This window comes from Hemiscyllium ocellatum, chromosome 25, assembly GCF_020745735.1.
Source record: "Hemiscyllium ocellatum isolate sHemOce1 chromosome 25, sHemOce1.pat.X.cur, whole genome shotgun sequence".
In the NCBI taxonomy this organism is placed as follows: domain Eukaryota; kingdom Metazoa; phylum Chordata; class Chondrichthyes; order Orectolobiformes; family Hemiscylliidae; genus Hemiscyllium; species Hemiscyllium ocellatum.
The window spans coordinates 1033374-1096410 of record NC_083425.1 but is presented as its reverse complement, the minus strand read 5'-3'; the positions used below and the strand labels follow the sequence as shown (position 1 = coordinate 1096410).

Sequence of the window (63037 nt, the reverse complement as noted above, 5' to 3'; positions counted from 1 at the left end):
GATAGCCAAGATCCATACGCATGAGGGCGGCCTCAACCAGGATCTTGGGTTCATATGGGACTACAGGTGATGCACCCACACTACACACACCCACACACCCACACACTACACACACCCACACACCCACACACACACTACGCACACCCACACACCGCACACCCACACCCACACACACACACCCACACACACACACACACACAGACTCTCTCTTAAGCACACATACACACCCACACACCCACACTACACACACCCACACACACACACAGACTCTCTCTTAAGCACACATACACACACTCTCTTTCCCTCTCTCTTACACACACACACCCATATAAGTCTATGGGGGGAATTTCCATTTGCAGATACATTCTATTTGTTCAAAAAGCACAATGTTTTAGACAGTTAATCGATGTGGTATCATGTAAATTCCTACTTTGGAAATGAAACTAGTCTGACTCCAGGTTAAGACAGACGGATTTGAAACAAATCCTCACACCTAAAATGCATTGTCTGATCGAAGATGTCACCTCTTTTATACTGATAAAACTTTAAGTTATCTCAGTTAATGACTTGTAAATTCATGCCCATCAAAATTCATACTGTATCATTAGCAGAAGTCCAACTGATCTCTAAACAAATAAAGGAAAAAAGAACAAATTATGTTAATTCTGAAAATCCGATGCAGAACACAATAGACTGTAGACCGGAAGACCAGGAGCGGAGAGCTGGAGGACCGGGAGTAGCAGGCTGGAAAGCTGGAGCAGGATTTGACGGCCAGCACACTGACTCCTAAACGTGGATCTGTTATATGTGAAAAAATAGGGTCGACTTTTACACAAAATATATGGAAAATTTCAGATTATTTGGCCAAAACTGGAGAGTCAATTTTTACATGAGATCAACTATTACTCAAGTAGATATGGTAGATAAAACTAGAGCAGAATTTTGCTAAGAGAGTATGAACAGCTAGGAGCTAAATTATAAAGGAGAACCAAAAAGGTAATAATCTCTGGATTACTACCGAAACCACAATCTAATTGGCATAGTGTCAATAAGATTAAGCAGGTAAATGCATGGCTCAAGGATTGGTATGGGAGAAATGGGTTTGAATTCATGTGACATTGGCACCAGTACTGGGGAAGAAGGGACCTTATCCCAATGGGATCATCATCTGAACCGTGCTGGGCCCAGAGTCCTAGCGAATTACATAACTCATGCTGGAGACAGGCTTTAAACACTGAGAGCCTGTGAGGGGGGAGGTTTCAGATACAGGGGAAATTAGAAAATCCAAATTAAAGTGGGGAGGTAAGAGTGCACAATTCAGGAGAGTTTATTCAAATCTCCAGCACATTAGCAAATAGGACTGAGTGTATGGAAAGGGTTAACAATCAAACTTCAAGCATACTGGTCAAGCGAATGACAATGAGAAGAATGATGGTTAATACAGGACTGAAGGTGTTATATCTGCGTGCACGCAGTATAAGGAATAAGGTAAACGAGCTTGTGGCACTAAACAAAACAGGTGTGATGTGGTCATCACGGAGACACGGCTGCAAGGGGACCAGGATTGGGAGCTGAATATTCAAGGATATACATTCCCTTGAAAAGACAGGCAGGTGGGCAGAGGATGGATGGGGTATCTTCATTAGTAAGAAATAAAATTCAATCAATAGTAAGAATGGCTTTGGTTTTGGGTAATCCAAGATGGAGGATGGGAAAAATTTCTGGCTTTAACAACTGCTCTTTTTTTTGAGGTATTTGAGGTGATTTCCTTGAATTCCAGGAGCAGCAATTACTGTTTCGTCTGCTGTTGCATTGGTTTGGAACTTTGGAGAAACAAAAGTCAAAACAACAGCAAGAGAGAGGAACAGACAAAGGAATCACATGGTGAGGTTAGTGCAGGATAGAGAGAGAGAGAGAAAAACAGAAACCCACATTGCTAACTGGCAGAGTTAGCAGTTACTGCCTTTGCTGTTTGAATTTTTGTATCGCTGGACATTGGAGTACATCTGGGAAAATAAACAAACAGTGAAATTCACAACTGATCTTGGAGGAACCTGTTTGGGAGTGGTCACAGCACAGAAACAGATAAATGGATTTTAAATGTGGCCTTAAAATAAGTCTGCAGTAGTGAGTAGAGTGGGTTCTTTCTTTGATTATATGTTTTATTGAGCTATCTCCCTTGATCAAACTTAAACTATAAGCCATAAGTATTAATGTAACCTGGAGCAGCGTTTTGTAGAGGATAAGACAGAGCTATTTTCTACGTCTGCAGATTGAAAGAAGCAAAAATGGCCCTTAATAGAGTGATATGCTCTTCTTGTCGGATGTGGGAGTTTAGGGAGAGTTTACTGATAACTGAGTATTATATCTGCAATAAATGCCATTGGTTGCGAATCCAATCAGGTCGAATGGATCAGTTGGAGAGGCAGTTAGAGGCAATGAGGAATTTACAAAAGCAAGGAGATGTGATGGATGGCAGTTATAGGAAAGGGGGAAAGTCTCAGATTCTGTCACAGGAAAGGTAAGAGAGGTAGGCAGGTAGTGCTGGAGTCTTCTGTGCTTATCCCCATTTCAAACAGGTCTGCTGTTTTGGAAAATGTAGGGGGTGATGGATTCTCAGGGGAATGTAGCACGAACAGCCAAGTTTCTGGTATTGGTTTCTGGTTTCTGACAGGCTCTAATGTAATGAGGGGTACGTCGGGTTCCAACAGATCAATTGTGTCAGGGGACTCTCTAGTCCAAGGTACAGACAGACATTTCTGTGACCAGCAGCGAAAAATCAGAATGGTGTCTTGCTTCCCTGGTGCCAGAATCAAGGATGTCTCAGAGAGGGTGCAGAATGTTCTCACTGGGGAGAGGGGCCAGCAAGAGGTCATTGTCCACATTGGAACCAACGATATAGGAAGGAAAAGGTTGAGATTCTGAAGGGAGCTTACAGGGAGTTAGGCAGAAAATTAAAAAGGAGGTACTCAAGAGTAGTAATATCTGGATTACTCCCGGTGCTACAAGCTAATGAGAGTACGAATAGGAGGATAGAGCAGATGAATGCATGGCTGAGGAGCTGGTGTATAGGAGGAGGATTCACATTTTGGATCATTGGAATCTCTTTTGGGGTAGAAGTGACCTGTATAAGAAGGATGGATTGCACCTAAATTGGAAGGGGTCTAATATACTGGTAGGGAAATTTGCTAGAGCTACTCAAGAGGATTTAAACTAGTAAGGTGGGGGGGGTGGGGGAGGAGAGGTGGGACACAGGGAGATAGTGAGGAAAGAGATCAATCTGAGACTGGTACGATCGAGAACAGAAGCGAGTCAAACAGTCAGGGCAGGCAGGGATAAAGCTGAGAACAGGGTAGGACTGATAAACTGCATTTATTTCAAAGCAAGGGGCCTAACAGGGAAGGCAGATGAACTCAGGGCATGGGACTGGGATATCATAGCAATTACGGAAACATGGCTCAGGGATGGGCAGGATTGGCAGCTTAATGTTCCAGGATACAAATGCTACAGGAAGGACAAAAAGGGAGGCAAGAGAGGAGGGGGAATGGTATTTTTGATAAGGGATAGCATTACAGCTGTGCTGAGGGAGGATATTCCCAGAAATACATCCAGGGAAGTTATTTGGGTGGAACTGAGAAATAAGAAAAAGATGATCACCTTATTGGGATTGTATCAAAGACCCCCCAATAGAGGGAAATTGAGAAACAAATTTGTAAGGAGATGTGTTATCTGTAAGAATAATAGAGTGGTTATGGTAGGGGATTTTAACTTTCCAAACATAGACTGGGACTGCCAAAGTGTTAAGGGTTTAGATGGAGAGGAATTTGTTAAGTGTGTATAAGAAAGTTTTCTGATTCCGTATGTGGATGTACCTACTAGAGAAGGTGCAAACCTTGACCTACTTCTGGGAGATAAGGCAGGGCTGGTGACTGAGGTGTCAGTGGGGGAGTACTTTGGGGCCAGCGACCATAATTCTATTAGTTTTAAAATAGTGATGGAAAAGGATAGACCTGATCTAAAAGTTGAAATTCAAAATTGTAGAAAGGCCAATTTTGATGGTATTAGGCAAGAACTTTCAAAAGCTGATTGGGGACAGATGTTCAGAGGTAAAGGAACGGCTGGAAAATGGGAAGCCTTCAGAAATGAGATAACGAGAGTCCAGAGAAAGTATATTCCTGTCAGGGTGAAAGGAAAGGCATTTGGGAAAGGGAATGCTGGATGACTAAAGAAATTGAGGGTTTGGTTAAGAAAAAGAAGGAAGCATATGTCAGGTACAGACAGGATAGATCGAGTGAATCCTTAGAAGAGCATAAAGGCAGTAGGAGTATTCTTACGAGAAAAATCAGGAGGGCAAAAAGGGGACATGAGATAGCTTTGCCAAATAGAGTTAAGGAGAATCCAAAGGGTTTTTACAAATACATTTAGGACAAAAGGGTAACTAGGGAGAGAATAGGGCCCTCAAAGATCAGCAAGGCGGCCTTTGTGTGGAGACACAGAAAATGGGGGAGATACTAAACGAGTATTTTGCATCAGTATTTACTGTGGAAAAGGACATGGAAGATATAGAATGCAGGGAAATAGATGGTGACATCTTGAAAAATATCCATATCACAGAGGAGGTGGTGCTGGATGTCTTGAAATGCATAAAAGTGGATAAATCCCCAGGACCCGATCAGGTGTACCCTAGAACTCTGTGAGAAAGTAGAGAAGTGATTGCTGGGCCTCTTGCTGAGATATTTGTATCATCGATAGTCACAGGTGAGGTGCTGGAAGACTGGAGGTTGGCCAACGTGGTGCCACTGTTTAAGAAGGGCGGTAAGGACAAGCCAGGGAACTATAGACCAGTGAGCCTGACCTCGGTGGTGGGCAAGTTGTTGGAGAGAATCCTGAGGGACAGGGTGTACATGTATTTGGAAAGGCAGGGACTGATTAGGGATAGTCAACATGGCTTTGTGCGTGGGAAATCATGTCTCACAAACTTGATTGAGTTTTTTGAGGAAGTAACAAAGAGGACTAAGGAGGGCAGAGGGATAGATCAGATCTACGTGAACTTCAGTAAGGAGTTTGAAAAGTTTCCCCATGGGAGATTGGTGAGCAAGGTTAGATCTCATGGAATACAGGGAGAACTAGCCATTTGGATACAGAACTAGCTCAAAGGTAGAAAACAGAGGGTGGTGGCGAAGGGTTGTTTTTCAAACTGGAGGCCTGTGACCAGTGGATTACCACAAGGATCGGTGCTGGGTCCACTACTTTTCATCATTTATTTCAATGATTTGGATGTTAGCATAAGAGGTATGGTTAGTAAGTTTGCTAATGACACCAAACTTGGAGGTTACCTCAGATTACAACAGGGTCTGGACCAGTTGGGCCAATGGGCTGAGGAGTGGCCACCAAACCTCAAACAGATCATTGTTTGTAGCAAACTGCCCAGCTTTCAGGACAATACCATACAACCTTGTCATGGTAGACACTGCAAGACGTGTCAGAATGTCGACACGGATACCACCATGTACGTGGCAGGTACTCACGTAACTCAGCCAACATTCTCTATCTCATACACTGCAGGCAAGGATGCCCTGAGGCATGATACATTGGCGAGACCAAGCAGAGGCTACAGCAACAGATGAATGGACACTGCACAACAATCACCAAACAGGAGGGTTCCATCCCAGTCGGAGAGCACTTCAGTGGTCCAGGACATTCAACCTCGGACCTTCGGGTGACCATCCTCCAAGGCGGACTTCAGGACAGGCAGCAATGAAAAGTATCCGACCAGAGGCTGATAGCTAAGTTCGGTCCCCATGGGGAGGGCCTCAACCGGGACCTTGGGTTCATGTCACACTCCAGGTGACCCCACTGCACTATATACACACACACACACACACACACACACTTGTACACACACATACTCAGGCCCTCTCTCATACACTCCCACACACACACCCTCTCACAGACCTAAACCCCTTTACACTCACACACATGCACACACCTTCTCACAAACACTCATCGCCCTCCCCCCTCCCCCCCCCCCCCCCCCCTCCCCACATATATATAGAAGTGTGTGGGGTGAAATTGTACTTGCAGAATTACATTTTACTTTGCTCAAAAACTGCATGAATCCATGTAAGATTCTGTAAATCCGTTTCTTAGAGTATAATCTGTCTGACTATTGTGACACAGACAGTCTCACACGGAGTTAGTACCTGCAACACGTTCTCTGGGCCGACATGACCAGTGCACTTCAGAATGGAACTTTTAAAAAAGATTTTGCAATTTACATATGAATGAACGGAAACCAATATGGTCATTCTAAAAGATGAGAGACTTAACAAACAATCCGGGTCTTTTTCAATGTATGATTTCAGTTACATCACACTGTTAACTTTTGCTATAAATTCTGTGTCTTACAATCTTATTCTCCACAACCACTCAATGAAGGAGCAGCACTGAAAAAGCTAGTGCTTCCAAATAAGGACAGTAACCTGGTGTTGTGTGATTTTTAACTCTGTACAGCCCTGTCCAACACCAGCGTCTCCAAAAAATGCAATGATGGCATTTATTTTGAGAGGGCATGAATATAAAAGTGAGGATGTACTTCTGAGGCTCTGGTCAGACCACATTTGGAGTATCGTGTGCAGTTTTGGACCCCATATCTCAGGGAGGATGGACTGGCCTTGGAGTGTGTTCAGAGGAGGTTCATGAGAGTGGTCCCAGGAACGAAAAGCTCAACATACGAGGTTCACTTGAGAACCACGGGTTTATACTCGATGGAGTTTAGAAGGATAACGGGGAAATCTAAATGAAATGTACAGAATGGCCTAGACAGAGTAGATGTTGGGAAAAAGTTTCCATTGGTAGGAGAGACTAGGATCCGAGGGCACAGCCTTAGAGTAAAAGGAAAGCCCAAATTAGAATGGAGGTAAGGAGAAACTTCTTCAGCCAGAGAGTGGGGAATCATTGCCACAGCAGGTCATTGAGTATATTTAAGACGGTGACAGATAGATTCTTGAGTAAAGGGGATCAAAGGTTACAGGGTGAAAGCAGGAGAATGGGGTTGAGATACTTGTCAGCAGTGATTGAATGGCCTAATTTCTGCTCTTATCTCTGATGGTGTCATGAAGAAGAATCACTGGATTTGAAATGTGGGCTTTCTTCCCACAGATACTGCCAAACCTGCTGAGTTTCACCAGCAATTTCTGTTTTTGTTTCAGATTTCCACCACTTGTAGTTCTTTGTTTTATTACAGAGCAAGGGTTGTTTGAGATAACTTGCTGCCACCTAACCCCCTTTATCTAGGATCAATACAATGGTGAAAGATAGCCCACTATTCAGTGTTTACAAAAGGAGCGCCATTGTTACCAAACAGGTTGCCGTAAGTACTTCATAGCTTTAAGTACAACTACATTCTAGTCAGACATAAAAACAACAATCTTTGCAGCTGTATTCAGTACCTCAGCTAGGTTAAAAACAAGGGCTGCAGATGCTGGAAACCAGAGTCTAGATTAGAGTGGGGCTGGAAAAGCACAGCAGGTCAGGCAGCATCCGAGGAGCAGGAAAATCGATGTTTCGGGCAAAAGCCCTTCATTACAAATCCTGATGAAGCGCTTTTGCCCGAAATGTCGATTTTCCTGCTCCTCGGATGCTGTCTGAACTGATGTGTTTTTCCAGCACCACTCTAATCTAGAATTGAATACCTCAGCTCCTCACCAAGGCTGGTGTAGAACTCACTGTGTGACATCTTCAGAGTTTCAATCTGTTTGTGTAGCATGTAAAACAACACTTTCCACTATCACTCAGTACATGTGACAACAATAAATCAAACTCAACCATTATCTCCCTCAGTACACATGGCAGCAAACAAATTGGTTAGCACAAAAATTCACATTTCTTGCCAATTCATTCTCAATGTGGAATATTTTAAAAACTAACTCATCTTTCTTGGCTCATGGAACTCCTCAAATGATTTGTAATAAGCTTGAGCTTACTAAAGGGCCAATTACCGGCACTACCCAAAAACTACACAATGTATGTGTCAGGAAATGAATTCCTGAATGTCAGATGGTAGTTTTGTCAGGTAAGGTGGAGGATATGACTCATTACTGTGACTTACTCTGTGAATCATTGTTCGGTAAATCCAAAATAAAAACCAAAAGAACTGCGGAGAGGTAAATCCAACCCCTTAAACCAGCTCCACCAATCAGCACATTTATGGCTGATCTCCTCTCAGCTTCAACTCCACTGCTTTCGATATCCCTTTAACCCATTAATAAAAGTCTGTCCATTTGCTCCATAAATTTATTTAAAATCTTGAATTATAAAACAATAATGTTACTGCTGACACACCATCCCTCTACTCTGAAGCAGCTTTATTGCAGTCATTAATAATTATTTCATCCGTTTTATCAAGGTAGAATCAAAGTACCTGTTCCTCTGACTTATAATTGCTGATTCATACCTTCGCAGACTTTCTAAGATACTGCTCCTTGAACATAATTTGTGGAACTACAGCTTCAGTGTCTGACCTACTTCTGTCAAAAAAATATGATTTCCTGTCCTATGTTGAACTTCTGGCAGAATTGGTCATTGTCCTTCCAAATGGTAATTATTTTTCACTATAACTTGAAAATCACTAATCCCTCAAAATCATTAACAGACCCAGTCGTACCTGCACATTCCTAACTGCAATGCCTGTGGTGGTATTGCGTCTGTCACCCAATTCCACTGACCTATTGCTTCGAACACCTTAAACCAGCAGACTGGCATCAAAATACATTGGAAAGATGAAACAAATTGACAGCCCAGGTCAATTCCATCTTGGGCTTAGCTGTCAGATTCTCCAACTTTGAGATTTCTTTCAGAGTGACATGAAATGCCTGGTCACTGCTGAGTAAAGTCATCATACACTGACTGTCCATTGAGTCCCTGGTGAACTACAAGGAGATATCTGGCCAATGCAGTCCTCTACAATCTCCCATCTTTTCGGACGATGAGAGCAGATAACAGACAGTTTGCACCATCCCAAAATTGTCAATCTCTGCAAAAAGGAGCAGACTAGGCATTACACAGACACAATGAGAGGAGAAGCTGCAGGAATGAAGTTTCCTCTGGAGATGACCCTAGATGCTGTTGTAAGGACCCTCTCATAGCCCTGGCCAACATCAGGTACAAACAGAAGGTCATTGTCACCCAGCCAGTTTAGGTTTGTAGCCTTGTCAGTCATCCCACCATCGTCAATAAATGAATAAAACCACTCCGTTTTCACACTCAGGAGAACCATTCGTTCAATATTTCAAGACTAACTTTGCTTTGCTCCATATATGATACAACTGCAGTGGCATCAATCATTAGTGAAAAATACTGACCATTTTCACGATCACAACTGCCTAATTATCATAAACATGTCTTTTCTTAAATGATCATCATCTTATAAAAGGCTCCTAAAAGTCACTTATTCACTTTAACCAAAAAAAGCAGGTAGACGGATATGATATCTCAACAATTAAACAGGGAGACATTTAAAATTCCATTAACCTTTGGACAATGCAATGGATTTTTCTAAAGGGATGAGAAATTAAACCTTCTGAAAGAACAGGAGATAAGAATGATAGAATGAATTCCAGCATAATTTGTTTTGTGGAACAATAATTCAAAGTTAACATAGCAGCCATTTTGGCTTGGTGATATTAAGACCATGATAGAAGGGGGTTGAATTAAGGCATTAGCTATTAAGCTCTCCTACTAGTGGAAACATCTTCTCCACATCCACTCTATCTGGGCCTCTCAGAATGATACTGGCATTAGCTTCTGGACTGAAACGGAAGTAGTTTATCTCTCTTGTAAAATATCTGAAACCTGATGAAAACCAGTTGTTTTCTCTCATGTGTTGCTGTAAGCTGTTCCTTTTAACCAATAAATCAGAGGTTTTATCATTGTGGACCAGTCACTCTGTGCCTCTTATAAAGATGTGGAAGAAGCTGACGGAAGAGATTAAAGAACTGGAGGATTCTGGAAACAAAAGGAACACTCATTCAATCCCGAGGACTAGTGAAATTGCCTTGTTCACCAGTATTTTCTTCCCTTCACTCAACACCAATGTTCTTGGTCTGTCCGTAAGTCTGTATTTTCAAAAAGGGGATAAAATTGTAACTGGTAGTTGTATGGTAACTGTTCTTAGTTACCTGTGGATAGAATCTATTTATTTGTAATAAATATTAATTAAGTACAGAAACCTGGGTCTGCCTGACAGGTAGATTGGAGAATTTTGCATACTTAAGAACAACATTTTGAAAATACCAGGTTTGATTTCCACTGTGCTAACCCAGTGAGGCCTGGCACTTTCTGCTGTTGAAAATGTGTTGCTGGAAAAGCGCAGCAGGTCAGGCAGCATCCAAGGAGCAGGATAATCGACGTTTCGGGCATAAGCCCTTCTTCGGGCTTATGCCCGAAACGTCGATTCTCCTGCTCCTTGGATGCTGCCTGACCTGCTGCGCTTTTCCAGCAACACATTTTCAGCTCTGATCTCCAGCATCTGCAGTCCTCACTTTCTGCTGTTGAACCTGTTTAGCTGAGAGAGATTGGGAAGATGGGCTTTAGGTTAAAGCCTGTTACTTTAACATGTCTTGGTTGGTGTCTAATCAACACTACTTGTTGATTGATTATTTCGAGAAAATGTTGGCCATATGTCCCCTTAACCCTGAAGATGAGTGGATGTATTAATTCATTTTTCCCCCAAACCCTTGGATTCTGGAGGACTAGAAGACTGCCATTGTGTCACCCCTATTCAGAATGGGAGGGAGGCAAAATACAGGTAACTCTAGCCTTTTATAGCTTAACATCTTTTGTTGAAAAACTGTTGGAAACAATTAATTAAGGAAGTAATAGCAGAAGGTTTGGAAATTCATTATCTAATCAAGCAGATGTAGCACGGCTTCACGAAAGGGAAATCATGTCGAGAGTTTGAGAAAGTCGTACCCAGAGTGGTTAAGATGTATTGTATTTGGACTTCCAGTAGGAATGCAAAAAGGTACCTCACAAAAGGCGATGTCATAAGAGCCCATGGTGTTGGAGGTTGTTTATCGGTGTGGTTAGAGATTTGGCTCATACTCAGAAAACAGCATTGGATGCCTTCTTCAGGTTGGTAACTTGTAACCAGTGGGTTCCTCAGATCAGTGCTGGGGACCATAAAAAAAATTTGCAATAGATATTCATAACTTGGAGGGAGCGAGTGAATGTTCTGTAGCCAAATTTGTAGATAACACAAAAGTAGGTGGAAAGGTAAGTTGCAGTTAAATACAAGTAGATTAGAGAGATTGATAGGTTGAGTAAGTGGACAGTAAGTCAGCAAATGAAATATAATGAGGGAAATTGGATTGTTCATTTTAGAAGGTAGAACAAAAGAACTGAATATTATTTAAAATGGAAAGAAACTGCAAAAAGCTGCAACACAAAGGGAACTTGGAGGGACCTGTGCATGAAACACAAAGCTAGCACCCAGGGGCAGCAGGTAACCAGGAATGCTGGCTCTTATTTCAAGGGGATTGATGGAGAAGAGTAGCAAAGTCCGACTACAACTATACAGGATCAGATTAGATTACTTACAATGTGGAAACAGGCCCTTCGGCCCAACAAGCCCACACCGACCCACCGAAGCGCAACCCACCCAAACCCCTGCATTTACCCCTTCACCTAACACTACGGGTAATTTAGCAATTTAGCCAATTTACCTAAAATGCACATTTTTAGACCGTGGGGGGAAACCGGAGCACCTGGAGGAAACCCATGCAGACACGGGGAGAATGTACAAACTCCACAGAGTCACCTGAGGCGGGAATTGAACCCAGGTCTCTGGTGTTGTGAGGCAGTAGTGCTAACCACTGTGCCGCCAATGGTACAAGGTGCTGGGGAGGCCACATCTGGAGTAACGTGAACAGTGTTGATTCTCATATTTAAGGAAAAATGTCATTTCATTGGAGGCAGTTCAGAGATGATTCACCTGAGTTAATCGCTGGTATGGAGAGATTGTCTTAAAAGCAAAGGCTAAACAGGTTGGGACTCCGCGACCTCCAGTTTAGAAGAATGACAAGTGAGCTCATGGAGAAATATAGACTTCTTAAAGGGGCCTGACAATGTAAACACAGAGGATGCTTCCCCTCATGGGAGAGTCTAGAGCGCGTAGTCTCAGAATAAAGGGATGTCAGTTTTTAAGAAAAATAAATGAGAAATTTCTTTGCTCAGAGGGTTGTGCGTGTTTGGAACTCCTTGCTACAGAGAACTGTGGCTCTACAGTCCTTGTGCATATTTAAGGCTGAGATAGATAGATTCTTGATCAGTCTGGCAATCAGGGATTACAGTATTAAGGCAGGAAAGTGGTCATGAGGAACGTTTGATCAGCCATGATCCTATTGAAGGGGGATCAGGCTCAAGGGTCCAAATGACCTCTTCCTGCTCCTATTTCTTATGGCTAGGGACCGAATGGAGCGTTATTCCACACACACACCTATGGATAAAACAGACAGGCAGTCACAGGAAGCTATCAGAGTTCATTTTAATCAAGAAAAGAGGATTCTGACATTTCAGTACATCCCCACTCTGTGCATCAGGGGCAACAATATTAGGTTTAACAAGGTGCCATTGTCTGGGTCATTCTTCACAGAATGGCCTTCTCTCCCTGAGTAACTCCAGCCCCAAATCTCGAGGGGTGACACCACAAACTAATCATGGATTTGAACAGCATTTTTACAGCTACTCCTGTCCTGTCACCATCCGTAATAATTTCAGTGCCATCTCTCCCTGGTCAGATGGAATCTGAAAACAAAGAAATAACAGTCATGAGCACAGCTGCACATCAATGAAAGACAAAGGTTGCTTCTGGGAGTAGTTTAATAGATAACAATGGCTGGGGTAGGACAGAGTACACAAGGAAAACAATAATTGAGGTTGCAAGAAAGGTACTACAATAATCGTGGGGGATTTTAATCTCCAGAGACTGAATGAAGGAGAAGCATTAGTTCCCAAGAGTAAGGATTGTTTTATTCTTTAATGAGATGTGGGCATCACTGGCAAAGGCCAGCATTTGTTGCCCATCGGAGTGGCTTGCTCAGCCATTTCCGACGTTGCCCATCGGAGTGGCTTGCTCAGCCATTTCCGACGTTGCCCAACACCTAGTACACATTGATGAAGATACCGCGGAGACACTTCGAGCTCTACGAAACCACAATTCATTTATTACGACACCTCAATCACTGTCTGTCTTTCACTAATCTGAATTCTATAACTAAACCCAAATGTTATTACCCAGGAGAGTTCACAGCTGGCTAACTAAAAGCTCTGCTCAAGAACCCCAACCCTCACCCTATCACCATGCCTCCTGACATAGGGTACCTTCTTACAATGTTAGTCTTCGTGATGTTGTTGAACAAAGGAATTTCTTCAGGCTTTTTATACACAAGTCTCTGTGCCAAGTAAGTGTATTACTTGGAATTCTGTATGCACATGACCAATGTATACCTTATCTGATAGAGCCAGCAGTTCCTGTTTTCCTTCATTTCTAACTCTTAGCAAACCTCACTGACTCAGCGTAATTCCACTCACATAGCAGCCCATTGACAGGCGTCTTGTCAGTGCCTGTTATCTTCAGCCTTTTCCAACACAGAACCACACTGCTCTGGGTCTGGATCACTATGTAAAACAAGACCACACAAGGATTTCCTTTGAGCAAACCAGATGGCTTCTTTTTTAAGCAAAAATGGTGATTATATGGTCACTATTAGTCTAGTTCTTTAATTCCAAATTTTATTGAATTCCAATTTCACCATCTGCCATGGTAGATTCAAACCCATGTTCCCACAGCATTGGCAAGGGGGCTATGGTTTACCAGTCCGGTGGCATTTCTGCTACATGACTGCTATTTCAAAATACTAACTAGGAAGCAGGATATTTTAGATCTAGCTCCATGCAAACAGACATTAATTATGCTATTGTAACGGAGTCTCCAAGCAATATTGATCATAACATGGGAGTATTTTACATTCTGTTTCAGTGGGAGAAGGGTGGATTTAAAGCTAAAAGGCAATAAAGACAGAATTGGTAATCTGAACTAGGAAAGCAACTTAAGATAATGGAGAGTAGTGGCAGTCATTTAAGAACATATTTCATTACCCAGGACAAAGATATATTCCATTAAAAAAAAGACTGTCAGGGAAGGCGGCACCATCTGTAACTAGCTAAGGAAGATTGAAAAAGTGGTAGATCAGAGTACTGAACAGATTCTCAACCAACAGAGAATGTCTCTAAAATGCTGTTTAAGAGACAGCTAGCTAGAAATGTAACATAGTAAGAGTTTATAAAAAAGGAATAGAGTAAATAAAGTGAGCATTAGTCCCTTAGAGGTGGAGCTTGGAGAAATAATAATGGAAAACCAGGAAACATCAAGACGAGTGCTTCAACACTCAAGCAGCTTGACAACATCCAGGACAAAGGAGCCCTCTTGATTGGCATAACATCCACAAGCATCCACTCCGTCCATCACCAATGCTCAGTAGTAGCAGTGTGTACTAGCTACAAGATGCCCTGCAGAAATTCACCATAGATCCTCAGACAGCACCTTCCAAACCCACAACTACTTCCACCTGGAAGGACAAGGGCATCAGACACATGGAACACCACCCCCTGGTAAGTGCCCTTCTAAGTCACTTACCATCCTGAACAGGAAATATATTGCCATTTCTTAATATTGCTGAGTCAAAATCCTGGAATGCCCCTCTAATGGCATTGTGGGTTAACCCACAGCACATGGACTGCAGTGGTTCAAGCAGGCAGCTCAGTCCCACCACAAAAGCAACTAGGGACAGGAAAGAAATCTGACCCAGTCAGTAGCACCTACATCCCCTAACTTTTTTTTTAAATGGCAGAAGTGTTGAACAAGAATTTTGTATTTTTATCCTCTGCAGAAGACAAAAAACTTGAAAATCAAGAGGTAAAACAGAAACCTAAAACAATCACAGCCATTAGAGAATAAGGATCAGGGTCACAAAGGAGGTAGTTGCAAACACAGTGGTTGTAATCATTGTGTTCTTCCCTAGATTATGGAAAGCATGCATTAAAACTGACCAAAAACCTGTAGCCTGTAAAGAGGATTTTTACTGAATCTATATTACACAGACATAGAAGAGACAACAGACTTGCAGAAATACTACTAAAGAGGCTGCCAATACCATCAGTCTGTGTGGTGTTTATCCTCCATGAGCACTATCCCATCAACCCCTCGAGGAGCAGGCTTATGGGTACAAGATCCATGCCAGAAGCATACATACCTAGGCCAAGACTTCAGCCCAGTCCTGAGGCACTGCTTCATCTTCAAAAGGTGTTGCCTTTCACAAGGATGAAGGAGAACCTCTGATAAGGTCTTAAAGGGCAAAGGAGTTCCAGGGATTAGGGTCTGGGGAGCTGAAGGTATGATCAATGGCTAATACTTCCCTTCCACAAACATCATCAAAACAGAGAATCTGGTTATGAGAACATTTCTATCAGTGGAATCCTGCTGTACACAGTTTGGCTGCCAGGTTTCCTACATTACAGCATGACTACACCTAAACAACAACATTTCTTTGGCTGTAAAGCACTTTGGGACATCCCTGTGGTCATGGAAGAGACTAAATAATTGCAAGATGACATTTCCTTTTAGCTCCGGAACCTCTTTATCCCTTAACTCCATTCTGGAACATTAAAGTGGTATCCCAGACTGTCAGGAAGTTAACAAATCACTCACCATGTGACCAGCTTTCAGGATCCAGAAGAAGGCAAAGTTCTGATGCTGCTTATAGAATCCAGCAGTATCCGAGAGCTTCGATGGAGTGTACACAGGTTTCCAGCGCAGACTGGAGAATGTAGGACGACCTGGCCATTTCAGCTTCTTCACCCACATCTCTTGCCCTGGATTGAGAGAGAGAGAGATAGACAGAGAGAAAACTCTCCTATTTTCCTTTTCTGCTCCCGTGGAAAACTTCCAATATCTCTCAGTCCTGAACTAGCAACTGTAGTTTCTGTCCAGGCGAATCCACACTCTCCTTTCTATAATGGTACTGAGCTGCCTCCTTGCTGTGCTTTAACAAGTTCTTGTCCAGTGCACAGATTCATTGCCCTGTGCACTTTCAGACAATCCTGTATCTGATGCCCCAAGACTCTCTTCACCCACATCCTTCAGTCTATTCACCTTCACAACCTATTGCTTCTTGATATCCGCCATGTCTTCAACCCTTGCTTTCCTATTTCAAATCCCTTCATAACCTCACCGCTCCCCATTTAATATTTTCTAGGCTTGTAACCCTGAAAAGTTGCATTCATCTATTTTTGGCTTAAGAGCAAGAGACATGACCATTCAGCCCATCAAGCCTGTTCCAGCATTCGATATGATCTTGGCTGATCTTGGGCTTCAACTCCTCCTATTTCTGAGACAGCTAAGATTTATATAAGGCTGGGATAATTGTATCTAACAACAAAGCACCTACAAACCTCAGGTCCAGAATTCCAAAGATGTATCCATTCTTCATATTAAGTAAATTGTCCTCATCTCAGCCCTAGATGATTGGACCCTTATCCCAAAGCTGTTTCAGATTCCCTGCGACCAGTGTTGGTCACATTAAGCCCCAGAGTCTTGTATGTCTCAATCTGCTGTCTCTCATTCCTCTAAACTCCAGAAAATCTAGACCAATTTACTCAGCCTATTATTATGGGAAAACCCACTCTTTCCAATTTACTGAACTGTCCTGCCTCTGATCTGAATACATCTTTCTTCAAATAAGGACCCCAAATCTGCACATAAGTGTGGTCTCATCAAAAACCCTGAACAATTAAAGTGCAATTTCTTTATTCCTACACTCCAATCCCCATGTAGTAAAGGACAACATATTGGCCTTTCTCACTGCCTGATATTTTTGTGTTTTTTTTGTTCCAAATGTGTCTCTGAATATCAACATTTATAACTTTGAACAATTCTGCTTTTCTGTTCTTCCAAAGTGAATAAGACGATGAGCCATAGCAAAGTAGGCCATTCAGCCCATCGAGTCCGCTCTGCCATTCAATGAGATCATGACTCATCTGACAATCCTCAACTCCACTTTGCTACATTTTCCCTAACCTTCAATTCCTTTATTAAAAATAAAATCAGTATCACAGCCTTGAATATACTTAATGATCCACAAAATTATTAGTGTTGGAGGTGGCCATTTGGCCCATTGTACCACTATCAGTTAGCAATTTCCTGCCTTTTTCCCATTTTCCAGTACACTATCTTTATCTAAAAAAAAATTCAGTCTCCGCTCGAATGTCTCAATTGAATGTGCCTCTACCCCATTATCAGAGAATACATTCTAGACCCTAACTACCCGCTGGGTGTGAAAGTTTTTTGTCACTTCATCCTTGCTTCTTTTGCACATTCTTTTTATCCACTCGTAGGATGCGAGTGTCACTGGCTGGGCCCAGCATTTATTGCCTGTCCCTAGTTTCCTTTTGAGAAGGTGGGAGTGAGCTGCCTTCCTCCAACGCTGTAATCCTACTGTAGGTTGACCCACAATGCTCTTTGGGAAGGAATTCCAGGATTTTGACCCAATGACAGTGAAGGAATAACAATATATTTCCAGGATAGTGAGGGGCTCGGAGAAAGTGAGGACTGCAGATGCTGGAGATCAGAGTAGAGAGTGTGGTGCTGGAAAGATACAGCAGGTCAGACAGCATTCAAGGAGAATCAACGTTTCGGGCATAAGCCCTTCTCCAGGAAGTGAGGGGGCTCGGAGGTGATCTTGCAGGGGGTGCTGTTCCCATGTATCGGATGCCCTTGTCCTTCCAGATGAAAGTGGTCATGGGTTTGAAAGATGCTGTCTGAGGATCTTTGGTGAATTTCTGCAGTGTAGCTTGCAGATAGTGTACACTGCTGTTGCTGAGCATCGGTGGAGCAGGGATTGAATATTTGTGGATGTGGTGCTAATCAAGTGGGGGCTGCTTTATCCTGGATGGTGTCAAGCTTCTAGAGTGTTGTTGGAGCTGCCCCATCCAGGCACATGGGGAGTATTCCATCCCACTCCTGACTTATGCCTTGGAGATGGTAGGTAAGCTTTGGGGAGTTACTTGCCACAGTATTCCAAGACTCTGACCAACCCTTGTTGCCACTGTGTTTTGGTGGCACATCCAGTTGAGTTTCTGGTCAATGGTAACCCCCATGACGTTGATAGTGGGGGATTCAGTGATGGTAACACTAATGAATGTCAAGGGGCAGTGGTTAAATTGTCTGTTATTGGTGAAGGTCATTCATGCCACACAAATGCCAGGTAATGTTACTTTCCACTAGTCAGCCCATTTCTCATTACTTTAAATCTATGCCCGCTTGTTTCTTGTATGAGTGGGGACAGTCTCTCCCTATCAATTTGGACAGCACGGTGGCTCAGTGGTTAGCGCTGCTGCCTCACAGCACCAGGGACCCAGGTTTGATTGCTACCTCAGGTGACTGTCTGTGTGGAGTTTGTACATTCTCCCCGTGTCTGCGTGGGTTTCCTCCGGATACTCCAGTTTCCTCTCACAATCTAAAGATATGCAGGTTAGGTGAGTTGGCCATGCTAAACTGCCCATAGTCTGGGTGGGTTATCCTTTGGAGGGTCGAAGTGGACTTGTTGGACCGAAGGGTCTGTTTCCACACTGTAGGGAATCTAATCTAATCTAATACAATACAATCTTCTGTCGGTCATTCTCACCTTTGAGAATATTCTGCATCTTCTCGGAGACATCCTTGACCCAGGCACCAGGGAAGCATCACACCATCCTGTCAGCTGCAGAAATGTCTGTCTGCGCCCCAGACTAGGAGTGTCCTCTATCATAATCGATTGCTTGGAGCATGATATACCTATCTTTACAGTGGAGCCAATCTGAGTGACAGACCTGGCTGTCGTTGCTCTGTTCTCCAGTAATCTGGAATTTGGTGCAAGGGAAAGATTTCAATGTTTACAAATGGCACTAAGTTTGTAAGAATTGTAAATTGTGAGGTAGACAGTCTGGAACTTCAAGGACATTGATAAGTTGGACTGGGCAGAGAGGGTCTGACCCATTTCCCTCTGACTAATGCACCTAACACTACGGGAAGTTTAGCACGGCCAATTCATCTAACCTGCACATCTTTGGACTGTGGGAGGAAACCGGAGCACCCGGAGGAAACCCATGCAGACACAGGGAGAATGTGCAAACTCCACACAGTCAGTTGCCTGAGACAGGAATGGAACCCGGGTCTCTGGCACCGTGAGGCAGCAGTGCTAACCACTGAGCCACCATGCCACCCCTTGTACTTGTTGGTGCCAGCAACATCGGTTGAGAAAGGGACAAGGTCCTGCAGAGAGAATATGGGAAGTTAGGCAGGAGGTTTAAAAGGTAGGTCCTCAAGAATAGTAATATCTGGATTACTCTCGGTGCCATGTGCTAGAGAGAGAGGAGAAATAGGAGGGTAGAGAACATAAATGTGTGGCTAAGGAGCTGGTGTAGGGGCAAAGGATTCATACTTTTGGATTATTGAGATCTCTTCTGGGGTAGTAGTGACCTGTATATGAAGGACAGGCTGCACCTGCATTGGAAGGGGACTAATATACCAGCTTGTGGAGGTGTGGGGGACATCTTTCTGAGGTGTGCAAGCGAGCATGTGTGCGGCGTAGTTTGATCCAAAAACAGTCACAAAAGACACAGGGTGAGGCTGCTCCAAGGGGAGCAACTTATATTTTCAAGCTAGGCACGAGCAAGACAGAAATCCAGTTACATCAGACAACTTAAACTACACTTACTTCAGTGCAACAAGCCTTACAGATCAAAATCAAAAACGGGCACTGGAAAAGCACAGCAGGTCAGGCAACATCCGAGGGGCAGCAGAGTCAATGTTTCAGGCAAAAGTATTTCATCAGGAATTCCTGTTGAAGTGTTGGCTGTCCTCCCCCCTGACCTGCCGTGCTTTTCCACCACCCCTTTCGACTCCGATCTCCAGCAACTGTAGTCCTCATTTTCTGCTAGCACCTGACAGATAAGGCAGATGAACTCAGGGCATGGTTGGGAACATGGGACTGGGATATCATAGTTAATACAGAACCATGGCTCAGGGATGAACTAGATGAGCAGCTTAGTGTTCTCGAATATAGATGCTGTAGAAAGGACAGGAAGTTTGGGGGGGGGGAGGGGGGGGGGTGAGAGAAAAGGAGAGAAGGGGAGCAGTGGGGTTTTTGGTGAGCTGTAACGTGGGGAGGATATTTCTGGGAGAGCATCCAATGAAGTAATTTGAGTGGAACCGAGAAACAGGAAAAGGATGATCACATTATTGGGATTGTACTATCGGCCCTCCCAATAGTCAGCCAGAAATCGAGAAGCAAATTTGTAATGAGATCTCAGTTATCTGCAAGAATAATAGGATTGTGATGGTAGGGGATTTTAAATTCCCAAACATAGCCTGGGACTGCCATACTGTTAATAAGCTTGGATGGAGATGAATTTGTTAAATGTGTATAGGAAAATTCTCTTTTTCAACCTGTGGACGTACCCACTAGAGAAACAGAAGACAGGGGCAATAGCATGCCATTGAATCCCTCGAGCCTGCACTGGTCATTTTATATGGTTATGGCTGACCTTTGAGCTCAGTACCCTAATCCCACCTAAAGCCATAGTCGTCAGGTCTCTGGCACTGAGCCTGACACTGGCTCAGAAGGGAAGGGGGAAGAATAGAAAAGCGCTAGTGGTAGGGGACTCAATAGTTAGACGGATTGACAGGAGATTGTGTGGTCAGGAACGGTAGGTACATTGCCTCCCTGGTGCCAGGGTCTGGGATATCACCGATCGGGTTTACAGGATTCTGAAGGGGGAAGGCGAGCAGCCAGAAATCGTGGTACGTATTGGCACCAATGATATAACCAGGAAAGGGATTGAGGATATAAAAAGTGACTACAGAGAGTTAGGTTGGAAGCTGAACAGCAGGACGAGTAGAGTAGTGATCTCAGAGTGAAATGAGGAACAGTCAGCAAATGCAGCTTAACATGTGGCTGCGAGGCTGGTGCAGGAGGGAGGGCTTCAGGTACTTAGACCATTGGGATACCTTCTGGGGAAGGTGGGACCTGTACATGAAGGACGGGTTGTACCTGAACTGGAGGGGCACAAATGTCCTGGGTGGGAGATTTGTTCATGTGGTTCGGGAGGGTTTAAACTAGTTTGGCGGGGGGCTGGGAATCAGAGCTACACATCTGAGTTGCAGATGTGACAGTGACAGGATTTATTGAATCTATCAGGAGTGTTTCTCACGCGATGAAACAAAGGGATCGGTTAAAGTGTGTCTGCTTTAATGCAAGGAGTATCCAGAATAAGAGTGATGAACTTAGAGCATGGACAGTACTTGGGACTATGGTGTTGTGGCCATAATGGAGACGTGGGTTTCACAGGGGCAGGAATGGTTGCTTGATGTTCCAGGGTTTAGAATGTTTAAAAAGAACAGGGAGGGTGGAAAAAGAGGAGGGAGTGTAGCACAGCTACAGAAATGAAGGTTGTTGAGGAAGGTTTGTCTACTGAGTCAGTATGGAAGGAAGTTAGGAACAGCAAGGGAGCAGCCACCTCAATTGCGGGGGGTGGGGGTTCTACAGACCCCCTAATAGCAGGAGGGAGATTGAAGAACTCATGGGCCAGCAGATTTTTGAAAAATGTAGATGTAGCAGGGTTGTTGTTATGGGTGACTTCAACTTTTCCCAATATCAACTGGAACCTTTAGTGCAGATGGTTTGGATGGAGCCGTTTTTGTCAGGTGTGTTCAGGAGGGTTTCCTTACTCAGTATGTGGACAGACTGAAGAGGGGAGAGGCCATTTTGGATTTGATGCTCGGCAATGAGCCAGGACAAGGGTCAGATCTTCCAGTGGGAGAACACTTTGGTGACAGTGATCACAACTGCCTCAGATTTACCATAGTCTTTGAGAGGGAAAGAAGCAGTTACCAAGGGAAGATATTTAATTGGGGAAAAGGAAATTATGATGCTATCAGACAGGGGTTGGGAAGAACAGATTGTTCCACAGAAAGGGCACAGCAGACATGTGGAGACTACTTAAGTTTGTTCCTCTGAGACAGATAAGAAAGGGTAAGATTAAGGAACCTTGGATGACAAGAACAGAGGAACTTCTCATCCAAACGAAGGCGGCAGCTTACGTAAGGCGAAGGAAGCAAAGATCTAGCACAGCTTCAGAGGATTACAGGCTTGCTAGAAATGGACTGGGGAGAGCTAGGATGGGGCATGAAAAAGGCTTGGCAGGAAGGATTAGGGAGAACCCAAAGACGTTTTACTCATACGTGAGGAATAAAAGAATGGTCAGGGAGAAGATAGGGCCGATCAGGGATAGCGGAGGGAACTTGTGTGTGGAGTCTGAACAGATAGGGGAAGCCCTAAATGAGTTTTTTGCTTCAGTTTTCACTAAGGAAAGGCACCTTGTGGTGAATGAGAACTTTGAGGAGCTGGGATACAGGCTTGAAGAGATCAAGATTGATGAAGCTGATGTGCTGGAAATTTTGGAAAACATTAAGATTGATAAGACCCCAGGGCCAGACCAGATTTATCTTAGGCTGCTCCAGGAAGTGAGAAAGGAGGTTGCTAAGCCGCTGGCAAAGATCTTTGCTTCCTCACTCTCCACAGGAGTCGTACCAAAGGATTGGAGGGAGCAAATGTTGTTCCTCTTTTCATGACGGGGAATAGGGAAATCCCTGGCAATTACAGACCAGTCAGTCTTACGTCTGTGGTCAGCAAGGTCTTGGAAAGAATTCTGAGGGATAGGATTTATGACTATTTGGAAAAGCATAGTGTGGTTAAAGGCAGTCAGCATGGCTTTATGAGGGGCAGGTCATGCCTCACAAATCTTATTGAGTTCTTTGAAGAGGTGACAAGGCAGGTCGATGAAGGTCGAGCAGTGGATGTGGTGTATATGGACTTCAGCAAGGCATTTGATAGGGTTCCCCATGGTAGGCGCATTCATAAAGTCAGGAGGTATGGGATATAGGGTGATTTGACTACCTGGATTCAGAATTGGCTGGCTGATAGAAGGCAGAAAGTGGTTGTAGATAGAAAGTATTCTGCCTGGAGGTCAGTGTTGAGTGGGGTCCCACAGGGCTCTGTTCTTGGGCCTCTGCTCTTTGTAGTTTTTAATAAATGACTTGGATGAGGAGGTTGAGGGGTGGGTTAGTAAATTTGCAGATGACACAAAGGTTGGAGGTGATAGTATCGAGGGCTGTTGCAGGCTGCAGCGCGACATAGACAGGATGCAGAGCTGGGTTGAGAAATGGCAGATGGAGTTCAACCTGGGTAAATGTGAAGTGATGCATTTTGGAAGGTCAAACTTGAATGCTGAATATAGGATTAAAGACAGGATTCTTGGCAGTGTGGAGGAACAGAGGGACCTTGGTGTTCAAGTATACAGATCCCTCAAAGTTGCTACCCATGTGGATAGGGTTGTTAGAAAGCATATGGGGGATTAACAGGGGGATCGAATTTAAGAGCAGCAAGGTTTTGCTATAGCTCTATAAAGCCCTGGTGAGACCACACTTGGAATATTGTGTCCAGTTCTGGTCACCTTACTATAGGAAAGATCCAGACCTTTGGAGAGGGTGCAAAGAAGGTTTACCAGGATGCTGCCTGGACTGGAGGGCTTGTCTTACGAAGAAAGGTTGACTAAGCTTGGACTTTTCTCTCTGGAGAGAAAGAGGAAGAGAGGTGACCTGAACGAAGTATACAAGGTATGATAGGCATGGATAGAGTCAATAGCAAGAGACTTTTCCCCAGGGCAGGATTGAATAGCATGAGGGGTCATAGTTTTAAGATATTAGGAGGAAAATGTAGAGGAGACATCAAAGATAGGTTCTTTACGCAGAGAGTTGTGAATGCATGGAATGTGTTGCCAGCTGTGGTGATGAAAGCAGGGTCATTAGGGACATTTAAGTGACTGCTGGACATGCGCGTGGAGAGCAGTGAGTTGAGGGGTGCGTTGGTTAGGTTATTTTATTTTGCATTAATCCTCGACACAACATCATAGGCCAAAGAGCCTGTTCTGCACTGTACTTTTCTATATTGTATCCCTAATTTCAATCCCTGCACCACTGGCCACCATTCCTTTAATCCCTAGAATTCTGTATCCACCCCTTTTCCTCGCTTTCCTCCTTCAAGATTCTCCTCAAAACATCCTCCTTTCAAAGCTTTTGGACACCAGCCCTAATAATCTAATGTGACTTGGAGCTAAAACTTTGATATCACAATAGTGTTACCTTCATTTTCTAACACATTTAAGACACTACCTAAATACAAGTTACTGCAGCTGTTAATCACAATTTCTCCCGAGACATTTTCTTACTCTATACAACACATTTGCACTGTGCATCGCTACATCAGTCACCCAACATTGGGACCCATTTGATCATAAGCCTATAAGATATAGAGGCAGAAGTGGCCACTTGGTCTATCAAGTCTCTTTGGTTATTCAACATGGCCGACCTGATCATCCTCCAATGCACTTCCCTGCCTTTTTTCATCATAAACCTTAATTACCAACTGACCTGTGCCATCAGAATTAAGTTTTTGATGTTTTCTAACTATCCTAGAGATAAATTATTCTTTTCTTCCATTACCGAAAAGCACATTGCTCTAATTCTTTCAACAAGATATGGTGTCATCACTCCTCCAACCTTTGGAATCAATTGGGTCAATGGGCTGAGGAGTGGCACTTGGAGTTTAATTTGGATAAATGTGAGATATTGCATTTTCGTAAAATAAACAGGGGCACAACTTATACAATTAATGGTAGGGCACCAGGTGATGTTGTAGAACAGAGAGACCTAGGGGTTCAGATACACAATTCTTTAAACTTGTGTCACAGGTAGGACAGGGTGGTTAAGAAGGCATTAGCATGCTTGCCTTCATTGCTCAGACCATGGAGTATATGACTCAGGATGTCATGTTGGGGTTGTACAGGATGTTGGTGAGGCCACTTTTGGAGCACTGCGTACATTTTTAGAAGTTGCTTTATTATCAGTGTACATTTCTGGTCAACCTATGATTAAATTAGAGACAGTTCAGAAAGAATTAACCAGAGTTACAAAGGAAAGGCGGGATAGACTGCGACTTTTTTTCCCCAATGGAGCAGAGGAGTTTGAGGGGTGACCCTATAGAGGTTTATAAAATCATGAGGAGCATTACCAAGGTGAATAGCAAGGGTCTTTTCCCTAGGGGAGTTCAAAACTAAGGGGCATATTTTTAAGGTGAGAGGAGAAAGTTTAAAAGGAATCTGTAGGGCTCCTTTTCGGATAGAGGGTGGCTCATGTGTGGAATGAACTGCCAGAGGAAATGGTAAATGCAGGTACAGTTACAACATTTAAAAGACATTTGGATAGGTACATGGATAGGAAAAGGTTAGGAGGATATGGACAAAACACACAAACATCATTATTTAGTTTGGAAAACTTAGTCGGGATGGATGAATTGGACCGAGGGTCTGTTTCTGTGCTGTATGACTCAATGACACTGATGCTTAGTAAGCAGCAGCCGGTACTACAAGACGTGCTGCAGAATTCAAAGACCCTTAGACAGCAGCTTCCACTAGAAGGAGAAGGGCAGCAGGCACGCAGGAACACCAGCCCCTCCACGTTCCCTTGTAAGTCACTCACTCACCATCCTGACTTGGAAACATATCACCATTTGTTCAGTGTCACTGAATAAACACACAAGTGCAGTGCTTTCTTCCAGCACAAGGGGCAGTCTCAAGCAGGCTAGTCAGTTCCCACATGATCCTTTTTGTATTGGCATCCTAATCAATGAGACATCCTGTTCAGTATATTTACAACATAAAAAGAACCTGAGGGCTTCATGTATTGAGGTAGACACAGCTGGTTTTCAGAAAAGGATTGGAGAGGAATTAACTGGTAGAGAGATACTTAACCCTTGGATCAATGACTGCACAGGGCAGAAAGGGATTGTGGAGATAATGTGTTTGTGATGGAGCTGCAGCATATCCACACTCCCTCATCTCAGAAAAACAACAAAGACTCAAATCATACAATAAACAGCAAAATGGTGACATAAGCAGCATCCTACAGTCACCTTAAGTTCATTTCAACTGGCGTGAAGTCAGTCCGCGCCAACATTGAGGTAATTATAGATCGCAAGAATAGAATATTAAAGAAACTAAAAATTAAATTTACTTTTTGACTTCAGTAAAGTTAACAAGAACACACTCCCCACCCCAGCTTAACGCACAAGATGTATAAATTAATTTATAAACATGAATTTATATCGTATTTGTTATTTCATTTTGCAAGTTATTTCTCCTGGGATTGTGTAGTGCTACACACGTAAAAAAAACATTTGAGCTTAAAGATTTGCTTCTCCGAGCAAGAAAACGTCCTTAGGAATCAAACTCTGGCTTTAACCTGGAACCCTGTAGAAACCCATTATTCACTCAAAATCATTTAAGTTAAAGCAGCAATTCTGAGGAATACAGCCACAATGCTAAATGAGAACCATCTATGTGAAAATATCTGCAGTGGGATTTGAAATTTATGAACTTCCAATCCAACCCAGATAGATGTTAAAATGTAATTGTGTTGTGGAATGCGGGTGTCACTGGCTGGGCCAGCATTTATTGCCCATCCCTAGTTGCCCCCTAGTTGAGAAGTGGGGGTGAGCGGTCTTCCTAAACTGCTGCAGTCCATGTGCAGCCACATTGCCCCTGGGGAGGGAATTCCAGGATTTTCACCCAGTGACACTGAAGTGACCCTCGGACTCAGCACCGCCTTCTTGACCTGCAATCTTCTTTCCGACCTCTCCGCCCCCAACCTCACTCCGGCCTATCACCCTCACCTTAACTACCTTCCACCTATCGCATTCCCAACACCCCTCCCCCAAGTCCCTCCTCCCTATCTTTTATCTTAGCCTGCTTGGCACACTCTCCTCATTCCTGAAGAAGGGCTCTTGCCCGAAACGTCGAATCTCCTGCTCCTTTGATGCTGCCTGACCTGCTACGCTTTTCCAGCAACACATTTTTCAACACTGAAGGAATGGCAATATATTTCCAAGTCAGGGATGTCAGTGGCTTGGAGGGGAACTTGCAAGGTGTTGTGTTCCCGAGTGTCTCCTGCCCTTATCCTTCTAGATGGAAGTGGTCATGGGTTTGGAAGGTACTAGCTAAGGATCTTTGGTGAATTTCTGCAGTGCATCTTGTAGTTAAAAATTATTCACTCAGCCATGGCTGACAGCAATATGTAAACCATCGGTTCCCTGTTTAACTCATATGAAATTACTGTTAGAGGAACCAAAACCATTTTTAAATACAACCATAGCATAAAATACAGAACCACGTAAGTGTCACGAGACACCCAGCTTAGCATTGCTTCAGACAGAGTTCAGCAAAGCTGACATCTAACAAAAAAAAGGAAAATGACAGCACATAAATACAGTTCTGTATAAATGCACATTTATAAATATAAATTTGTGGGACTGGGGGAGGTTTCTTTTTCATTGACTTCAATAAAATTTACTATTCTGTTTATTTGAAAATATGTTATGGTTGTTGAATTTTTTGGGGTCCCTCCATCTCTCAATGTTGGTTAAAGACTTTCAATGAAAATCCATTCAAGTTTCTGACTCCTCTGAATAACACTGCCCTGACATAGGTTCCAGGTAACTGCCGGGGGGTGGGGGCGAGGAGTGAGAGAGAGAGCAAGACAGAGAGAGAACAAGTGCTATCAGTGATCTGTCCTTACCCAGGGTGTCCACAATCAGGTCGAGTTGTCCGTTATAAACCGTGACATTCACATTGGCAATAAGCAGCTTGTCAATTATGTCGATTACTGGTCTCATGAAATCGCCTTCCATATTGGAGAAAACCTCATTAGACTGCCCTGGGTGGTTTCAGATAAGAGACTGGTTAAGTAGCTTCTTATGTACATTATTCAAACACAATTCAAGGATTCATGGTACACAGGGCAGCAAGGACATAGGAATTCAATAATGGGGTGAACAGGGAAAAGTCACAAATAGATGCGCATATTGAACCCTTCCCTCAACCACCTCCTCCCCAGCTCCCCACAGACAGTACCTCCCCATTTCACAAAGTCCGGGATGATTTTCAGCTTCTTTCTGATTGGCCCATTCATCAGCCAATCTAGGCTGGGACCCTGCAAGGGGCTGATATGATGTTTGTAAAGACTGACTGCAAAAATACAAATGAGAAAGTAAGTCTGAGAGACAGAGCCACAGACAGCCTGGGTTCATTCAATAGAAGAAAGCAACTGTTTATTGCAATTTGTTCTTTCACTAGATTAAATTGCTTGAATAATCAAGGCACCAGATGAATCTAAGCATCAGTTCACACAGCACCATCAGTCCCAAGCATTTACATCCATCACTTTTATTTCTGGAGATTAACACAGCCACAATTTTCATCATCTGGCAGTTAAATGTTACTTCATTACAAGAGTCCACTATTCAAAAATGAAATGATCAACCAGCAAGATGACCTCGGTGCTGACCCTCCAACAGTGTGGCACTGCCTCATGCGGGCCCTCAGAGCGGAGATTTCTCTCAGTGACACCCCAGAGTGTTATTCTAAATCATGTCACAGAAACTAATTTCCCACAAGCTGCTCACCTAGTTGGGAGCTCATCAGTGGCATAATTTGTGGAGAATCCGAGTCTGTCCGTTTGGTCATTATGTTGTAGAAGTTCACCCCATCGGTATTCTGTAACAGAAGCAGCCAAATGTTATCCACAGTAATTATTGCCACAGTCTATGTTTGTGTGCGCTCGTGTGCACTTGTGTTTGTGTATGTGTGCGTGTACACACACACACGTGCGTGTGCTGGTGCTCTAACTGGGAGAGTGTGCACTGATAATTGTGCCCCACTGTTTGACAAGCCATCCTAAAACTTAAGAGCTCCCAAGGAGATGATTAATTTGCCTGACTGTGATTCAGGACCAAAACAATTCACACCAGGTTTCGTCAGGGACAGAAAGGAAGTGACAGGTCAGACACTACCTATTTCCTTCCAGTAGGACCTCAATGTTCAAACCCCCTGAAGAAAAATTACACCTTGTTGAAGCCCTCCCCTACAAGTAATTAGCCCAGAAACCCACCAGAGTAAGTTCTGGGGCATTGAGTCACTTGGGGATGGGGGCAGGAGTGGGCATGGGGGAGGTGATGGAGAAAAGAGGCATCACTGTCAGGGCCGGGGAGGGGGGAGAGAAACTGACAGCATACATGTGCTTTTGTGTGTACACCTGTGTGCGTGTTTACGTGTGCCTGAGAGTTTTGTGTGTGCACCTGTGTTAGTATGCTAATGTGCGTGTGTGTGAGAGAAAGAGTGTAGACGTGTGTGCACCTATGTGTGTACGTGAAGGCCTGTGAATATACATGAAGGCATGAGCACCCATGAGTGTGTGTTGTATACAGGAAGTGGCCTGATGAAGGGCTTATGCTCGAAACGTCGAATTCTCTATTCCTGAGATGCTGCCTAACCTGCTGTGCTTTGACCAGCAACACATTTGCAGACATGAGCAGCACATACACATTAGGGATGTCAGAGGATTCCTCTGGCTGGGCAATGACAAATAGCACCATAAGCCACAGAAGCACAAATTAGGCCATTCAGCCCATCGGGTCTGCTCTGCCATTCAATCATGGCTGATAGTTTCTCAACCCCATTCTCCCCACAACCCTTGACAATCAAGAACCTATCTACATCCGTCTTAAATACACTCAATGACCTCGCCTCCACAGCGTTCTGTGACAATGAATTCCATAGATTCCCCATTCTCTAGCTGAAGACGTTTCTCCTTACCCCTACTCTAAAAGGTCTTCATGGAGTTCAACCTGGATAAATGCAAGGTGATGCATTTTGGAAGGTCGAATTTGAAAGCTGAGTACAGGATTAAGGATAGGATTCTTGGCAGTGTGGAGGAACAGAGGGATCTTGGTGTGCAGGTACATAGATCTCTTAAAATGGCCACCCAAGTGGATAGGGTTATTAAGAAAGCATATGGTGTTTTGGCTTTCATTAACAGGGGGATGGAGTTTAAGTGCCGTGAGATCTTGTTACAGCTCTAAAAAACTTTGGTTAGACCGCACTTGGAATAGATTACTTACAGTGTGGAAACAGGCCCTTCAGCCCAGCAAGTCCACACCTACCCGCTGAAGCGCAACCCACCCATACCCCTACATTTACCCCTTACCTAATACTACGGGCAATTTAGCATGGCCAATTCACCTGACCTGCACATCTTTGGACTATGGGAGGAAACCGGAGCAAACCCAAGCAGACACAGGAAGAACGTGCAAACTCCACACAATCTGTCGCCTGAGTCGGGAATTGAACCCGGGTCTCAGGCGCTGAGAGGCAACAGTGCTAACCACTGTGCCACCGTGCCGCCCAAATACTGCGTCCAGTTCTGGTCGCCCTATTATAGGAAAGATGTGGATGCTTTGGAGAGGGTTCAGAGGAGGTTTACCAGGATGCTGCCTGGACTGGAGGGCTTATCTTATGAGGAGAGGTTGACTGAGCTCAGATATTTTTCATTGGAGAAAAGGAGGAGAAGAGGAGACCTAATTGAGGTATACAAGATAATGAGAGGCATAGATACAGTCGATAGCCAGAGACTATTTCCCTGGGCAGAAATTACTAACACGAGGGGTCATAGTTTTAAGCTGGTTGGAGGAAAGTAGAGGGGATGTCAGAGGCGGGTTCTTTACACAGAGAGTTGTGAGAGCATGGAATGCGTTGCCAGCAGCAGTTGTGGAAGCAAGGTCACTGGGGACGTTCAAGAGACTCCTGGACATGCATATGGTCACAGAAATGTGAGGGTGCATACATGAGGATCAGTGGTCGGCACAACATGGTGGGCTGAAGGGCCTGTTCTGTGGTGTACGGTTCTATGTTCTACTCTAAGGCTCTGCCCTTGGGTCCTAGTCTCTGCTACCAATGGAAAATTTTTCCCAACACCTACTCTGTCCAGGCTCTTCTGTACGTTTCAATTAGATTTTCCCTCATCCTTCTAAACTCCACTGAGTCTAGACCCGGAGTCAGCAAACAAACCAATGTTAAGCTTTGTGTTCCTGGGACCATTCTCGTGAATCTCCTCCGAACCCGGTCCAGGGCCAGTCCATCCTTCCTGAGATATGAGGCTGAAAACTACACACAGTACTCCAAATGTGGTCTGACCAGAGCCTCAGAAGTACAACCCTGCTTTTATATTCCTCTCAAAATAAATGCCATCATTGCATTTGCCTTCCTATCTACTGACTCAACCTGCAAGTTTACCTTGAGAGAATCCTGGACTAGATTCTCTTTGCACTCAGACTTATGAATTTTCTAGATTAGAGTGGTGCTGGAAAAGCACAGCAGGTCAGGCAGCATCCGAGGAGCAGGAAAATCTACGTTTCAGGCAAAAGCCCTTCATCAGGAATGAAGGCAGGGAGCCTCCAGGGGTGGAGAGATAAATGGGAGCTCCCAAAGAATTCTAGCACATTTGTCAGATACCTAACAAAGTAGACACTGAAAAGAGGGATCTCACACTCAGATACTCACTTTCTCAACAACCTCCTCTGTTACAGACCAGAGCTCAGTTGCCTTCTGATAATCACCAGCTTCAATTGCTGCCTGAACTCTCGCAGTGTAAGAGTTGACCTCTGCCAGCCCCTGGTCATCAAGCAGAGACTGGAGAAAACAGAGACATCTTTAGTTTAAATAGCAGACACAGACAGAAAGTGTCTTAAGATCAAAACTATGTACTTACGATGCTGTACAGGTAGGGCCCCCACGATAGGACTGAATCTAAAGAAACAAGGAAGTGTTTTCAGGTGGTCAGTATAACAACACGATTCTGACCCCATACAAACCCAGTCACTGTAAAATGTAAAACCCTGCTAATATCAGAGTACACAGCCATTGCTTCAGGTGAGGTGCCACTCTTTCACCTGTGCTTAATGTTAAAACTATATTTTAAAACATTCTTATTAATAAAATGCTGTTGCAATTAATGCTTTAATACTGGCACCAGGACACAGCACGACGGTAACTGTTCTGACTCTCATTCCCCACAGTGCAGTCCCTCTCCCATTTAATGGCGAGAAGTGAGAAGCCATACCCAGAGGCGAGATCCAGGAATCTCCCAAAGCCACACCAGCAAAATGACACTTGATTTGATTGAGCTGGACCTCCTGTGAATGGAATCATGCATCAGTACCGATATAATGACAGAAAACATCCAATCCAACAGGTTTCTACCGTACACGATATCACCTTCATCATGATAACCTACTCTGTTCTCCCTCTCATTTATCCAGCTCCCCTTCAATGTATCAATCCTACTCTGACCACAACCTGTGGGAGAGTGTTCCACATTCTCCCCATTCTCTAGGGAAAGAGGTTTCTCCTGAATTCACTCCCAATGGGATTTTAGTGACCATCTTGTCTTAGTGGTCTGTGGTCTCCCTGCTAGTGAAAATATCTTCTCCACGTCTGCCCTATTGAACTCTTTCAGAATCTTGAAGACCTCAATCAAGTGTGTCCTCAGCTTCTCAGATCCCAAGCCTGGTCCACCTTTCCTGCTTTCATTTTCATACACAGCTTTTACAATTCACCCACTTTCACTGTAACCTTGGAATATAACAGTTTAGAGACTGATCAAAATATTCAAAAATGGGCGGCATGATGGCACAGTGGTTAGCACAGCTGCCTCACAGCGCCTGAGACCCGGGTTCAATTCCCGACTCAGGCGACAGACTGTGTGGAGTTTGCACATTCTCCCCGTGTCTGCGTGGGTTTCCTCTGGGTGCTCCAGTTTCCTCCCACAGTCCAAAGATGTGCGGGTCAGGTGAATTGGCCATGCTAAATTGCCCGTAGTGTTAGGTATGGGGTAAATGTAGGGGTATGGGTGGGTTGCGCTTCGGCGGGTCGGTGTGGACTTGTTGGGCCGAAGGGCCTGTTTCCACACTGTAAGTAATCTAATCTAATCTAATCTAATTCCCAGTGTAATCTAATCAACGTTGTATACAAATTCAAAATAATTTCAGTTTTTTTCTGTGTTTTTTCCGTAGTTTGATTTGGTCGCTTTGTTACTTGATGATTGGGCTATGTTGAGCTTCAAATGCTTCTCTTCCTTTGAGTTATTATTAACTGAAGTTAATGTGGGCCCCTCCCTCCTACTGCCATGTACCATCTCATACATGGCGATGTTGAAATTAATTGTGCAATAACACCAAGTCTACAAGTCTACATTGAACACTTTTAATTTGCCGATTTTAGTTTCCTGAAGGAGGGCTCCGGCCCGAAACGTCGAATTTCCTGTTCCTTGGATGCTGCCTGACCTGCTGCGCTTTAACCAGCAACACATTTTCAGCTTTTATTGAACACTTTTAGCAAAGACCTGGACTAAATCACACATTTTACTGACATTACACCATCTGTGCCCAGTGACTGACTGCAGAAAGCTTACCCAGGGCGGCAAGCACTCCCTGACTCTCACTGCAAAAATACACCAAAAAACATATGCATTAACAAAACGTAGGTTGTACTTCGTTCAATAAGATCATAAGACACAAGCAGAAGTAGGCCATTCAGCCCACTGAATCTGTTCTGCCATTCACAGCTTATCCAATAATCAACTCCACATTTGTCCCAGAACCTTTGATTCTCAGCTTTTGCTTATATTTAATGATGCAGCTTTGACAGCCCTCGGTGTTACCACCCTCAGTGAAGCTATTCCTCCCCGTAGTCTTAAATAGCAAACCCCTTAACCCTGAACTCCACACGTTCCAGAATAATCCTACCTTAATCAGCTCCAAAGAAATACCAGCTGCCATTTTACCACCATAGGATTCAGCAAAAATGTAGAATGGAACATTCTGTTCAAAAGAAGTTGATATTTTGATTTCAGACTTCTAACACGGGAAAAATCAAAATTTTTATTCTATCATGGGTCGTGGACATCACTGGCTGGTCAACATTTATTACCTGTCCCTAGTTGCCCCTTGAACCACTGCAGTCCAAGTGCTATAGGTAGGCCCACATTGCCCTGTGTGAGTTAGTCTACCTACAATTCATACCGGGATGGGCAACATGCTCATGAGCAGACGCAGTGAAGTACACTCCTGTCGAGTTTTTGCTGTAGATCTAACCTGTTCATATCTCAGACAGAATGAACCTACATACCTGACCCTAAACCAAACCGGAGGCTCACCTCTAACCCTGCCTTCCATCTCTAGGACTGGACACTCCAGTGTAATAGTCAGACAACGATTTTCACCAACTGTGGAGTCGCAGCCATGTATTCTGGGCAGGGGCTAGAGGGGGATCTCCCCAGGGCTCATGGAGCTTCTTGTACAGCTCCAGTCATATCCACGTAAAGTGGTGCTATTTTGACAGGAGTGATAGAGCAAAAATGGTCCAAGGATGCAGATGAACAAATCTTCAAAAGATAGGAATGAAACAGTTAGGTGAGAGTGACTGCCTGTGACATCAAGACCACATTTGACCAAGTGTGGCATCGAGGAACCCTTGCAAAATTAGAATCAACAAGTATCAGGGCAAACTCTCTGCCAGTTGGAGTCATTCCTGGCACACAGGAAGCTGGTTGTGGCTGTTGGTGGTCAGTAATCTCAGCTCCAGGACATCTCTGCAGCAGTCCCTCAGGGTAGTGTCCTAGACCAAACCATCTTCAGCTGCTTCATCAATAACCTTCCCTCCATCATAAGGTCAGAAGTGGGAATGTTCACTGATGATTGCACAATGTTCAGCCCCATTCACAACTCCTCAGATACTGAAGCAATCCATGTTCAAATGCAACAGCATCTGGACAATATCCAGGCTTGGGCTGACATTCACACCACACAAATGCCAGGCTATGACCATCTCCAATAAGAGAATCTAACCATCACTCCATGATATTCAATGGGGGGGGGTTACCCATTAACCAGATGCTCAACAGGATGTACCTTATAAATACAAGAATAAGTCAGAGACTGGGAATCCTGTGGCTAGTAACTCACCCCCGACTCCCCAAAAGCTCAAGTCACAATTGTGATGGAATACTCCCCACTTGCCTGGATGGGGGCAGCTCCAACAACACTCAAGCAGCTTGACACTACCAAGGACAAAGCAACCCACTTGATTGGCAACACACTCTCAAACACCAACTCCCTCCACCATGGCTGCTCAGTAGCAGCACTGTATACTATCTACAAGAAGCAATGTAGAAATTCAAAGATCATTAGACAGCATCATCCAAGCCCACAAACAATTCCATCTAGAAGGACAAGGGCAGCAGATACATGGGAATGTCACCATCTTCAAGTTCCCCTCCATTCCACTCACCATCCTGACTTGGAAATATATTACCGTTGCTTCACTGTCACTGGGTCAAAGTCTTGGAACTCCCTAGCATTGTGGGCCTTGTACAGCACATGGACTGCAGCAGTTCAGGAAGGCAGCTCATCACCACCTTCTCAAGGGGCAAGTAGGGATGGGCAATAAATGCTGACCAGCCAACAATGCTTGTAGCCCACAAATGATGATGATATATGTCATATTGATAAGATGATGATGAAAGAGTGTTGAATATTTACATTTATAAAATACAAAACCATGAAATTCACACCAAACACTTCCAAGTCTGCGGTAAGGCCTCAATTCAGAGTATTGTGTCCAGCTCTGCCCCAAGTGGCTGTTGCAGGACCTAAGCTGTAGATCAGTGAGTAGGTCAATCCTGCCCAAAGACCACTTGCTGGAGTGTTTGAGACACTGACGATTGAGAATAGACTGAGAGTAGCAATTGCCTGGTTTGGATTTTTCCTGCTTTTTGTGTACAAGACAATATCCCATTGTCAGGGGGATGCCAGTGTTATAGCAAGAACAGTTCGGCTAGAGTTGCAGCACGTTCTGGTGCAGAGGGGGTTTATCAGGATGGTATCCAGGATTCTTCAGCTTTGAGGGCACCCAGTCCTGGTTTTAGTCTGTCTGGTCACAGTGGCAGATGATGGAATTATAAATTCAAAAAATTCTGGAATTAAAGGTCTAATGATTTAGATTATTTTCAAATATCAGGAAAAACTCATCTGGCTTTTAGGGGAGAAAACTACCATCCTTACCTGGTCTGGCCTCCATGTGACTCCAGACCCCATATCAACCACTATGTGGTTGACTCATGTGCCCTCTGGGCTGGCCTAGCCAGTAATGGTGCTGGAAGAGCACAGCAGTTCAGGCATCATCCAACAAGCAGCGAAATCAATGTTTCGGGCAAAAGCCCTTCTGAAACGTCGATTTCGCTGCTCATTGGATGCTGCCTGAACTGCTGTGCTCTTCCAGCACCACTGATCCAGAATCTGGTTTCCAGCATCTGCAGTAATTGTTTTTACCTAGCCAGTAATACCCACATTCGGTGAATTAATTTTTTAAAAAATCTTTAATTCAGTCCCAGGACGCAAGGCTCACTGGCAAGGCTAGCATTTATTATCCATCAGCCTGGTACCAGATGTTTGATGTTTTACTGCATATTCTACTTATCTTGGCAGAGTCCAGCTGCTCGCTCTTTGTCCAGTCTCCACGGACAGGGATGTTAGAATCAGGTATGCTTTGACACCACTTTTACCCTGACAACCCCTCCCTCTCATCTCCTCAACCTAGCCCTCCCCAGTCTCTCCTAAAAGCATGGAGTCTCTGAATGGGATGTTATTCCTAGACATATAGCCCAGTTCCAGCTGGTGCTTACTACTCAGTTACATCAAGTGGTAAAATTGGTCTTGTGCTCTTTCAAGTCGAGAATATTACAGAGAGAGTCATTCTAACTTCTGTGGGGCTTTGATAATATGAGAGATGTATTTCCTCTTAAAGAGTAAATGGTAGACTGAGCACATAGCTTTAAAATAATTAGCTAAAGAATAGAGAGGCAAGGGGAATTCACCAGGAAGCTGATGAGGAGATCTGTAATGTCTGAGCTGAAACGGTGGTGGCAGCAGGTAGCACGACAGCTTTCAAAAGGATATTGATGAAGTAATTGGAGAGAACCAAGTTGCAGAGTTACAGGCAAAGAAACAGACTGGGTTTGAGGGCAGAGATCCTGAGAGAGAGAAGCTGAGGAAATGAAAACAGATCAAACCAGGAAGGACAACTATCCACATGACATGAGGAACTGGTCGAGTGTCTTGGAACCACTTTAGACGTTCTGTCCCTGCTCTTTGGGATGAGATTTCTAGTCAAAGACCATGTAATCCACAACAGGGCCCATAGTGACATTACCTGGAATTCTGGCTTCATGTTGAAGAATTCCTTCAGCAGAACCATCATGTCTGTTACAACCATGGAGAGGTCTTTGGCAAATGCTTTAGCATCAGTGGTGTAACTGTACCCAGTGCCGACAGGGTTATCTACAAACAGCAAACTGGCAGCTGTCACCTGTCACAAGAGAAGGGACAAGAGGACAGAATCTTAAAAGCTAGCCTAATGGCAATTCTATAAGCATTGCATTGTAAAACAAACCCATCTGGTTCACTAACATCCTTCAAGGAAGGAAATTTGCCATCCTTACAGAGTCTGACTTATATGTGACTCCAGACCCACAGCACAGGTAACTCTTAATTGCTTCTGAAATGATTCAGCAAGCCACTTGGTCCAAGGGCAATAAACATGGGCCTTGCCATCTCACAAGAGAATAGATTTCCCCCACCCCAAAGAACCATTCTTTCAGCATTCACCCTGTTAGATCCCCTCAGGTCCCCATCTAAACTCCAATGGGATCCAAGAGGATACTGAGGGGCCAGGCATGGCCAGGGGAGGTGGCACACTGGCTGCTTTGACTCAGTATAAGCAGCGTGCACTCTAACCTCAAGATGGGAAATCAAATACCAGGTCTTAAACTTGGTTGGTCGGTCACGGGTGTGGGCGTAATCATGGATTCTGGACAGGAGCATTCCTTGCAGCAGAAGCTCAGAGCAGAAAAAGCACTGTACAGCTTCCAGTCACAAGCCACTGAGAGACCAGGCTGAGACGCTCCGCCCGCCCCCCTTGATAGTCATGAATCTTTGGTTATCAGGGAATGCAAGAAAGTGAAATTGAGGCCAATTACAGATCAGCCATCAACTTGCTCAAAGGCAGAAGAGGATGAATGTGGAGAATGGCCGACCCTATTCCTAAATCAGAAATAAAAACAAACTCTTGAAAAAGCTCAGCAGATATGGCACCACTTGTACACAGAGGTCAGAGTTAACATTTCAGATCCAGTTATCCTTCCTCAGTACGGTCCTAAGGAGGTGAGTGAGCAAAATGAGGGCGCATGGTATTGGGGGCAAAGTACTAACTTGGATTGAAAGTTGGTTGGCTGACAGGAAACAAAGAGTAGTGATAAACGGCTCCATTTCGGAATGGCAGGCGGTGACCAGTGGGGTACCGCAGGGATCAGTGCTGGGACCGCAGCTTTTTACAATATATATTAATGATATAGACTATGGTATTAGTCATAACATTAGCAAATTTGCTGATGATACTAAGCTGGTGGCAGGGTGAAATGTCAGGAGGATGTTAGGAGAATACAGGGTGACCTGGACAGGTTAGGTGAGTGGGCAGATGCATGGCAGATGCAGTTTAATGTGGATAAATGTATGTTTATCCACTTTGGCAAGAACAGGAAGGAAGATTACTGCCTAAATGGAATCAATTTAGGTAAAGGGGCAGTACAGAGAGATCTGGGTGTTCTTGTACACCAGTCAATGAAGGCAATCATGCAGGTACAGCAGGTAGTGAAGAAGGCTAATAGCATGCTGGCCTTCATAACAAGAGGGATTGAGTATAGAAGCAAAGAGGTTCTTCTGCAGCAGTACAGGTGAGACCGCACCTGGAATATTGTGTGCAGTTCTGGTCTCCAAATTTGAGGAAAGACATTCAGGCTATTGAGGAAGTGCAGCGTAGGTTCACGAGGTCAATCCCTGGAATGGCAGGACTACCTTATGCTGAAAGACTGGAGCGACTGGCTTGTATACCCTTGGGTTAAGAAGACTGAGAGGGGATCTGATTGAGACGTATAAGATTATGAAAGGATTGGACACTCTGGAGGCAGGAAACATGTTTCCGCTGATGGGTGAGTGCCAAACCAGAGGACACAGCTTAAAAATACGGGGTAGACCATTTAGGATAGAGATGAGGAGAAACTTCTTCACCCAGAGAGTGGTGGCTGTGTGGAACGCTCTGCCCCAGAGGGCAGTGGAGACCCAGTCTCTGGATTCATTTAAGAAAGAGTTGGATGGAGCTCTCAAGGATTGTGGGATCAAGGGTTATGGAGATAAGGCAGGAACAGGATACTGATTGAGGATGATCAGCCATGATCATATTGAATGGTGGTGCATTGTCTAATCCATGCGTTTACTGGCATCAGGAACAAACAGTGAAGGGACCATGAATGAGGTAAACACAGTGAACCAATTAATTTGTATATTTTCAAAGCGAACCTTACCCATGAGTTGTTCCTGGGATTCAAATCAGTGTCGAGGGGACCAATCTCTTTAAAGTTTCCAAATCCACAGCTGGAGGCTCCTGGGCCACCCTTTACGGGGACAGGGATATAACAAAGGGCTCAAATTAATGTCACAATCTGTTCAACTGCCTCCCCGCCACCCCCCTCCTCAAACACCCTCTCGCCCCTCCTAAACACTTTCTCTCCAGAAATTACCCTTCCCTCCCAAACACCACCTCCATCCTTCCCCAAAATGATAGCACCCACCTCCCCAAGCTCCCACTCACATTCCACCTGGCTAATTCCCCATTCCCCAGCCAGCACTCCCCACTCCCCCTCCCCCTCCCCACTCTCTCCTTCCCCTGCACCCACTCCCATCCTCACCCAGTGAGTTGGGATGCAGTTTTACCTGGAGCCACATAACAAGAGGCAGGGCGGTGAAGTTTTGAGTTGGACTGTCTGCGTAGTAAAGCCACCAGAACATATTTGCATCCTGCCGAACAGAGACATATCCCCAGGCCTCCTTCCCAGACTCTGAGGCAGCACCAACTGTGTAGGGAAACAGATTAAGAACTAATGGAATGGCCACTCAGACTGTGGGATACTCCTGAGGGTTGCGGGCAGGGAAGGGGGGAGGAGGAGAGAGGAATAGGTTGGGGTAATGGGAGGCTGGGGCAAGAGGGCACTGGGGGAACAGGACAAGAGGGGGAAGGTTTTGGTGGGAGGGATGAGGGCAGGGGATTGGGGGGGGGGGGGTGTAAAGCCATAGATGGGCAGAGAGCTCACAGTGGGATTTAGCCTGGGAGGTGGGGTCCTCTGATTCACACATTGAAACAGATTGAGACGGTGGTTTGGGGGAATGAGGAAGTGAGAGTGTGCCTGTGTGTGTGTGTGTGTCCGAGTGCCGGAGTCTGTGTGTGTGTGTCTGAGAGAGTCTGTGTCTGTCTGTGTGAGTCTCTCTCTGTCTGTGTGTGTCTGAGTCTCTCTCTCTGTGTTTCTGTCTGTCTCTGCATGTTTGTGTGTCTGTGAGAGTCTGTCTGTGAGTCTCTCTCTGTCTGTGTGTGTCTATGTCTGTCTGTGTCGCTCTCTCTCTGTGTCTATGTCTGTCTGTGTCGCTCTCTCTCTGTGTCTATGTCTGTCTGTGTGTGTCTATGTCTGTGTGTGTCGGTCTGTGTGTGTGTGTCTATGTCGGTGTGTGTCGCTCTCTCTGTGTGTGTGTCTATGTCGGTGTGTGTCGCTCTCTCTGTGTGTGTGTCTATGTCGGTGTGTGTCGCTCTCTCTGTGTGTGTGTCGCTCTCTCTGTGTGTGTCTGTGTGCGTGTGCGTGTGTGCGTGTGTGTGTGTCGGGCTCGGGAATGAATGTGAAAGTTTGTTGTCCGAGCGGACCGTTCAGAGACGGTGCTGTAGCATGTGGGTGGGGGCAGACCCCCGGGGGGAGGTTGGGGGAGCAGCCCCGGGAGGGGGGATCCCAGTCACACTGACCTGCCGCCGCGGATCCACACAACAACAACAACACCAGCAGCTGCAGCAGCGCCGCTCCAAGCCTCCCCATGGTGCTGATCATGTGACCTGTGCCCAGGCACTAGACACACCCTACCTATGGCCCCGCCCCTAACCCCGCCCTCTGGCCATGGTCACGAAGTCAGTCCGTAGCCCCGCCCCCGGCTGTGCGCATGTCCCCGCCCTCCGGCAGTAGTCCCGCCCCCTGGGGATGTGGGATGGAGACACCTGGGGAATTTGGACTGGGTTTCCCCACATTCTCACTTTTAGGGCCATGTGACGGTCTCTCAGATTATTAATCACAGATAAAGCAATCCCGACAATGTGCAAAAAAGCCATTTGGCCCAAAAATTCCACACCCCCACCCAGACCCATTCCGCTATCCTCCTACTGTACATTTACCCCTAACTGATGCACCCAACTTAAACATCCCTGAACACCACAGGCAATTTGGCATGGCCAACTCACCTCACCTGCACGTCTTTCGATTCTGGAGGAAACCCACGCAGACACGGGGAGAAAGTGCAAACTCCACACAGACAGTCACCCGAGGCTGGAATCAAGCCCAGGTCCCTGGCACTGTGAGGCAGCAGTGCTAACCACTGAACCACCATACTGCCCATTAATGGGACACTGTACAAATGTACATCCAATTTGTCAATCGCATTACAGTGAACTCGTGCTGACAAAACACATGCTGTACCAGAACCACCTATACATGATTAATGGGCGGGACGGTGGCACAGTGGTTAGCACTGCTGCCTCACAGCGCCTGTAGACCCGGGTTCAATTCCCGACTCAGGCGACTGACTGTGTGGAGTTTGCACGTTCTCCCCGTGTCTGCGTGGGTTTCCTCCGGGTGCTCCGGTTTCCTCCCACAGTCCAAAGATGTGCGGGTCAGGTGAATTGGCCATGCTAAATTGCCCGTCGTGTTAGGTAAGGGGTAAATGTAGGGGTATGGGTGGGTTGCGCTTCGGCGGGTCGGTGTGGACTTGTTGGGCCGAAGGGCCTGTTTCCACACTGTAAGTCTAAGTCTAATCTAATATACATGAAAAGCAGCACTGGAAACAGGCGTATAGTCACAACCTTTGACTATGAGCAAGTTCTGAGATTAGTAGCTCAGGTTGAAGTTCTGGATAGAGGTTTGCTCACTGAGCTGGAAGGTTCATATTTAGACATTTCGTCACCATACAAGGAAACATCTTCAGTGACCCTCCAGATGAAGCCTCGTCCGGAGGCTCACTGAAGATGTCACATAGTATGGTGATAAAATGTCCGAAAATGAACTTTTCAACTCAGTGAGTAAACCTACATGCAGAACCTTTGACTATCATCATCTTCTCTCTATCAAGTTTTGATATTAGCCCTGGTGTGGAGAAGTGAGTGTTGGACTGGGGTGGACAAAGTTAAAAATCACACAACACCAGGTATAGTCCAACAGGTTTAATTGGAAGAACCACCCGAAGAAGGAGCAGTGCTCCGAAAGCCTGTGCTTCCAAATAAACCTGTTGGATTATAATGTGGTGTTGTGTGATTTTTAAATTTTTGATATAATTTGCCAAACTGCCCTGGAACCAATGGGCTCTTACTGCCTTGACCAGCCTTCCATGTGAGACTTTGTTAAAAGCTTCATTGAAGTCCAGGTAAATGGCATCCACTGCACACTGCCACCCACACACCGAGACATCTCCTTGACAAACTCACTCAGACCTGTCAGACATGACCTCTCCTGACAAAGCCCTGTCAACATCCTTAATTAATCTTTGCTTCTCCATGTCAGTGCTGAGGGAGCGCCGCACTGTCGGAGGGTCAGTGCTGAGGGAGCGCCGCACTGTCGGAGGGTCAGTGCTGAGGGAGCGCCGCACTGTCGGAGGGTCAGTGCTGAGGGAGCGCCGCACTGTCGGAGGGTCAGCGCTGAGGGAGCGCCGCACTGTCGGAGGGTCAGCGCTGAGGGAGCGCCGCACTGTCGGAGGGTCAGCGCTGAGGGAGCGCCGCACTGTCGGAGGGTCAGCGCTGAGGGAGCGCCGCACTGTCGGAGGGTCAGCGCTGAGGGAGCGCCGCACTGTCGGAGGGTCAGCGCTGAGGGAGGGCCGCACTGTCGGAGGGTCAGCGCTGAGGGAGTGCTGCACTGTCGGAGGGTCAGTGACGGGTCCAATCCAAACCGTCGACATGGTGACATCTCCCCATCCGGGTCCTCCCTCTGATGGACGGCTCCTTGTCCAATCCAGTGTAGAAATACCGACAGGCGGCAGCCAATAGGAGAGCGGGTGGGCGTGTCCCGGTCGGCGCGGGTCTCCAGGCTGCGCGCGCAGCGCGGGCCTAAGATGTCGGCGGTTCGCCTCCGCCTGGTGTTCGAGTACCCGCCGCCGCTGCTGCCCGCCTCGAGGATGTGCTGGCTCCTCCTGCAACCCGACCGCTGCCGCGTGGTGGCCGACCTGGAGAGTATAATCCGTCAGCGGTTCGGGATCAGCGGCACCAACACCCGCCTCCATCTATTTGTGGACAGCTGCCTCCTGCCGCCCAATGAGAGCATCCACCTGGTTCGGGACAACGACTGCATCAGGTCCCGGGGGGGTCCTGGCGAGGGGGAGGAGGTGGGGGGATCCTGGGGGGAAGAGAGAGGTGGTGGTGGGGGGAGGGGGGAGAGAGGGGGGGGGGGGGTGTCCCGGGGGGAGAGGAGGTCGGGATGGTGACTTTGGGGAATGAAGAGGGTCGAGAGTGCGATCCTGGGGAGATCGGGAGGGGTGGGGGAGAGGGAGGGGTGGGTGGGGGTGGGGGAGAGGGAGGGGTGGGTGGGGGTGGGGGAGAGGGAGAGGTAGGTGGGTGGGGGAGAGGGAGAGGTAGGTGGGTGGGGGTGGGGGAGAGGTGGGTGGGGGTGGGGGAGAGGGAGAGGTGGGTGGGGGAGAGGTGGGTGGGGGTGGGGGAGAGGGAGAGGTGGGTGGGGGAGAGGGAGAGGTGGGTGGGTGGGGGTGGGGGAGAGGGAGAGGTGGGTGGGGGTGGGGGAGAAGGGGAAAGGGGTGGGGATTCGGACATTGATCATCTTGACGGTCTGAATGGCCTACTCCGCCTATCCAGATTGGAGAAATGTACCGTGTTGAATGACCCAAATCCTTAACTTTTCTCTGATTGTTTTGTAAGGTGTCTTAGATCTGAGTCCACTTTTCTAATTCTCCTGCTAGATGGAACACTTTCTCAGAGTCATAGAGGTGTACAGCATGGAAACGGGCCCTTTGGCCCAAAGTGCCCATGCTGGCCAGTCTTCACAATTTAAGCCAGTCCCACTTGCCTGTGTTTGGTCCATATCCCTCCATACCCATCTCATTCAGGTACCTGTCCAAATGTTTCTGAAGTGATGACATTGTACTCACTTTCACCCCTCCCTCTGGCAGCCCATTCCTTGCTTAATCTGTATTCTTCACCTGGTGTTTGCGGAGCAATAGACCAAGTTGTTCTCTCTAAATCTGCTGACTTGGAGCTGCCTTGTTATTGAAAGTGGACAATGTTTGAAATGCCTTGGTTCATTTCCACCTCAGAGAGGTTATAGCCATATGATATGCCGAACACTTTCTTCGATACTGATGTTTGCCTGTCATAAAATTGTCCTACTGCCAATGCAAAGTACTCTGTGTTTTCTGCTCAGGTCTATGGTGTCGTTCCTGCTTCCACACAGCCATAGGCTTAACTGAACCATGACTGACCTTGCTGACTTGGCACTGATTTCTGGCAGCTGAAGGCACATTGAGCAGTCACCAGCAAAGATGGAATGGGGATGCCTTAAAGGCTGGAGTTGGAGGAACACCCGGTTTGGTCAGGTTGTAAACTGCTGGTGGCACTTCTGTAACACGATGGCTGCGTTCTTGTGCAACCTCATGTTATAGAAAAATTGAGCTTTATGAACAGTGCTTAAAATGTTGCTGCTGTAATCGCGTTGCAGCTAACACACATTGTAAAAGTTCAGTTTTGAAACAGCATCCCCAATTCATCAATCCCATTACAGCGAAATTGTGTTGATAAAATGAGCATTATAGCGGAATGACCTGTAAATATTAAATATGAAGCTTTACTGAGCCAGTAGCTTGAGCCAGCATCTGAGTGATGTTCAGTGGGACACAGTGCAGCTTTTAACAGAAGTAAATAATGCCACCAAGCAATGAGCCTCCGTTCTCTGCTCATTTTCTGCTAATTTCCTCATTCATGCGATTGTTACATCGACATGTGACCATTGCAACAGTTTTTTCCCACATTGCTGATATGTCAGTAATTTGGATGAGAGAATTAAATATATTTCCAAGCTTGTTGATGCCACAAAAGGTGACAAATGTAAATGGAAAGGCAAGTGGTGAGGATGATCGAGTCTGCAGAGGGATGTCGATAGGTTAAGTGAGTGAGCGAAAACTTGTCAGATGCAATATAATATGGGAAACTGAGGTTATACTCTTTGGAAAAATATAGAAGCTGGATATTAGATAATGGACAAAGAGTGCAGAAAGCTATAGAACAGAAGGATTTCGGAGCACTTTTGCATGAATCATCCAGGTTCAGCAGGTAACAGAAGACAAAAAGAATGAAGCCCTATATTTCAAAGGGAATGGTGTCAAAAAAAATCTAGCTAAAACAATCTAGACCAAAGCTGGATTATTGTGAGGAGTCACGGTTCCTTATCTAAGGAAAGATATCCTGGCATTGGAGGCAGATAAGGTTACAGTGGCTGATCCTGGGTGTGGAATACCTGTCTTGAGGAGAGGCATAGTCATACTGCATGAAAACAGAATATTCGATCCAAATAGTTAATGCTGACCAGATATCCTAAACTGGTCTAGACCCATTTGCCCATATCCCTCTTAAACCCTCCTATTCATGTACCCATCCAGATACCTTTTAAATGTTGTAATTGTACCAGGCCCCTCCACTTCCACTGGCAGTTCCTTCCATACACACACCACCCTCTGCGAGCAAAAGTTGCCCTTCTGGTCCCTTTTAGATCTTTCCCCCTCTCAGTTTATACCTATTCCCTCCCACTCTGTACCCCCCCCCGTTCCCTCCCACTCTGTAACACACCCCCCCCACCCCCCATTCCCTCTATTTTTGGACTCCCCAACCCTGGGAAAAATGACTTCAAGTATTCCTCCTCCTCATGATTTTACAAACCTCTACATGTCTTTATGCTTCTGGGGAAAAAAGCCCCAGTCTATTCAGCCTCTCCCTGTGGCTCAAACCCTCCCAATCCCAGCAAGTTCTTACTGAAACTTTTCTGGAAGTTTTCATCTTTAACAGTATCTTTCCTATAGCAGGGAAACTAGAATTGCATGCAGTGTTCCAAAAGTGGTTGAACCAATGTCACGTACAACTGCCGCTTGACATCCCAACTTCTATACTCAGTGCACTGACCAATGAAGGCAAGTGTACCATATGCTTGTCTACTTGTGACTCCACTTTCAGGGAACTATGAACCTGCACCACTAGGTCGCTTTGTTCAGCAACGCTCCCCAGGGCCATACTATTAACTGTATAAGTCCTCTCCTGGTTTGCCTTTCCAAAATGCAACACCTCACATTTATCTCAATTAAATTCCATCTGACACTCCCTGGCCAATTGGCCCATTTGTCCCTTGAGTAGATTTTCACATGTAACCCATTCCCCGGTGTTTGTTAATGTGTGTAAACCACTCCGTTCCCCTCGATTAGATTCCAGTCTGTAACTCACTTTCTGAGACTGGTCACTGTACAAAAACCACCCCAAATGCAATCATTAGATTTCAGACTGTAACTCACTTCCCAATAAGTGTTATGCTCTATCTAAAAATCCCCCTGATCCCTGCAGTCAGATTACAGTCTGTATCTCACTTCTTGTGTTATGCTATAGTTAAACTTGCTGAGAACATCAATGAGACTCCAGTCTTTAACTCCATATAAATTAAATGATTGAATGTTAAATTGGGAGCAGGAACTGAGAAAACTGCAGTTTAATTTCTGCCGCATTCTGTTTCTCCAGAAAAATTAGTATTATGGAGTACAGTGGTTCAATAAGACACCTGCCTATCACCTTCTCAAGGCCTGATATGAATGGGGGATAAATGCTGGCCCAGCCAGGGATACTCCCATACTGTCAATGAATGAAAAAAATAAACAATCCCTTTGCCTTCCTAATCAATTGCTACCCTTGCAGACTTAACTCAATGTGATTGATATCTCAGGGCAGCCAGGTCCCTCTGCACCTCCAAGTCCTGCAACATTTCCCCGGTTAAAGTAAAGTCTGACAAACATCATACTCTTCACTTTGGACTGCATTGGACAATGTTTTATTCACTTGCTGACCATCACTACATTGCTGAATTTGAATCCCCTTATATCCCCTTTACAATAGCCTTCTAAACTATTCTGAACAATAATGTCTTCAATTTCAAATCTAAGACTGATCTGATCTGGAAATCCTTCTGTCACTCTCTGTCTCTTGGTCAGAGTGTATCTCTCTCTGTTTCCCTCTTCACTCCTGGAATATATCCCACAGACAGTTGAGCAGGTAATTGTTGGAGTTTAGAAGAAGCAGAAGCAATTTTCTTGAAATGTCAAGCCCTCTAAAAATCTTATACGGGTAGGTGTGTAGAGATTGTTTCCTTTGCAAGAATATAAACTATGGTTAGCATGGTGGCTCAGTGTCAGGGGCCTGGGTTCAATTCCACATTCAAGTGACTGACCGACTGTCTGTGGAATTTGTGCATTCTCCCTGTGTCTGTGTGGGTTTCCTCTGGGTGCTCTGGTTTCCTCCCACAGTCCAAAGGTATATGGGTTAGTTGGATTAGCCATGCTAAATTGCCTATAGTGTCCAGGGGTGTGCAGGCTAGGTGAATTAGCCATGGAGAATGCAGCAATAGAGTAGGGGGTTGGGTGTAGGTGGAAATCTCGCTGGAGGGTTGATGTGGACTTAATGGGCCAAATGGCCTGCTTCCACACTGAAGGGATCCTATATTTCTATAAGACATGGGAGCAGAATTAGGCCATTCAGCCCATCGTGGCTGTTACACCATTTTCCCTGCTCAGTTCCCCTTCCCAATCAGGTTTAGCCAGCTCCTCCTTCCTGTCTTTGTAGTGACCTTTACTCAATTGTAACACCATGGCATCTGATTCCAGCTACTTCCCCCTCAAACTGCAGGGTGAGTTCTATCATATTACGGTCACTGACCCCTCGGGGTTCCATCACTTTCAGCTCCTTAATCAAGTCTACCTGATTACACATCACCAAATTCTGAATTGCCTGTACCTCAGTTGGCTCTACCTTCAGTTGTTCCAAAGAAACATCTTGTAGACATTCCACAAATTCCTTTTCTTGGGATCTGTACCTGGGGCTTTCCCAGTCCACTAGAGGACATAATCTCAGAATAAATTATCCCACATTTAAGACAGATGCGGCAAAACTACTTCACTGAGGGTGGTGAATCACAGAAGGCTCTGGGGGCCAGATCGCTGAATGTGTTTAGTCTCCACAAACCTATTTCATTTTTAAAGATGTGAAGTGATATGGAGAGAGAGAGAGTAATACCCAAAGTTGGAGGAACAGCTATGATCAGGTTGAACGTGGGAGGGGACTGAAGGACCTACTCATGTTTCTATCCTGCCCTCTATAAGCTCATGGTGATCCCAAACTAACCTAATATACCTAACCAACATGCACCAAATTCTGTTCACCCATTGTCCCAGAGCTTGCTGACCTGCATTGACTGTTTGTGAAGTGGCACTTTTTAAGTTGTCATGTTTATCTGTGAGGCAGAAGGTTACAGATTGGTAATGGCGATGCCCTGTTAGTGCAGGATAATGGTCTGGGGCATGGCCTCAATTCTTACCACATCCACTAATGGAAGATCAATCTGATTCATCCAGAATTGAAAGCTGATGTCCTGGATAGTGACCATGAAAGTTTCACCTATTGTCCTACAACCTCATCTGGTTTACTGATGCCTTTTAGGGAAGGAAATCTGTAACCTTTTGCTGTTATGGCCTACATTCAGTGTTGTCAGACTCCAGAGCCCCACAAATGTGGTTAACACTCCAGTGCCCTTTTGAAATGGCTGAGCCAGACACATAATGCATTGGTGAAGAGAGAGAGAGGGAGACCAAATGCTGGCTAAGCCAGAGATGTCCACATTCTCTGAAAGAATAAGGAACTGCTGCTTCTGTGACACCCTGAAGTGTGCTATAGTGAAGGTGCTTTGGTAATCCGTGTTAATGCTGATGTATCTGTTGTCACGCCTTCATTAAAGATGGTTTGTGAAGACCAGCCACATGTGGTACATGTTTTACAGACTGTTTGACAGTAATGCTGGCTCATTCGAGAGGCACTAATCCTAAAGTGACTTAATTGGTGTCTTTTCACCTTTTACAGAGTGCAACAGGAGGAGCTGATAACAGAGAATGGGTTTGTGACCAGCAGCTCTGTAGACTGGCTGGCAGTGAAACCAAAGAAAAGACACCGGCAGCAATCTGTGGAGGAGCAACAGCCACAGGGTGAACCCGGTCAAAAAAAGAAAAAAAGGAAGGAGGCTGGACTGAAAGAGCAGAGGCATCATTCTGTGGAAGAAACTACGGTGATTGGAAACGTGGAGAGTGTGAAAAAACGAAAGAAAACAATAGAAGATGATGGAAAGTGTAATATTCAAAAGAAACATTGCAAAAAGAAGAAAGATAAATCCAGCAAAGATCAAACCAGACGGGATTGTTCCAGAAAAAGAGCCAGTTCTGGATGTTTGGGGAAAACTCCCTCAGAACCTTCTGCTCCGACACCACTCTCTAAACAAGGAGAAGGAATAAATGTTTCAAATGATTTTCCGCCCCGAAGGGAAGTGGCAATGCAGGCAGTGGGCAGTGAGTGTTCATCCAGCAGCACCAGTGAGAGTGACCCTGAACTGGCAACAGGTCACACCATCACCAAGAGTGAGGGGAAGGGCAATTCGACAAAGAAACTTCCCAACTCTCGACATGGGAAGAGACCTGCCCAGACTGACCTTACCCCTAAAATGGCAGGAGTAAGTACAGAGAGCAGCTCGGACTCTCAGAGCAGTGACTTTCAAATACCTAGAGTTAAGAAAGCACTCGCTCTGAATCACAGAGCTCTGCCTCCGGTGGAAAGGCTATCTGGCCATTCTGAAAATGGTAAGTCTCGTGCTGCCAGGACATCACCTACAGCTTCTTCGGACTCTCAGGATTCTGAATCCGAACAAACCAAGAGCAGAGCTGGAAGTGAAGATGCTGCGGCGCCAGGCCAAACAAACACCGAGGGATATCGCCCAACACCTGCTACCCTGCACCCGAAGCCAGCACAGCATTCTGACTTCGGGCAGGGCAATGGAAGGGGGCGAGGTCGAGGATTTAATGGATTCCCATGGAGAGGGGGACGTCAGCAGCGAGGTGCGTTCCGGGGCAGGGGCAGAGGAACTGGCTGCTTTTACTATGACTATGAAAATAGCCAGGAACCCAAACCTGGAGAATCAAATCAAACGTTAACTAATAAGCAACCTGTTGTCGAGGTGAGTAGATCGGAGGGCAAGTATGCAGTAATTTTGTTTAACTCTAATCAGAAATTTGATAGAACAAAGCTAGTGGATTCTTTGAAAGACTGATTACAGCATGCTAGGAGACTATTTACACCATTGTGTAGATCATCAGACAAGACCAACTCTGAGTTCCACCTCAGAGGAAGCTGAAGCCCTTCCCCTCAGACCAGTCTCAAGAACCCTGTAAGTGCTCTAACACCCTGTCGGTCTCCTGAAATGTGCTGCCCAACCTGAGCACGATCCTTCAGCTGAGGCTGAGCCAGTGTTTTATACAAGTTTAACAATACTGCCTGTCCTTTATACTGAATGTCTCAATTTGCAAAACGTAGGACCCTGTTCACTTTATTCTTGCTTATCTGCAGTCTAACTTATTAATTAATATCTAACCCAACTCTCTTCTGCAAATGTGTAATTAACCTGTAGTTGAAGACTCTAGTTTTGTACTTGGGTATACCCCTCTCTAAGTTAATGATAAATTCAACCATTTTGTGATTGCGCTTTCCAAGGGATTTCATTGCTGTGAGATGACTTGTTAACGCTCTCGGATTTCTGCAAGACAAGATCCAAAATAATCTGGTTGGTTTCACAAGTTTTGTGTAGGAACCAGCCCAAAGCGCACTCCATGAACAGGGCCCCTCTTGTTTTTCCAGTAACCTGGTGTGGGTGAGAGAGAGAGAGATAGGGAGGTAGCTGTGTGGTTACAGTATGAAAATGTGTTTCTGGAAAAGCGCAGCAGGTCAGGCAGCATCCAAGGAGCAGGAGAATCGATGTTTCGGGCATAAGCCCTTCATCAGGAAACCTTTCTTCAGGCTTATGCCCGAAACGTCGATTCTCCTGCTCCTTGGATGCTGCCTAACCTGCTGTGCTTTAACCAGCAACACATTTTCAGCTCTGATCTCCAGCATCTGCAGACCTCACTTTCTCCTGGTTACAGTATGACCTAGGAAAGTTGCAGCCAGAAAGGAGTTGTGGGTCCAGGGCTGCGAATACCTCTGTTTATCGTTGTGTTTCTGCCTTTGAACAGAGTTCTCCTGGGGCTCCCAAGAGAGACTACAGCAAACTTCCACTCCTAGCTGCACCACCTGAAGTGGGAGAAAGAATTGCTTTTAAGGTAACCTCTGTGTAGTCATTCTGGGCACCTTCAACATTTGTTTAAACATATCCCTGACCTTTATCGGAATAAAGACTGCATTGTCTAGCTCTAACAATAACTTGCTGATATTTGCTGTTGTAAGAATGGGGTTGTTGTCCTTGAGAGTGTACAGAGACAGATATGGAAACTATTTCCAGACATTACAAATTTCAATCAGTTGGCTAGAATCTCTGTTTTCTTTAGGGAAGCGCTGGCTTTGAGTTAATGTGTGAAAATTTCAAGATGATGAAAGTTGAGAAGAAAAGTAGGTGAAAGGTTTTGAATCTGAAAGGAGTAAAGGTGAAAATGAGTATCCAGCCTTTCGTTGGAATCTGGGCAAGCCCTTGAAGCCGAGTAGGATTAGCTCCCAAGGAAAGCTCCCACTGAAGCAGGATGTGTAACTGGGGTCAGTGGGCAGTTAGAAGTATTTGTCCGATGGTAGTGGGCCGAGTTATGGGGATGCACTGGCTGGAGGAGACCCTTTCTGAGATCAGTCTGTTATTGTGAATTTCCACACCCTCACGTGATTGTATCTGCTTTCCTCCTCAGATGTTGGAACTATCAGAGAATTACACACCAGAGCTGTCAGACTACAAGGTATTAAAGGGAGTGAGTGTTCATTTAGCACAAACATGGCGGATTGGATGCAGGGTTTGGGGGAGGGTGGGAGCTACTGGAGCAGAGGGTGGTGGTGGCATGGGGCAGCATTGAAGAAGTGTCGGGTGGGAGGGTAAAGTGGGGTTGCACTGGGCAGTGAAATGGGGGAGGGGTAGTGATAGAAAGGATGGGTATGTGGACAAGGAGGATGGGAGAGGGATGGGCTCCTGGTCAGGGGGGGTACGGGGATTGAGGGTTAATGGGGGGTGGGGGGGTGTGTGGGGGGTGTGGAGGCAGCATGAGGTGAGGTGGGGAGTTGCCATGGGGAGGCAGCATGGGGGCTGGTACCAGCCAAGACTGTGGTGAGGGAGGGTTCAGTGAATGATGGGAAAGTTACAGGTTGCAGAGACCAGGAGAGGGTGAGCTGGGAAGCAGTTTGAATGACTTGTGAAATCATTCCTTAAAGGAAGGAAGAATTGTGAGTTACAATGCCAGTACCCAAGAAGTGGAGCTGTGTTTGGATTCCGTGTCCACAGGTGAGGTTCGATGCAGGAACACGACTGAAACAAAAGGGACAGTGTTTATGAAACAAAAATCCCAATAGCTCAGAACTGCCAAAGCATTTTAATAATTAAACAACTATCTACTGGGCTCCTGGGTGGCTCTGAGTTTATCCTGAGATTCTGAGCAAGAGGCTAGCAAGGGCTGAGATCCCATTCCATCTCCAGAATCCAGCCAGGGTGAGGGGTAAAGTCCCTTAGGGAGAGCTGAGGGGTCTCCTCTCTGTCACTGCCTCTCCCGGGAGCTCCATCGGTGCAGATTGGGAACAGAGAGCTCCAGCTGTCGACGTTAAAAGCTCACTCTCCAGTGAGTGGTTGATGAGCTGGTTTAGCTTCTACTATGCTCATGAACTTTGGAATATGTAACCGGGGAAAGTGGGGCGGGCAGGGGCGGGGGGATTGTATGCTTATTGTTCAGCCATCTTCCATATTGCACAATACTGATCTTCATTTCAGTCATGTGTTGATTGAATTATGCTCGGTGACTATTCCACATTCTCATCAGTACATTTGCTGCAACAATTTGGATTCTTTGGCCTGTGTCTGAGGATTACCATATACTGTACCACTTTGTTCCAGAACGTTCTAAAGAGCCTGGGAAGTTTGACCTTATTTATCCAACAAAGAATGGTGAGGATGTGGTGGAGTACGCAGTGGCAAGACAGCCCCAGGTACGTGCAGAGGGAAACGGGACGCTAGCTGACCGCCATACTGTGTGAGGTCATCACAACAAAAAGAGATAACATCCTTACTCTATCCCATCACAGCCAACCCTGAGCTGCTTATCCACCATTGAAACCATAAGAAACTCAGCTGCCAATTTGTGCATAGCAAGATCCCACAATGAATAATCAGAGCTTTGGTCAAATTCATTGAGGATTACATGTTGCACAGAGCATGTGAAAACTCTTCATTAAAATGGTGGTGTTAGATTGTTTGCACCCACCTGAGTGGAGGCAAGGTTTCTAGGGATAGGGCATAGGGGTGTGGCACATGTTGCTGCAGGTTGGGGGTGGGAGGGGACGTGTGGGGAAGTTTTTGTCTGTCTTGTGTGTGTGAGAGAGACACATTATCATAGAATCCCTACAGTGTGGAAATAGGTCCTTCAGCCCAACAAGTCCACACTGTTCCTTGTCAGAGTGCCCCACCCAGACCCATTCCCCTACCCTATTACTCTACATTTGTCCCTAACGCACTTAACCTACACACCCCTGAACACTAGGGACAATTTAGCATGTCCAATCCACCTGCACATCGTTGGATTGTGGGAGGAAACCGGAGCACCTGGAGGAAACCCATGCAGATACTGGAGAATGTGTAAACTCCACACTGACAGTCCTCCGCGGCTGGAATTGAACCCAGGTCCCTGGTGCTATGAGGCAGCAGTGCTAACCACTGAGCCCCATGCCACATGTTATGCTGTGTACAATGAGCTCTCAGGTCCCAGACTGCACCTTGTAAGGCAGTGATTACCAGCTGTAAGCTTATCCTGCCATGCTGTCAGATTGAGCAGTGTAACCAAATGTGAGCTCAGGGCTGGCTCCTCATTAGTGTCTGATCTGCACATGACTTCCAATTCCTCAGGGCAACTCTAGTGGATGGTGGATGCAGCCGCCAGTCACATCCCAGTCTACATGTGTTGAATGGATTGTTTCTGCAGTTTGCACAGTAGATAATTCTGTTGTATTGACTAAGCTGTTTCTTCCTCTGTTCCAACAGGTAACTGAAAGTTGGAGCGCTCTGGTCGAACCTCGCCTGATTGTGGCACCTAGCGCTGAGCCAGTAGCTGTGGAGTTGGCCTAAGTGACCACCACCATCAGCTCACCTCAGCCCCATCTCTGCCCTCACTGCTTGTTGTGCAGGGATTGTGCTGCTAATGTAGCTCCATCCCTGCCTGTCCTGTTCACCACACTGTAGTGTCCTGACTGCAGAATGTGGAGCTGGGCTTTTGGGAATGGCTGTGGTTGTATATTTTCTGAGATTGCAGTTCTGCTGGAAATGGTCTTTTGTGAATTGTTTAATAAATGTTTTTTTTCTAAGATTTCTGTTTCCTTTGAACAGTATGAAGTGGTGAAGGATTGCCTCATCAAATTTAGGCAATGCTTGAACATAACCAGTTTCTCACGAGGATTCTGATTACCAGGGGCTTGCTGCTGCTCACTCTCCCTCACGGAGCCTATCCTCAGCCTTTATCTCCAGCCTTTTAAGCTGACTTTCCTTTTTAAGTGTCAGTTTTTGAAGTTCAAAAGCTCTCTCTTTTCCTTTCTCTTTTGCTCTGGTTTTTTCCTCTCTGCTTTTAATTGTAACTCACTGTTTGATTCCTGCTGCCCTTTCCTTACCTCTCATCTCTAACTCAAGCTGCTTCACTTGCAATTGACCTCTTGCCATCTCTATAGATTCTGATGGTTTCTCCAGCAAGTCTAAATGCTGAGCAACTGCAGTAATGATCTCTCCTTCCCTCACAGAAGCAGCCAGCTCCAACCCCAGCTGGTCTGCTGTAATGCCCTGACAGAAGCAGCCAGCTCCAACCCCAGCTGGTCTGCTGTAATGATCTCTCCTTCCCTGACAGAAGCAGCCAGCTCCAACCCCAGCTGGTCTGCTGTAATGATCTCTCCTTCCCTCACAGAAGCAGCCAGCTCCAACCCCAGCTGGTCTGCTGTAATGATCTCTCCTTCCCTGACAGAAGCAGCCAGCTCCAACCCCAGCTGGTCTGCTGTAATGATCTCTCCTTCCCTCACAGAAGCAGCCAGCTCCAACCCCAGCTGGTCTGCTGTAATGCCCTCACAGAAGCGGGCAGCTCCAACCCCAGCTGGTCTGCTGTAATGCCCTCACAGAAGCGGGCAGCTCTAACCCCAGCTGGTCTGCTGTAATGATCTCTCCTTCCCTCACAGAAGCAGCCAGCTCCAACCCCAGCTGGTCTGTTCATTCCTGCAGCTTGCTCTTGTTTACCTTTTGTAAAACTTCCAAAGTCACCGCATCCACATCCAGAAAACCTTTGGCAACTGAAAGAGTCATTCCCACCCCAAGCTTTGCCTACCAACCAAACCAACACCCAAAATAAAGACACTAGAACTTACCACTCGCTGTTTAAAATCCTGCAAAGAGCCTCCAATCTGTTATGGACTAGGCCAGGCCACTCAAAGCATTCTTAAGCTGGCAGCCCAGACTATAACTTTGCAATTTATTACAGCGAGTATACAGTGAGGAAGTTAGTGAGGTTGATTACCAGGTTTTAAAACAGGCAAAAGTTCATTCACACACTTAACAATGAAACACCAAGAACAGAATAGAGAATCCTGACAGAACTCCATCTATCCAAACTAGACTTAATTATGCTGTTCTGAATATACATAACAGTCCCAATAAACAAACCTTCCTAAAACACAGTAAGCAAAATGGAACAAATGCTTACAGGTTGAAGTTAGACGGGCAGAAAGAGGGAGTTTTGCAACCTGTTTCCACACAGCTGAACACCTCTCTGTCTCTGGACTGAACTGCCCAGCTAGAGAGCTGACCGCTCCCCTTGCATTATACAGGTCTCTTCTAATACATGGTCACTTTGATTTGAAGTTTCATCTATTTACAGATTAAACAAAAAGGCCTCTCAATGCCCTTTAGTCTCTGTATCCAACCAGCCTGATCAGAACTGGGAGAGTTTAATGACCTCTCCAAGAAAAACCAAGGACACAGTATCCTTGAGAAAAGGAGTAGCTTTTAGAAAAAAATGGGACCAACTTTGTGACCGCCGAAAGTGTTCAGGGGTGTGTCTAGGTGCATTAGTCAGGGGTAAATGTAAAGCAATGGGGGAATGGGTCTGTGTGAACTAGCTGGGCTAAAGGGATTCTATGATTAACTGTGTTCCCCTGACCATTGTCACTGTCCAGTCTCCCACAGATAAGAGACTAAATCAGCTGTTAATTAGGCCTAATGTTATTATCCCTAGACTATTAATCCAGAAAGTCAGCTAATGTGCTGGAGACCCAGGTTTGAATCTTGCCATGGCAGATGGTGGAATTTGGATTCAGTGAAAAATATCTAGAATTAAGGATAACTGTTACTGATCATTGTAAAAGCCCACTTAGCTCACCAATGTGAGAAATCTGTCATTCTCACCTGCTCTGGCCTGCATGTGACTCCAGACCCATACCAGTCCTTGAAATGATGCAGCAAGCCCCACAGTTGTATCGATTGCTATGAAATCTCAACAAAGAAACGAAGCTGATGGCCCAGCTAGGTCCTCCCTAACAGCATTGTGGTCCTACCTTACAGGGACCTCCAGGGTAACGAGGAACAGCAATAAATACTGGCCAGCCAGCAGTGCTCCTGTCCCAGCGGTGAATTTTTTAAAAACGTATTTGACAACTCAAAATTTCGAACAGTATTGTAGAAGCAATTTTACCTCATGGAGTGCAACAGTTCACAGTGACTGAGGCTGGTTAGGGATGGATAATGATTGCCTGCTTTATGGGAACTAGATTAGTGTGGTGCTGGAAAAGCACAGCAGTTCAGGCAACATGCAAGGAGCAGGAAAATCACCGTTTCGGGCAAAAGCTCTTCATCAGGAATACCGATGCTGTGCTTTTCCAGCACCACTTATCCAGAATCTGGTTTCCAGCATCTGCAGTCCTTGTTTTTACCTGCTTTATGGAAACTGCCACAGTGAGTGAATGATTATCACTGACAGTCCCGACTGGTGTCCCTCGCACTGAGTCCAATGTGTTAACTATCTAACAACAGTGCATGGAGTGAGGTTGACTGTATTGTGTGATTTGGTAAGGAGTATGTTACAGGATTTGGCTTTGTCTGAGACCATGGGTTCTGGAGGGCTGTTGAGCCAGCTCTTGCTCATGATCACCATGACACTAATCCTGCTCCGTTTTACATTAGAACACACTGCCCTCAGTCAGCCTGTTCCCTGGGAAACAACTGGGAGGACCAGGGTTTCCATTACCCTTTCCTGTCTCTATGTAAAGTGCTCTAGTTACAATTGAGAGTCAAAGTGAGTTTCCATTCGAGGCTCTGGTCTCATATCTAATGGAAGCTTTTATTGAAGAGTGCCTCAGGAGGACTGAGTGAGGAGCTGGTGGCAATCAAACAAGTGGAGAGAGCAGAGGATTGACTGGTCAGTGATTCAGCGACTAGCTACAACACACTCTGGCTTTAACAGCGGGGCAGAGTGGAATCTGCAAGGAAGGTTGCAGTGGTGTGAAAGGTGGGGATGTCGGGCTCCATACAATTACAGTCTCCAAGCCCCTCATTCAGGAGCACGTTTTCTGCAGATTGAGAAAGTGATGAGATTCCCTGAGCGTGCTGACATATCGGTGGAGCTGAGGTTTTGAACCTCATGGCTGTAAAGTTCTGGGGAGGTGGTGATGTGGTGGGAATGTCACTGAATGAGTAAACCAGAGGCCCAGACTGATTCTCTGAGGGACGTGGTTTCAAAATCACAGCGCCCAGTAAAACTGCAATTAATAAGTCAGGAATTGAAAACTAGCCTCTGGTATGGTGACCATGGAACTCTCATAGAATTTAGAACACAGAACATTACAGCACAGTACAGGCCCTTCGGCCCTCGATGTTGCACCAACCAGTCATACCAATCTGAAGCCCATCTAACCTACACTATTCCATGTATGTCCATATACTTGTCCAATGATGACTTAAATGTACTTAAAGTACATTGTTTGTTTAAAAACAACACATCTGGTTCTGGGAAGTCCTGTGAGACCAGAAACCCAAGTAGAAACTCACCAGCACTGTGCCCAGATCAGCTCACTTCCAATACAGAAACTAGCTCTTCAAACAAGTATTATTTCCTGGTGTCAATTTCCTACCATTTTCCTGCACATCATTTTTATACAAATAGCCAGTATCCTTTCCAATGCTTTAATTAAACCCACCTCCACCCAGGTTCCGGGCAGCACATTCAGGCCCTAACTGCTCGCTGGGTAAGACAGCTTGGTCCCACATCACTCTTGCTTCACTTACACGTCACTTTAAATATCTTGTTCCTTTTATGAGTGGGATCAGCTGCACACTATTTATCCAACTCTCAGCTCAGACCCCTCAGCTTTTTCTCCAAGAACAGTCCCAACTTCAACCTTTCCTCATCGCTGAAGTTTCTCAAAGAACAAACAAAATTACAGCACAAGAACAGGCCCTTCGGCCCTCCAAGCCTGTGCCGATCCAGATCCTCCATCTAAACCTGTCACCTATTCCCTAAGGATCTGTATCCCTTTGCTCCTTCCCCATTTGGTTCTGGATATATCTTAAATGGCACTATCATTCCTGCCCCTACCACCTCTGCTGGCATCATGTTCCCAACACCCTCTGTGTAAAAAACTTTCCACATACCTCCCCTAAATTCTTCCCCTCTCACCTTAAACTCGTGGCCCCTAGTAATTGAGTCCCCCGTTCTGGTGAAAAGTTTTGTGCTATCCACCCTGTCTACATCACTCACGATTTTGTACAAAGTTAAAAATCGCACAACGCCAGGTTATAGTCCAACAGGTTTAATTGGAAGCACACTAGTTTTCGGAGCATCGCTCCTTCATCAGGTGGTAGTGGAGGGCTCGATCGTAAGGCACAGAATTTATATCAAAAGTTTACAGTGTGATGTAACTGAATTATACATTGAAAAATTGATTGTTAAATCTTTCATCTGTTAGAATACAGTGATAGTTTCACTTCTTTCATGTGTAAATCACAAAACCTTTTTTTTAAAGTTGCATTCTCAGGTGAGCTGTAACAATTGATGTTAGCTAGACAATATGTTGAAGGATCTCACTTTTTAGATTAGAATCAATCTAAACATCATGGCATAGACAGAGAACACAGGGGGCCAACACCTTCAACATATTGTCTAGCTATCACCATTGTTAACAGCTAACCTGAGAATGCAACTTTTAAGAAAAGGTTTTGTGATCTACACATGAAAGAAGTGAAACTATCACTGTATTCTAACAGATGAAAGACTCAACAGACAACCATGGTATTTTTCAATGTATAATTTCAGTTACATCACACTGCAAATTTTTGCTATAAATTCTGTGTTACGATTGAGCCCTCCACTACCACCTGATGAAGGAGCAACGCTCCGAAAGCTAGTGCTTCCAATTAAACCTGTTGGGCTATAACCTAGTGTTATGTGATTTTTAACTTTGTATACCCCAGTCCAACACCGGCATCTCCAAATCATAGATTTTGTAGGTCTCAATCACGATTCCACACACCCCCCACCTCAACCTCCTTCTTTCCTATGAAAGTAACCCTAATCTACTCAACCTCTCCTCATAGCTAGCATCCTCCATACCAGGCAACACCCTGGTGATCCTCCTTTGCACCCTCTCCAAAGCATCCAAATCCTTTTGGTAATGTGGCGACCAGAACTGTACAATGTATTCCAAATGTAGCCGAACCAAAGTGTTATACAACTGTAACATGACAAGCCAACTCTTGTACTCAGTACCTCGTCCAATGAAGGAAAGCATGCCGTATGCTTTCTTGACCACTTACTGACCTGCATTACCACTTTCAGGGAACAATGGACCTGAACACCCAGGTCTCTCTATGTCAATTTTCCTCAGGCATTTCCATTTAGAAGACGGAGGATGGTGGTGGAGGGTTGTTTTTCAGACTGGAGGCCTGTGATCAGTGGAGTGCCACAAGGATTGGTGCTGTGTCCACTACTTTTTATCATTTACACAAATGATTTGGATGCGAGTATAAGAGGTGGAGTTGGTAAGTTTGCTGATGACACCAAAATTGGAGGTGTATTGGACAGCGAAGAGGGTTACCTCAGATTACAACAGGATCTTGATCAGATGGGCCAATGGGCTGAGATGTGGCAGATGGAGTTTAAATCAGATAAATGTGAGGTGCTACATTTTGGGAAAGCAAATCTTATACACTTAATGGGGTGTGTTGCTGAACAAAGAGTCCTTGAAGTGCAGGTTCATTGCTCCTTGAAAGTGAAGTCGCAGGTGGATAGGATAGTGAAGAAGGCGTTTGGTATGCTTTCCTTTATTGGTCAGAGTATTGAGTAGAGGAGTTGGGAGGTCATGTTGCAGCTGTACAGGACATTGGTTGGGCCACTGTTGGAATATTGTGTGCAATTCTAGTCTCCTTCCTATCGGAAAGATGTTGTGAAACTTGAAAGGGTTCAGAAAAGATTTACAAGGATGTTGCCAGTGTTGGAGGATTTGAGCTATTGGGAGAGGCTGAACAGATTGGGGCTGTTTTCCCTGAAGCGTCGGAGGCTGAGGGATGATTTTATAGCAATTTTAAAAATTATGAGGGGCATGGATTGGGTAAATAGGCAAAGTCTTTTCCCCAGGGTTGGTGAGTCCAGAACTAGAGGGCATAGGCTTAGGGTGAGAGGGGAAAGATATAAAAGAGACCTAAGGGGCAACATTTTCACACAATGTGGTACATGTATGGAATGAGCTGCCAGAGGAAGTGGTGGAGGCTGGTACAATTGCAACATTTAAGAGGCATTTGGATGGGTATATGAATAGGAAGGGTTTGGAGGGATATGGGCTGGCTGCTGGCAGGTGGGACTAGATTGGGTTGGGATATCTGGTCGGCTTGGACCGAAGGGTCTGTTTCCATGCTGTACATCTCTATGACTCTCCTGTATGTTTCGCTCTTGAATTGGATATTCTAAAATGCATCACCTCACATTTGCCTGGATTGAATGCCATAGAACATAGAACATAGAACATAGAAGGATACAGCGCAGTACAGGCCCTTCGGCCCTCGATGTTGCGCCAACCGAATCCTACCTAACCTATACTAGCCCAATAACTTCCAAATGCCTATCCAATGCCCGCTTAAATGACCATAAAGAAGGAGAGTTCAACACTGATACGGGCAGGGCATTCCATGAACTTACAACCCGCTGTGTGAAGAATCTACCCCTAACATCTGTCCTATACCTACCACCCCTTAATTTAAAGCTGTGTCCCCTAGTAACACCTGACTCCATTAGCGGTAAAAGGTTCTTAGTATCTACCCTATCTAAACCCCTAATCATCTTATACACTTCTATCAGATCTCCCCTAAACCTTCTCTTCTCCAATGAGAACAGCCCCAAGTGCCTCAGCCTTTCCTCATAAGATTTTCCTACCATTCCAGGCAACATCCTGGTAAACCTCCTCTGCACTCGTTCTAAAGCTTCCACATCCTTCCTATAGTATGGCGACCAAAACTGCACACAATACTCCAGATGAGGCCGCACCAGAGTCTTATACAACTGCAACATGACCTCAGGACTCCGGAACTCAATTCCTCTGCCAATAAAGCCCAGTACACCATATGCCTTCCTCACAGCACTATTTACCTGGGTGGCAACTTTCAGAGATCTGTGTACATGGACACCAAGATCCCTCTGCTCATCCACACTACCAAGTAGCCTACCATTAGCCCAGTAATCCATCATCTTGTTATTCCTACCAAAGTGAACGACTTCGCACTTAGCTACATTGAATTCCATTTGCCACATTTCCGCCCAGCTCTGCAACTTATCTATATCCCGCTGTAACCTACCACTTCCTTCCTCACTATCCACAACTCCACCGACTTTTGTGTCATCCGCAAACTTGCTTACCCAGCTTTCAAGTCCTTCCTCTAGATCATTTATAAAGATAACAAAAAGCAATGGTCCCAAAACAGATCCTTGTGGTACACCGCTAGTAACTGCGCTCCAAGATGAACATAATCCATCTGCCATTTCTCTGCCCACCCCTCCAATCTATCTCTATTCTGCTGCCGTCTCGGAATATCTGCTACTCCACCAATCTTAGTGTCACCTGCAAACTTTCTAATGAGGCAACCTACACCTTCCTCCAAATCCTTTGTGTAAATCACAAACAGCAGTGGTCCCAGCATGGATCCCTGTGGGACACCATTGGTCACAGTTATAGAGTCATAGAGATGGACAGCACGGAAACAGACGCTTTGGTCCAACCCATCCATGCCGACCAGATATCCCAACCCAATCTAGTCCCCTTCCACCACTGCACAGCCAGTTCGCTATCCATCTAGCTAATACACCCTGGGCCCTAGTGACTTCACTTACTCCATCAGCCTGCTATGGGGAACCTTATCAATTGCCTTACTGAAGTCCATTCTCGATTCTGGAATCATTTTTGTAAACCACTTCTGCACTCTCTGCAATAAATTTATATCTTT

General features: G+C 45.4%; 2 protein-coding genes across 2 annotated transcripts; one reads left to right on the top strand and one right to left on the bottom strand.

The window, feature by feature from the left end:
* Nucleotides 1–12526: 12526 nt before the first annotated feature.
* Nucleotides 12527–41102, bottom strand: scpep1 (serine carboxypeptidase 1). The gene is made up of 13 exons (XM_060844416.1): nucleotides 40996–41102; nucleotides 39924–40063; nucleotides 39515–39604; nucleotides 37309–37464; nucleotides 33846–33920; nucleotides 32162–32234; nucleotides 31811–31848; nucleotides 31603–31731; nucleotides 28671–28761; nucleotides 28120–28233; nucleotides 27785–27922; nucleotides 15767–15930; nucleotides 12527–12804 (listed from the first exon to the last, which is right to left on the bottom strand). The coding sequence occupies exons 1-13, from the start codon at nucleotides 41075–41077 to the stop codon at nucleotides 12742–12744; spliced, it is 1353 nt and encodes a 450-aa protein (XP_060700399.1). The 5' UTR covers nucleotides 41078–41102; the 3' UTR covers nucleotides 12527–12741.
* A 2204-nt stretch (nucleotides 41103–43306) lies between these two features.
* Nucleotides 43307–54885, top strand: coil (coilin p80). Its single transcript, XM_060844649.1, has 7 exons — nucleotides 43307–43576; nucleotides 49390–50530; nucleotides 51582–51668; nucleotides 52239–52286; nucleotides 52753–52822; nucleotides 53426–53517; nucleotides 54566–54885. Exons 1-7 carry the CDS (start codon nucleotides 43338–43340, stop codon nucleotides 54647–54649), a joined length of 1761 nt encoding a protein of 586 aa, XP_060700632.1. The 5' UTR covers nucleotides 43307–43337; the 3' UTR covers nucleotides 54650–54885.
* Nucleotides 54886–63037: the final 8152 nt, after the last annotated feature.

Excerpts from the sequence above, each read along its gene's own strand:
- scpep1 (XM_060844416.1), bottom strand. The coding sequence starts at position 41,077 with ATGATCAGCACCATGGGGAGGCTTGGAGCGGCGCTGCTGCAGCTGCTG. Across the intron at positions 33,921-37,308 it reads ACATGAAGCCAGAATTCCAG|AATGTTCCATTCTACATTTT; the intron begins GTAATGTCACTA and ends TCTTTTGAACAG. Across the intron at positions 12,805-15,766 it reads TCCTGAAAGCTGGTCACATG|ATTCCATCTGACCAGGGAGA; the intron begins GTGAGTGATTTG and ends CTTTGTTTTCAG.
- coil (XM_060844649.1), top strand. The coding sequence starts at position 43,338 with ATGTCGGCGGTTCGCCTCCGCCTGGTGTTCGAGTACCCGCCGCCGCTG. Across the intron at positions 50,531-51,581 it reads ATAAGCAACCTGTTGTCGAG|AGTTCTCCTGGGGCTCCCAA; the intron begins GTGAGTAGATCG and ends GCCTTTGAACAG. Across the intron at positions 52,823-53,425 it reads TTTGGATTCCGTGTCCACAG|AACGTTCTAAAGAGCCTGGG; the intron begins GTGAGGTTCGAT and ends ACTTTGTTCCAG.